The sequence below is a fragment of the Schistocerca piceifrons genome, chromosome 6 (assembly GCF_021461385.2).
Source record: "Schistocerca piceifrons isolate TAMUIC-IGC-003096 chromosome 6, iqSchPice1.1, whole genome shotgun sequence".
NCBI lineage: Eukaryota > Metazoa > Arthropoda > Insecta > Orthoptera > Acrididae > Schistocerca > Schistocerca piceifrons.
Window position 1 is genome coordinate 522,555,631 of NC_060143.1, and position 72,089 is coordinate 522,627,719.

Sequence of the window (72,089 nt, forward strand, 5' to 3'; positions counted from 1 at the left end):
TAGTGGAGGTGGTTTGCCATTGCCTTCATCTGACCGTAATGGGGATGAATGATGATGATGAAGACGACACAATAACACCCACACATCTCGAGGCAGGAAAAATCCCTGACCCCGTCGGGAATCGAACCCGGGACCCCGTGTTCGGGAAGCGAGAACGCTACCGCGAGACCACGAGCTGCGGACACGTATTGCAATAGCCAAATTGAAAAAAAATCTGCTGGTAATGTGGCTGACGTCTCTTGGGTGCGACACCCGGTTTTGACACCACATAAAATGTTAAATTAATAATCAAAATGGCTCTGAGCACTATGGGACTCAACTGCTGAGGTCATTAGTCTCCTATAACTTAGAACTACTTAAACCTAACTAACCTAAGGACAACACACACATCCATGCCCGAGGCAGGATTCGAACCTGCGACCGTATTGGTGGCGCGGTTCCAGACTGTAGCGCCAGAACCGCTCGGCCACCAGTGGCCGGCAATTAATAATCGTTCCGCCTAAGGTGATGGACCTCATTTCAACATGGGTCACAACTGTATCGAAGATGAAGTACTGTGCACTATCCAAATTACAGAGCGTAATGCTACAAGCTTGTCCCCTCCAATGGACGATTAACTTATAAAAATTTGTCTCTTTCGTACTTCTAATGGTGACACGACGTTACAATACGTAAAAGAAAAAGAAGCGGTACTGCACTGTTACAAACGAACACTCCGCATCAAACCTCACCATTACCACTATTAGTAATCACACTGGAATGGCAAACCTACGTTTCTAGCATTTGTAGACTTACAGAAAGCATTTGGCAATGTTGACTGGAATACTCTTTTAAATTCTGAAGGTGGCAGGCGTAAAATACGGGAGCGAAAGGCTATTTACAATTTGCACAGGAAGCAGATGGCAGTTATAAGAGTCGAGGGACATCAAAGGGAAGCAGTGGCTGGGAAGGGAGTGAGATAGGGTTGATGCAGTAAAGGAGCAAGCAGTAATGGAAACAAAAGAAAAATTCGATGTAGGTATTAAAATCTATGGAGAAGAAATAGAGACTTTGAGGTTCGCCGATGACATTGTAATTCTGTCAGAGACAGCAAAGGACTTGGAAGAGCAGTTGAACGGAATGGACAGTGTCTTGAAAGAATGGTATAACATGAACATCAACAAAAGCAAAACGAGGATAATGGAATGTAGTCGAATTAAGTGGGGTGATGCTGAGGGAATTAGATTAGGAAATGAGACACTTAAAGTAGTAAAGGAGTTTTGCTATTTGGGGAGCAAAATAACTGGCGGTGGTCGAAGTACAGAGGATATAAAATGCAGACTGGCAATGGCAAGGAAAGCGTTTCTGAAGAAGAGAAATTTGTTAACATCGAGTACAGATTTAAGTGTCAGAAAGTCGTTGCTGAAAGTATTTGTATGGAGTGTAGCCATGTATGGAAGTGAAACGTAGACGATAAATAGTTTGGACAAGAAGAGAACAGAACCTTTCGGAATGTGGTGCTACAGAAGAATGCTGAAGATTAGATGGGTAGATCACATAACTAATGAGGAGGTATTGAACAGAATTGGGGAGAAGAGGAGTTTGTGGCACAACTTGACTAGAAGAAGGGATCGGTTGGTAGGACATGTTCTGAGGCATCAAGGGATCACCAATTTAGTTTTGGAGGGCAGCGTGGAAAGTAAAAATCGTAGAGGGAGACCAAGAGATGAATACACTAGATTCAGAAGGATGTAGGTTGCAGTAGGTACTGGGAGATGAAGAAACTTGCACAGGATAGAGTAGCATGGAGAACTGCATCAAATCAGTCTCGGGACTGAAGACCACAACAACAAGAAGATGATGAGCCTGTTTTCAACATGGTTCACAACTGTATCGTAGATGAACTTCTGTGCACCATCTAAATTACAGAGCGTAGTGCTACAAGCTTTTCCTCACAAGTGGGCGATTAACTCATATGAATTTGTTTCTTTGGTACTTCTAGCGGTGACACGACGTAACAATGCCTCAAATAAAAAGAAGCGGTACTGCACTGTTAGAAACCTCACCATTACCACTATTAGTAATCACACTGGCCTCTTGACTGCAAATACAAAGACAACAAGTCATCTATGTACACACTGTAGAATTTCTCAAACCTAACGTGATCACAAGAAAGGCACTCTCAGGCGGCCACTGATTTCCTGCTTGGACCTTCTTTCCTGATCCTTACTTTCCGGTATGAGTCAAAACGTCGAAGAGGGTGTTGAGGGGATCACAAAACAAAATACCTAAAGTTAACGTCTTTGCACCGCACTACGTATCCTAGCAGGGATAAAGACAATCTTAAAAATGAGTGAAACAGGACATTATGATGTACAGTACATTCTCATGAGGTGCAACATGAGTTCCTTACTCATAAGAAATGGAGCTGCCCTCAACAGCACATACGGTGAGAAAAAATTTGCAGTGCTTTTTTCCAGAATAACGAACACCACTTGCACGACCCATTGAAATATCACTTGTAGCACGTGTCTCACTTACGGACAGTCGACAGTTAACTCTTTATGGTCCTTTAGGAAACACTGTTAATTCATTTTCGACTGGAATACGAATTATGGATGTGTGGATGGGTTTCATTTTGGGCAGTGAACAGTCACGTCATGAGCACCCGTTCCGAAAATGCTCTTACCAGCAATCACTGTTGATAAAGCCATAAATAAAAGTTACACAACTACAACCTCAGTTAATACAATGTTGCACAGAGATTCACCGGAATCTATGGTCCTGCTGATGTCATTTAGTGATTGTACTGAGATCGGCAGAGCACAAGATTACTACATGGTGATCACGCAGACAATAAGATGAAGCACCCAACAAGGAGCACATTAAAATTTCCGCCCATTCTGGCTGGCAGCAGCTGTGACGTCACACAAAATTTCACTCATCAGAGACTGCCCAAGGACACTCGCTTATCTCTTTCAACAAGAAGATCCAACAGAATGCAACTGCTATATATACACTACTGGCCATTAAAACTGCTACACAAAGAAGAAACGCAGATGATTAACGGGTATTCAGTGGACAAATATATTACACTAGAACTGACATGTGATTACATTTTCACACAATTTAGGTGCATAGATCCTGAGAAATCAGTACCCAGAACAAACACCTCAGGCCGTAATAACGGCCTTGATACGCCTGGGCATTGAGTCAAACAGAGCTTCGATGGCGTGTACAGGTACAGCTGCCCACGCCGCTTCAACACGATGCCACAGTTCATCAAGAGTATTGACTGGCGTATTGTGACGAGCCAGTTGCTCGACCACCATTGACCAGACGTTTTCAGGTGGTGAGAGATCTGGAGAATGTGCTGGCCAGGGCAGCAGTCGAACATTTTCTGTGTCCATAAAAGCCTGTACAGGGCCTGCAACATGCGGTCGTGCATTATCCTGCTGAAATGTAGCGTTTCGCAGGGATCGAATGAAGGGTAGAGCCACGGGTCGTAACACATCTGAAATGTAACGTCCACTGTTCAAAGTGCCGTCAATGCGAACAAGACGTGACCGAGATTGTAACCAGTGGTACCCCATACCATCACGCCCGGCGATACGCCAGTATGGGGAAAACGAATATACGCTTCCAATGTGCGTTCACCGTGATGTCGCCAAACACGGATATGACCATCATGATGCTGTAAACAGAACCTGGATTCATCCGGAAAAATGACGTTTTGCCATTCGTGCACCCAGGTTCGTCGTTGAGTACACCATCGCAGGCGCCCCTGTCTGTGATGCAGCGTCAAGGGTAACCGCAGCCATGGTCTTCGAGCTGATAGTCCATGCTGCTGCAAACGTCGTCGAACTGTTCGTGCAGATGGTTGTCGTCTTGCAAACGTCCTCATCTGTTGACTCAGGGATCGAGACGTGGCTGCACGATACGTTACAGCCATGCGAATAAGATGCCTGTCATCTCGACTGCTAATGATACGAGGCCGTTGGGATCCAGCACGGCGTTCCGTATTGCCCGCCTGAACCTACCGATTCCATATTCTCCTAACAGTCATTGAATCTCGACCAACGCGAGCAGCAATGTCGCGATACGGTTAACCTTTATCAAAGTCGGAAACGTGATGGTACGCATTTCTCCTCTTTACACGAGGCATCACAACAAGGTTTCACCAGGCAACGCCGGTCAACTGCTGTTTGTGTATAAGAAATTGGTTGGAATCTTTCCTCATGTCAGCACGTTGTAGGTGTCGTCACGGGCGCCAACCTTGTGTGAATGCTCTGAAAAGCTAATCATTTGCATATCACAGACTCCTCTTCCTGTCGGTTAAATTTCGCGTGTGTACCACGTCATCCTCGTGGTGTAGCAATTTTAATGGCCAGTAGTGTACCATGGCGTCCCAGAAAGTAATGCACAACATTTCTTTTCTCAGCCAAAAACAATGCTACGAATGGCAAACATGACGTAAGTATTATTTTAAGTCTCCTTTGTGAGCGCGCCAAGTGTCCGTCACTTCTGACAGAGAGCGTAGCTGCAGGACAGTTTCAAAATGGCGTCTGTAGGTGATGTGCGATACAAGCAACGTGCCATCATTGAATCTCTCACTGCAGAGAAAGAAACTGTGGGGAATATTCACAAACGCTTGTACAAAGTCTTTGGAGCATCTGCTGTCGACGGAAGTACAGTTAGTCGCTGGGCACGGAGGGTGAGGTCATCAGAAAGCGGTTCGCGGAGCTACACGATTGCCACTGGCGGGGAGAACATCCACGGCTGTCACACCTGACACGTTGCAGCGAGCTGATGTCATTCGCGAAGACAAACGCATTACGATTCGGTAGTTGGCGCTGCATCTGTCAATCATTTAAGGAAGCATTGACTCCGCCACCAGGACATGCATTGTTTCCGACAGGGCATACACACCCTTGTTTCGCGTTGCAGGAAGGCGATAGAACGCGACAGAGATAACGTGGAAAAATAGGGTGCTTAAATAAAACACCATTCTTTCGTGTGTGTAATTCTCATTATGTTCAATAAACAATCCTTGAAAAAAATAAATGCAGTGCATTACTTTCTGGGCAACCCTCGTATGTGGAGTAACAGTCACATTGCATCATATCTAGATCTACATCTACATGACTAGTCTGCAGTTCACATTAAAGTGGTAAGCAGAGGGCTGATCGAACCACCTTCAGACTATTTCTCGACAGGTCCTGTTTAGAATGGGACAAGGTAAAATGGAACGCTTAAATTTATCTATGTGAGCTCTGATACCTAATATTTTTTTTACTATAACCGTTTCACGCTATGTAGCTTAGGGCGAAAGAAAAAAATTATTTCCGATCCGAAGGCGAAAGTTGATAACCGACATTTCGTGAAAGGAACTCGCCGCAACGAGGAACGGCTTTGTTTTGATGATTATCACCGCAGCTCACGAGTAATATCTTTGACACTGTTTCCCATACTTTGCTATTACGCAGAACGATTTGCCCATTTTTGAACTTTTTCCTATGGACTCCGTCAATCGTTTCAGGTAAGGATCCCATATCGCACTGCAGTACTCCCGATGATGACGTACAAGCGTAATGTTGGCTGCCCCTTTTGTAGATATTTTAACGTTTTCTGACAAGAGGCAAGCCGACGGTGCGATAAGGTCTCCCACGAACACATCCAGTCTCCCCCTGATCAGTTTCCTCCTCGTTTGTAGACTGTGAGTGTGGTAGGTGGAGGCATCACACTGTAAATAATTCCAGAGGTGACAAAAAATTCAATTCTGTAACCGCAGTCAACTCCATAGTGTCATGTTGGTAAACTTTGTTATGACATTACTTTCGGTGGAATGACGATGTTGCCATTTTTACGAAAGTTGGGGTAGTTACGATACATACGTCACTCGCAATTTATAGGACCGCAAGCTTCATTCGTGATGTCTCAGACTCAAATAATTATCAGGCCAACCTGCTTGCCCTTTGTTTTCCTCACTCTTTTAAAGTGAATGATGGGACGCTTCTTTTCGAAACGACATGTCTCGTATATATGCACAACCTTACCCTATCTGACCATGTGACCCGCCTCTAATGAAGTTGTAGACGAAACATTAAACCATAATCGTCTACCTCTTCTTTTACAGATTTCCAGACCACGAACTGCGCTCCCCAGCACGACGATCTCACATAGTATGCCTCGGAGTATGGTCACAGAAGAGAAAGATACACAGATTGTAGGTTTACAAAGTGAATTTTCCAGAATACGGTGGAAATCGGCACAGATGCTTGTTCGTATTGATGCGTTCAGTCGGATCCCGGTAACTGTCTGTTACTGCTCGGGTGGAACGAACGTTGCTCGCGAAAGACTATAAATCCTGGCCAAGCACTTAGTCTTATTAAGGAGTTGCAGAAAGGCGATAACTCTATTGTAAAAGAAATATTCATTTTTGAAACCTTATCTGAGCTAAGCACGTTGCAATTATACTCATGTAAAACATACGCGTAATGCTGGTTGGAATTATACAGCTCGTAAGGAATAAATAACTTGACGACATTAAAAATTACATATAAAACTGCTGCAGCTGGTGAAGGAGTAAGTATACAAAATAAATACACAGATTACGCTTTCCGAGAGAACGAGCGCTGTTAGAGATAGGCATGTGCGTTATACTCTTTCGAAAAACATACAGGGATGTACTGCGCCTCATCAATCGAAAAATACGTCGCAGTTAAAGAAGAGGAATATCAAAATGTTTCCTTTACTAAAAACGTTAAAAACCATATATGACCGTGCGAGGTGTTGCAGTGGTTAGGACACTGGACTCGCATTCGGGAAGACGACGGTTCAATCCCGCGTCTGGCCATCCTGATTTAGGTTTTCCGTGATTTCCCTAAATCGCTCCAGGCAAATGCCTGGATGATTCCTTTGAAAGGGCACGGCCAACTTCCTTCCCCGTTCTTCATTAATCCGATGAGACCGATGACCTCGCAGTTTGGTCTCTTCCCCCAAACAACCCAACCCAACCCCAACTATATATGCACAATTTTCGTCATCCCAGGGATAGTATCAGACTGTTTCTAAGTATAGTGATGAAAGATATTAAAATATATATTGAAGTACATCAAACGTGAAGGGGACACACACACATATATAACTTCACTACTCTACAAGTTAGAAAAATCTGATTCTATCCTTGGGATAGCGAAACTTGTGCATTTCTAAACGGGCAAAATTACTTATTTGATCCTGTTCGAGTTTGCAGCCGACGTACACAACGGAACTGGTTGGCAGTGTACGAGGACGGTGTCTGGGTAACAGCGTAAAGGGACAGACAGGATCGCTTACTACGTACCTGTTAGGAAGAAATAGTGTCCTTCCGGAAAAAATGGACGTCGAGGCTTCTTCACAACTTCCTCAACTGTGTTGTTTAAATTACCTATTAAGTTACAGTTTTTTCTGAGAACTTGGAAAGAATAGCAGAGCGAATGAGAACTATACGAACTCGCTGTGTTCATAGGCAACAGCAGAGATCGCTTCGGGTGACACTGCATGTTGACAGGCAATTCAGATAACAGTATATGCGCAAATAAAAGACTGCATCTTACTCTTGCTACACGATGTTTCAGTGTCTGTACATTACCGCGTTTTCATAATCGTGTCTCCTTCGAATAGAAGTGTAAATTAAGAAACGAAATGTGTACAGGCAAAAATCATTACTCTAAGTTATAACTAACACAGAGCGATATTCGAATCATACAAATTTAATTCTTTAACGTACAGAACTACAGAGTAAATTTCAACATCCGAAGTAGCCCTTTCATGAATACAGAACCAATCTTTGCCAGTATTTTTTTACTCATTTGCTCCGTTAAAAAATTATTTCTTTATGATTTTAATTTCCATAGCCAACGACAGCGAAAGAGCCTAGATTTCTTATACTATGCTTGCATTTCTTTGAACACAAAACCGTATTGTACGACAGGTTAGCAAGACCTTTTTTTTTCTACAGACGTAACCTGCAGTAGAGAAGCACAACAGTCAGTTTGCCAGTGAGCCGAATTGAGGATGTCGCTACAATCGCTAAGTCCCGAAAGCTCTTTTCATTCCGATGCTCGTGGGAGAGGTGTCGTGTGTTTGGGTAATGAACAGAACCAAAATGGCTGTTTCTATATATGTATAATAGACAGTTACTGTACTGAAATTTTTCTCGATGGAAATACGACTCTGTCACTCATAGTGAAAACTGTTAATATGAGTTGGGAAATAGTAAGATTAATGAGAAGGTCGGTGGAAATGTTTGCGTCTAGACGTGAAAAAGTAAGTGACTGTGGCAAAACAAGATAAACTCAGCGGAGAAGACTGCTCTTTCAAAATGACGACGATAGCGGTTCCACGAGTTTTCGATGCGAAAGGTGCTCTCATCAAATTGTTATTTTCTTAATTGACCAAAAAAATGTATCATATGATGAGAGGATCTTGGAGGCCAGTCTTGCGGTGCAACGCCGTCTCTTTCATCGACTCTTCATCAGCAACCTTCTGCTGACCGGGCAAGAAACGAAAAAAAAAATGCAATACCTCTGTAACGAGCAGACAGAGGCCGTGGGTCTAACATATCAAACTACTCTGTAGGTATCCCTGAACAAGCTCTGAAAGTTTGTAGGTGTAGTTATGTTTCACACAGTATAAATACACTGACGGGAAGAAAGTCGCCACCTCAAAAAAGTAATGAAGGGAGACCAACGATGTTTCGGGAATACATTTGTGAAGGTAACACATTTAAGTAATTAACACTGCAACGTTGCAGGACAACGTAAGCGGGAGGTAAGCCATTAAAAATGAGAAATGCTAGTACATTAATAATCGGTGTACACAACAAAATTCTTAATGCAAGCATGCCCAAGTACGTACGTTTTGTTACATAGGTACCAGACGACAGTTTGAGCGATGGAGATCCATGCTTGTTGCATTTGGGTAGTCAGTACAGGAACGATTAATCTGGTTGTGGATGACGCTGTAGTTGTCGTCCGACCACATGTGCTCTACTGGAGACAGATCTGGAGATCGAGCAGGCCAAGACCATGTCTCGACACTCTGTAGAACGTTTTGGGTTACAATAGTGGCATGTGGGCGAGCGATATCGTGTTAGAAAACACCTGCTGGGATGCTGTTGATGAATGGCAGCAGAACAGGTCGAATTACAAGATTGACGAACAAATTTGAAGTCAGGGTGCGTGGGATAACCACGAGAGTACTCTTGGTGTCATGACTATGCAAATGTAGACGGGATGTGGCTCAGATTCAAAGATATAGTAGCAACAGCATTTGAGAGATTCATAACTCATAAATTGGTAAGAGATGGAACTGATCCCCCATGGTACACAAAACAGGTTCGAACGCTTGGTCAGAGGCAACGGAAAAAGCATGCGAAGTTCAGAAGAAAGCGAAATCCCGAAGATTGGCTAAAATTTACAGACGCGCGAAATTTGGCACGGACTTCAATGCGAGATGCCTTTAATAGGTTCCACAACGAAACATTGTCTCGAAATTTGGTACAAAATCCGAAGAAATTCTGGTCGTATGTAAAGTACACAAGCGGCAGGACGCAGTCAATACCTTCGCTGCGCAGTTCCGGTGGTACTGTTACCGACGACTGTGCCGCTAAAGCGGAGTTATTGAACGCAGTTTTCCGAAATTCCTTCACCAGGGAAGACGAATGGAATATTCCAGAATTTGGAACACGAACAGCTGCTAGCGTGAGTTTCTTAGAAGTAGATAACTCAGGGGTTGCGGGCAAGTCTTCAGGTCCAGATTCTATACCGATTAGGTTACTTTCAGATTACGCTGATACAATAGCTCCCTACTTAGCAATCATATACAACCGCTCGCTCACCGGTAGATCTGTACCTACAGATTGGAAAATTGCGCAGGTCGCACCAGTGTTTACGAAGGGTAGTAGGAGTAATCCATCGAACTACAGACCTATATCATTGACGTCGGTTTGCAGTAGGGTTTTGGAGCATATACTGTATTCAAACATCAAGAATCACCTCGAAGGGAACGATCTATTGATACGTAATCAGCATGGTTTCAGAAAATATCGTTCTTGTGCAACGCAGCTAGCTCTTTATTCACACGAAGTAGTGGCCGCTATCGACAGGGGATCTCAAGTTGATTCTGTATTTCTAGATTTCCGGAAAGCTTTCACACCGTTCGTCACAAGCGACTTCTAATCAAGACGCGGGCCTATGGGGTATCGTCTCAGTTGTGCGACTTGATTCGTGATTTCCTGTCAGGAAGGTCGCAGTTCGTAGTAATAAACGGCAAATCATCGAGTAAAATTGAAGTGATATCAGGTATTCCCCAGGGAAGCGTCCTGGGACCTCTGCTGTTCCTGATCTATATAAATGACCTGGGTGACAATCTGAGCAGTTCTCTTAGGTTGTTCGCAGATGATGCTGTAATTTACCGTCTAGTAAGGTCATCCGAAGACCAGTATCAGTTGCAAAGCGATTTAGAAAAGATTGCTGTATGGTGTGACAGGTGGCAGTTGACGCTAAATATCGAAAAGTGTCAGGTGATCCACATGAGTTCCAAAAGAAATCCGTTGGAATTCAATTACTCGATAAATAGTACAATTCTCAAGGCTGTCAATTCGACTAAGTACCTGGGTGTTAAAATTAAGAACAACTTTAGTTGGAAAGACCACATAGATAATATCGTCGGGAAGGCGAGCCAAAGGTTGCGTTTCATTGGCAGGACACTTAGAAGATGAAACAAGTCCACTAAAGAGACAGCTTACACTACACTCGTTCGTCCTCTGTTAGAATATTGCTGCGCGTTGTGGGATCCTTACCAGGTGGGATTGACGGAGGACATCGAAAGGGTGCAAAAAAGGGCAGCTCGTTTTGTATTATCACGTAATAGGGGGAGAGTGTGGCAGATATGATACGCGAGTTGGGATGGAAGTCATTAAAGCAAAGACGATTTTCGCCGCGGCGAGATCTATTTACGAAATTTCAGTCACCAACTTTCTCTCCCGAATGCGAAAATATTTTGTTGAGCCCAACCTACATAGGTAGGAATGATCATCAAAATAAAGTAAGAGCTCGAACAGAAAGGCTTAGGTGTTCGTTCTTCCCGCGCACAGTTCGGGAGTGCAATGGTAGAGAGATAGTATGATTGTGGTGCGATGAACCCTCTGCCAAGCACTTAAATGTGAATTGCAGAGTAATCATGTAGATGTAGACGTAGATGTACATACGAAATCGAACCCCGTGCCATAAGTCCAGGTCCAGGTTGAGTGTGTCTAGCACCCACACAGGTTGGAGCAGGCCCTCAACCTCCTTCCAACCAACACACGACCATTGATGGCACCGTGTCAGAACCAACATTCATTAGAAAATAGAACTGAGTTCCATCCCGCTCTCCAGTGAGCTGTCGCTTGACACCACTGAAGTTGCAAATGGCTGTGGCTTGGGGTCAATGGAATGCACGCTACAGGGCATCAGGCTTGGAGCTGTCCTTAAAATAACCGATTTGTAACAATTCGTTGTGCCACGGTGGTGCCAACTGCTGCTGAAATTGGTGCTGCATATGGAGTACGATGTGCCAGGACCATCCGATGACATTTTCTCTCGGTTGTGCCACATGACCACAGCTGCCAGCAATCATATACAGTGGCTACATTTCTGCGAAGTCTTTGTGCAGTATCGCAGAAGAAACACCCAGCTTCTCGTAGCCCTATTACAAGACCTCTTTCAAACCCAGTGACGTACTGAAACTACCTGGCAGATTAAAACTGCGTGCCGGACCGAGACTCGATCCTTTCGCGGGCAAGTGCTCTACGCAGGAGAGCTTCTGTAAAGTTTGGAAGGTAGGAGACGAGGTACTAGCACAAGTAAAGCTGTGAGGACGGGGCGTGAGTCGTGCTTGGGTAGCTCAGTTGGTAGACCACTTGCCCGAGAAAGGTAAAGATCCCGAGTTCGAGTCTCGGTCCGGCACACAGCTTTAATCTGCCAGGTAGTTTCTTATCAGCGCACACTACATCTACTTCTACATTTATACTCCGGAAGCCACCCAACGGTGTGTGAAGGAGGGCACTTTACGTGCCACTGTCATTACCTCCCTTTCCTGTTCCAGTCGCGTATGGTTCGCGGGAAGAACGACTGTCTGAAAGCTCCGTGCGTGCTCTAATCTCTCTAATTTTACATTCGTGATCTCCTCGGGAGGTATAAGTAGGGGGAAGCAATATATTCGATACCTCATCCAAAAACGCACCCTCTCGAAACCTGGCGAGCAAGCTACACCGCGATGCAGAGCGCCTCTCTTGCAGAGTCTGCCACTTGAGTTTGTTAAACATCTCCGTAACGCTATCACGGTTACCAAATAACCCTGTGACGAAACGCGCCGCTCTTCTTTGGATCTTCTCTATATCCTCCGCCAACCCGATCTGGTACGGATCCCTCACTGATGAGCAATACTCAAGTATAGGTCGAACGAGTGTTTTGTAAGCCATCTCCTTTGTTGATGGACTACATTTTCTAAGGACTCTCCCAATGAATCTCAACCTGGTACCCACCTTACCAACAATTAATTTTATATGATCATTCCACTTCAAATCGTTCCGCACGCATACTCCCAGATATTTTACAGAAGTAACTGCTACCAGTGTTTGTTCCGCTATCAAATAATCATACAATAAAGGATCCTTCATTCTATGTATTCGCAATACATTACATTTGTCTATGTTAAGGGTCAGTTGCTACTCCCTGCACCAAGTGCCTATCCGCTGCAGATCTTCCTGCATTTCGCTACAATTTTCTAATGCTGCAACTTCTCTGTATACTACAGCATCATCCGCGAAAAGCCGCATGGAACTTCCGACACTATCTACTAGGTCATTTATATATATTGTGAAAAGCAATGGTCCCATAACACTCCCCTGTGGCACGCCAGAGGTTACTTTAACGTCTGTAGACGTCTCTCCACTGATAACAACATGCTGTGTTCTGTTTGCTAAAAACTCTTCAATCCAGCCACACAGCTGGTCTGATATTCCGTAGGCTCTTACTTTGTTTATCAGGCGACAGTGCGGAACTGTATCGAACGCCTTCCGAAAGTCAAGAAAAATAGCATCTACCTGGGTGCCTGTATCTAATATTTTCTGGGTCTCATGAACAAATAAAGCATGTTGGGTCTCACACGATCGCTGTTTCCGGAATCCGTGTTGATTCCTACATAGTAGATTCTGAGTTTCCAAAAACGACATCATACTCGAGCAAAAAACATGTTCTAATATTCTACAACAGATCGACGTCAGAGATATAGGTCTATAGTTTTGCGCATCTGCTCGACGACCCTTCTTGAAGACTGGGACTACCTGTGCTCTTTTCCAATCATTTGGAACCTTCCGTTCCTCTAGAGACTTGAGGTACACGGCTGTTAGAAGGGGGGCAAGTTCTTTCGCGTACTCTGTGTAGAATCGAATTGGTATCCCGTCGGGTCCAGTGGACTTTCCTCTGTTGAGTGATTCCAGTTGCTTTTCTATTCCTTGGACACTTATTTCGATGTCAGCCATCACACTCCGCTGCAGAGTAAAAATCTCATTCAGTGATTTGCTGATCATGGCTCTTTGTCACCTTAAAGGAATTCTTGACCAACATGAAATCACAACGTCCAGTCTGAAAGGTGACTAGCGTTCACGCACGTTGCAGCGTATTTTCAACGCAAGCCTGATTCGAACCTTCATAGTAGCGCTACTGTCTCCATTGTTATGCGACTGGCGTAAAATATGAATACATCTCATGTTTCCAGTTAGCGTAGATTAATAACGCAAATAATTAATGTTAATCATCACATCTTTCATGAGACTAAATGTTTGTTTCCCGTACCAAATAATATGATTTTAAAAGCGTAATATTACATGCACGTTCGATAGAGTGGTGTCAGATTAGTCTAGTGCGATATTCGCTCTAGTGATATGTATTAACAGGGACAGCAAATTACAGAGAGTAGCCAGTACCCCACCAGCGACTGAGAAATGTTGCTGCACGGCGGTAGAATTCAGCGCGGTCCAGGACTGTGCTATCATAGCTGGAGCAGTGCTTATTCTTCGTGGTTTGGTGTCCCTCTTAATACATATCGATAAGACGGATATCGCACTAGACTAATTTGAGTCCACTCTATGGCACTGGCACACCAATATTTCCCTTTGAAAATCGGTTTATTCGTTACGGGAAACAAACCGACGCTTACTGTCGGCAGTGTTCGTCGTATCAAAGGCTCGATGAGCATAACTTGTTTGGCGTGATTCCAGCTATACACTGCAAAAACGAAATTGCAGGTATCTGAGGGAACACCGGAGGAAATCCGCCCGAGGACTTTTAGGATGGCCACCTGGTATGTATACTTATATGGTATGTGTACTTATTTCGGACATGTCCGAAAGAACAGCCAACAAATCCATGTAAGTGTATAGTTCTGGCAATACCGGCCATGACCTTCTTCCTCTGTGTGGATGCACACATACTCCCTGAACTCTTACGGGACTTGGTAAGAATGTCTTCCACGAGTAATGAGTGTGTTGGGGTGAGGCACTACGAATGTAGTGTGTGGACATACAAGGTGGTAATGTGGGTCTCGTGGGGGGCGTGAGCGAGATAGACCCTGCAGTCGCGCTATCCTCTGGGCCCTCAGTGGCTCAGATGGATAGAGTGTCTGCCATGTAAGCAGGAGATCTCGGGTTTGAGTCCGGGTCGGGGCACACATTTTCACCTGTCCCCGTTGATATGTATCAACGCCCGTCAGCAGCGGAAGGTTTTAATGTATTTCTAATTTGGTATGCATGGGGTGAACAAGAGGGGCACCGACAAAGTATCGGAAGTGGCAGTATGGAGCAAACCAAGAAAATAATGTCCAGTAAACCCATGCTCTGAAATGCTTACCTTGAAACTAAGTTCACGTGTTGAGTACAAGAGATGTTTCTCACACTAGCGAAGTGTTCATCGCTCTTAAGGCCTGTATTTACGTGACATTTTTTTTCTTGTTTTGGTCAATACTACCACCTTATGGTTGCAGTTGAGTACACGGAGTAATCAATAACTGTTTACAACGTACGGCAGAAGTGAACATTTACTGGAAGCGAACAGTGTGATAGAAGGTGAATTCTTCAGTATTTATCGTCTGGGACTCTTACCAGATTCGATTTATAGAAGAGAGGGACCAGTTAAAATGACGAGCGGCATTTTCGTCATGGAATCATTCAGTAAGCGCGATGGCGTTATGGAGATGCTTAATAAACTCCAGTTGCAATCGCTGTAGGAGAAGCCATGCGTATCACGGAGAGGTTTGCAGCTGAAATTCGGAGAACGTACTTTCCGAGATGTGTGGAGCGACAGTTACGTCCTCCAACAAACACCTCATAAAGTCAAAATGAAAGAAATCAGAGGCTTGTCGACGGTCGTTTATCCCACACACTATCCGCGACTGGAACAGGGAATGGGGGGATTAGATACAAGTACCAGAAGTATTCTCCGCTGCACGCCGTAAGGTGGTCTGCGAGCTGTTGATGCAAATGTAGGTCTTTCTATCCTTTGGTTAATTTGTACAGAAATTTAGAAATCAATGTTGTAAGTTTCTGAAGTTTGTATTATAACTAAATCTTCATTAGTTTCTTGTTTCCAGGCAAAGTAGTGAAAATATTCTGTCGATTTTTTGTGTACTATTACTACATTAGCGAGGTAATATATCACGAGACTTGAGAGGGTTTTTTAACGAGTAACGCGCCAGCTTGAGGTATAAGTAAAGTGACTGAATATTCCTTACTGAGTAAGTGACATTCCGTAAAAATCAGGAAGTTTTTAAGGCATCACTGCATGGACTGAATTCTCCAAAGAACTTGATAAAGTGATTGGAGGGATTACTACTTTAAGTGAAAATTGTGACAGATTCTCTCAGCAGGTTTATCAACAGCAGAAAAGTGCGTGCGTAGAGGATTCCGGCAAGACAATATTGCACGCTTGAGCAACGACTGTGAAGTACAGTATCATTACCGTTTAAGCACCAAATAGTGTGAAACGGACAAAAAGATATAAAAAATATCCTGATAAAGCTCGCAAAGAATGTTGGAAACGAAAAACAGGGGGTTCCGATTTTGAGAGGTCGGTCAGGGAGCCGGCTGCGGTGGCCGAGCGGTTCTAGGCGCTTCAGGCCGGAACCGCGCGACTGCTACGGTCGCAGGTTCGAATCCTGCCTCGGGCATGGATGTGTGTGACGTCCGTAGGTTAGTTAGGTTTACGTAGTTCTAAGTTCTAGGAGACTGATTACCTCAGATGTTAAGTCCCATAGTGCTCAGAGCCATTTGAACCATTTCAGTCAGGGAGGCGTGGATTGCCTTAAGAAAGTCGACCCCCTTACTCGCGAAAATCCTGAAGCAACACAAAACTGCAGATAGAATAGCTTCCCTCTCTAGACCACAGTCCTAAAAGCCACATTCAGGAGTTGTTAAGAAAGAGTTTAGCAACATTAAGCCGAAGGCACACAACAGTTCAAAGTATTTCAAGACATTGTCCTCTCTAAGAGCCATGCAGCACTCAAACAAATGAAAAAAAGGCAAAGCTTCTTGATTGGATCTGATACTCCCAGGGCTGTTCATCAATATTACGCTGTCGGGTAATCTTCCAAAAACCTCCAAAGAATAAAACACATAGTAGTAATGAAGCCCGGTAAACCAGCGAATGAAGATGTTAGGTATCGTCCAGTCACCTTCCTGAGCTGCTGTTACAAGCTTTCAGAAAGTCTCATCCTTAACAGAAATGGTCCCAAGATCCATGAAATTACTTCCACTTTTCAAGCTGCATTTAGGACTAACAAAGCACTACAGATTACGTACTTGGCTTAGCCACGCACATAGAAGCTCGTTTCCAACCGCGATTTAAAACATAACTGACTTTTGTTGATCTTACAGCTATAATACGGTGTGGAAAGAAGGACTCTTTTACAAAACTCGCAAGTGTTGTACACAGACAAACGACAATTAGGCTTATAAACAATATGAAGTCTGACAGATATTTTCCCTCGGCAGTCAATAAATCAGACAGAATATGTTAATAAGGGCCTTCCCCAGAGTTTAGCTATGGCACTAGTTCTGTTCAACTTGTGTACATCTGATCTCCCTGAGATCCAGTGGAACTTAATTTATGCGACGATCTTGGTTTGGCCATTCAACAGAGACGCTTTGAAGCTGTTGAAGTCATACCCTCTGCAGGTATATGTAGACAGCAAGAATACTTAAAACAGAGGAGGGTAACACAAAATCGAATAAAGATAGAATCTAGCTGCTTTCATCTAACAGTAGAATGGCCAATGGTAAACTAACTGTCGTGTTCAGCAGTCATGTCCTCCACCGCCAAGGCTTTCCCGGATATTTAGGTGCAATTCTTGATATAACTACTACCTACAGGAAACACATTGAAAACACTATAGCAAAGGTGAGATCGCGCAATAACATCATACGAAGATGAAAAGAGCGCAAGAGCTGCAACACTACGATCATTTTCCTTAGGACTCGTCTTCTCTGCTAACGTCATATTTGACATGTGAGGAGAATCGGTGTTTACCTAAAAGCAGCAGTGAGGACAATAACAGACTGCATCTGGTCTACTCCTCTTTACAGGTACCATGTATAAAACACTTTGCCACGCGGAATTAGCCGAGCGGTCGTAGGCGCTGCTGTCATTGACTGTGCTGCTGGTCCCGGCGGAGGTTCGAGTCCTCCCTCGGGCATGTCTGTGTGTGTTTGTCTTTAGGATAATTTAGGTTAAGTAGTGTGTAAGCTTCGGGACTGATGACCTTTGCAGTTAAGTCCCATAAGATTTCACACACATTTGAACAATTTTTTTTTATAAAACACTTTGCGCCAACAGGGCTTCAAAGACAGAATGCCTTTCTCTAATTAAAATTAAAATTAATTAAAATTCCATGGCTGTCAGTCACCTCTGAAGTGCCTGCATTTAGCATGAACAGATTAAAATCCAAGAAGTCGCCCATAGTATTGGCAGAATCGCTGCAAACAACGGATTTCAACATGGACAGGAGCGTTGCGCATGAGGAATATCAGACTGTTACAAGACCTGGTAAAACGGTATGTAATCATAGTGACGTGATTGGAAGGCTACAGGATCGTTCATCCAAAACCCTTCTAAAGCCAGGATCGCACAAATATTTCTTTTTTTATAAACAACTGATTGCTGCAGACTTTGCTATCATCTTCAGGTCATAATTTTTTTTTGTTATAAAATACTTTCATTTTGGGTGGGAACTTCACGCGATGTTGTCATGTACTATATAAAATATAGGAAATTATATAAAGGTCTGTCATAACTAAAACTGGAAAAATTAAGAGTTACCTCGTCCGCCTGGCCATGTCGGCATATGGAGCAGCTATAGACGAGTTTTACGTCAAAATAAACAAAGTACACAATAAAATGCACAGTAGCATATCTGCTTATGTTAGCTATACATGTTCTGATTATTGAAGATCCACCTGACTGGGAGTATGAAGTGCGACTCATTCCCTGTACTTTATACTCGTTGTAAGGCTGATCTTTGATGATTAGAAAATGTCCAGCTAACGTAAACAGATGTGCTACTGGGTATTTTATTGTGTACTGTGTTTTCTGTGAGATAACAATCATTTGTAAGCGCTACATATATGGTTCAAATGGCTCTAAGCACTTTGGGACTCAACATCTGAGGTCATCAGTCCCCTAGACTTAGAACTACCTAAACCTAACTAACCTAAGGACATCACACACATCCACGCCCGAGGCAGGATTCGAATCTGCGACCGTGGCAGTCGCGCGGTTCCACGCTGAAGCGCCTAGAACCGCTCGGTCACATGGGACGGCGCTACATAGTTGGACATGGCCAGGTGCACGAGGTGCTTGCTGATTTTAAATGTTTTATTTATGACACATTTATGTAAAGTACTACATTTTATTTATACGACAAATTGGCGTGAGGTCCCAACTCAAAATGAAAACAATTTATAACAAAATTTTTTAAAGCCCTGAAGATGACAGCAAAGTTGTCGAAAGCGGTTGTTTCTAAATAAAGAAATATTTATGCGATGTTGGCCTTAGAATGTTCTTACCAAGTGAAACAGGTCACCCCTTCTGATTTTTAAATACGAGAAAATTCAGTCCGCCCAGGCCATGGCATCCGTGCAGAAGGTCTCTACCAATGGGAAAATACTATTTCCCCTCAATCTGAGTGCGATGACGAACATCAGACCGTGGAACACACCGCAACAGGCGATGTCTGGAATTTCAGAAGGTTTCTTTGTAGTGACAGACGCAGCCCTTAAATGGATCGAAAATTATGATATTAATCTGTAAACTTAGCGTTTCAATTCTATTAATTTAGCAAAATTAAGTACCTTTTGTTCGTTAGTTTCACTTTAATTTGTACAATTTGTACTGCCATATGCTAAATAAATAATCATGACCTGTGTTGGTTTCGACCGAGCTACAGAAAGTTACTGATTTATACGAGTAGTTTTAACGGTTTATTCTCTTTCTTTCACACGTTCTCCTTTCTAATATTCTGAAAGAAGTCTGCGGACATTGCTACGCTGTGAAGAGAGAAGACTCGTGTACAGGCGTACATGCTGAGGCGACGGCTTGGGAAGATGAGGAAACTTGAGGAAGAACGACGTCTGTGGTCGCAGGTCGCCATAATTCTCGAGTTGCATGTTCCGCTGCGGCTACTCGGCACATGAAAACGCGACGGTTGCTCTGTTTTCCCTGCTAAAAGATGTGCATAATAATGCCACCGTAAATTGCGTTAAGTTTGTTGTGTTCCCGAGCGGAGTGACGACCCACCCGAGAGGATAATGCATTATAACAAACTTGGTGTCTCCTTTCTCCTGCTCCCTCTGCCCCGTTCCTGTTTTCGCGTTTCGTTTGCAGCTCAGTGGCTCGCAAATACGAGGCTAGCGGTAGAGGCGCGCCCTGCACGCAGTGCCACTTGCTAGAAATACACCGTCGACTGCAGAGATTCTCGTTGCACGAGACGCGTCACGGTATCATTCGTAGGTATGAAGTTTGAAGATGCAGTAGAGGTAAAAGCTAACACTGTTTGCTTCCCGTTAACGAAAATATCGGTACGCATGCGACGGCACGCGTAACTAATTCGTTCTAAAAAAAGGGGATTTTACGGTGCTCATTCTTTGGGCTCTATTGGTGTTAATAAAGCAGAGTGAAGGGTTTTGGATTACCTTTTGGCTACGTACCATTTATATACATAATCACTATCTTACCGTACAGGGTCAAAGTATGAATATTACACACTTCCTCCTGCCTTACATAGATGGAACAAATCGGTCGGTTCTTTTTTACATTTGATATGTTCTACGGTGTGCGTGGTGGAACTTATAGAGGTACCATTAGGTCGTGGGTAGTTCGTCGTAAAACCCCACAAAAGGGTACTTTTACCATATTTTCGCCGTCATCATCGGACGAGACGGTTGTGCACAGCAAATAGCTGAAATTTTTACAATGTTTCCCTAAGATCCCCAACTCGAACCTTTAACGTTTACTTGATATCTTTACTGATTTTGGACTCTATTTCCTCCTACCAGGGGAAGTCTAAACAGACAGATGGAAGACTCGATTCCGGCTGTTTCGACATCTGGCTGGTACAAACTACAATAATTCAGTTCTTCATATTTTTAGGGTAGGAAAGAATATCAGAATTAGTAGACTTCTGAACATATGTGGCCATGTAATTTTTTTCTTCCTGTGACGATTGTACTGTAACAGCTGTGTCAGAATTTAATTCCTCTGTGGTAGATAGCAATTGTGTGAATGAAATATCTGGCGAAATGTGGCTTCTCAGTTACAACACAGCAGGATACTGTTCCCATGAATGTAACAAATGGTTAACGTGTAGTTATTCTACAGAATTTGTGACTGCACAGAGTGACACAAAAGAAAAACTGTCGCATTATAATTTAACTGCTCCATCAGATAGCGATGGTCTCTGTTATTCAAATGGTGATGAGGTGCTTTGTGCATCTTTTGTATATATTGTGATGAACATGTTACTCAACCATTTGAAGGTGCAGCTTTTGCAAAGAGAGAAGTATCTTTTTTCTGTCTGGAAGGTGTTCGCCAAATATTTTATGTGGACATTCTCTTCCTACTCATTCGACAAGTGTGACCCAGCAACGAATTATTCAGGTTGTAAGTAATAGTGTGCTAAACAATTTCATTAAAAAGCGAGATGATCAAGTAAGGTCAAAAACCATGCTTGCAGGTAAACGAAAGAGACAACCAAATATTGAGCAAGAGGTGAAATGAACTTCACATTCCACAAAACAATGTTTATTTAAGAGAAAGTAGCGAAAACATGCATTTCTTCTTGCATAAGTGTTACATAATGGGCTAAAACGTCCTCAGAAGAATTCATTTGTCGAAGATGTTTCTGCATATGTCTTTTCGCTACCTATTTTCTAAAGAAAAAAATTAGTTTCTCTTACACTTAAAAATGCGTTCATTTGTCTCTTGAACTCATTCCTTGTAAATCAACTAAGTGGAAATATATTTTCAAATGAAAAAAAATCATGATTAGCGATCTCGAATTGTGCTGTTTACACTAGTTTTTGCATGTTGATATTATTACGAGAAATATTTAGTTTATTATTCTTTGTATCTGGCAATAAAAGCGAAATGTGTTGTACTAAAAAAATAAAGAACGGGAGGTGTTTTCACAATTTTATGATACTTAAGCATCAAAGTCAGTTTTTAATCGTATGTTTAGCACCTGTACGGAGGCAGACGAACTAAACTCCATGACGTCACGGTTAAGCGGTGTCCGGCCTGTTTTGTTGATGGTGTTGACTCACCCGAACATCTGTCATGAAGAAACCGTGACTCAGCACTTGCATGAGGCTAACTTCTTACTGTTTTTATATGGGCAAGGCATGGTTCTATGCCACAGTGGCTCGGAAGGATCCATTTGCTACAAGTTGTTTCACACTGATGGGACGAATCATTGGGTTTCTCCTGGGAATTAATTTGTTCACGGGACACTTTCATAATCGGGAAGTAGAGAAAAATCCAAGTACAAGCATTTTTAATGTTACGGGTCAATTTAATATACGTGAAAGTGTGACGTAGGTGGTCGGTCAACTTCAGTCGCAGACACTAAAATAGAGACATCGTGCACTGGAAATTGGAAACTTGTGGTAAGGACCATGGGACCAAACTGCTTAGGCCATTGGTCCCTAGGCTTACGCACTACTTAACCCAAGTTAAACTAACTTATCCTAAGGACAACACACAGACCCATGCCCGAAGGAGGACTGGAACCTCCGACGGGGGGAGCCGCGCGAACCGTGACAAGACGCCTGAGACCGCACGGCTATCCCGCGCGGCTACATCGTGCATTACGGTGCGGCTTACTATTAAAATTCCGACGGTGTACGTTCCTAGGAAAGTCAGTCTACAATTACTACCTCCTGTATACGTCTCGATAAAATAGCATGAGGATAAAATTAAGATATATACTAGCTCATACGGAGACTTACTAACGAACTTCCTTCCCTCGCAGCTTCCGTGACGAACAAGAACGAGCAGGAGGTAAGTGGTTTCCTTCCCGACATACTTACAGATGTCCTGCGGGCTATAGATCTGGATATTAGCAAGTAGTAATAAGGGCCTTCTTTAACCTATTTGGAGGCCCTGAGTACATTAGGATGATGGTGCCCTATGACCTTGACAGAGCACTTCATTGTTGGAGTAGCCAAAGAAAGTAGAGAAGCGAGGTTCTAGATATATTTTTATTTCTTTACAGTCACGTTAAATGAATAGATAATATTACATAATCCCCAAAAGTAACTCTTTTAGCATCCACAGCTTAGTGCTTAAAAATCTATGTTGACTGAAGTACCGTTCTAGATTTGAGATGGGGAAAAGCGTTAATCATTTCGTCAGAATCTACGTTTTTGAGCATATCACAGTCTATGGACATCAGCGGTAAACTGGTTATTCTCTCTTGAAACATTGTACTTCTTAATTCATTTTCCATTCTCTTCCATTTGGAGAAGCGGCGTTCCGCACTGCAGTTGGTTACCACGATGCTTAAAAACATTCTCAATGCAATTTCTACATTTGGAAATGTGTCTTCAATTTTGTTTTCTTTCAAAAGGTGATATATGTCCAATATACTATTAGCTGCCTCATTTTTACTATGAACAATTTTCGAGTATTCTGTTAATATCCCGCTTCCAGACATCCCGCTTCCAGCTCTTGCTCGTTACCTTCATAATAAATTTCCGCAAATTCTGTGCAAGTTTGTCTCAGTGCTTCGGAATTCAGAGTTTTCAAGCGAAAAAGTAAACCGAAACGTTGACTTATGTTCTCATACGAACTTAATCTCTGTTTGAGATGAATGTTCAGGGTATCAATTATGGCAAGAAACGTTTCTACTTAGAATTTCTCTTTTCCATTCATTTAGACTGTCGGTGCAGAGCCATCACAAAGACTCTGGCGTGAGCTTCTGCGTTTTGTTCTTTGAGACTGGTCCTTGTAATCAGATTCCGGGTTTCTTTATTTGACGGACGGTTCGAAGTCATCAAATTTATTCCTGAGGTTAATGATAAAATCATCAAGTGAAACGAAGAAATTAGTTGCAAGGTGCCGCGTTATTGTTTCTTTGTGAAGAAAATTACATGTTTAGCCTATTATTTCCAATATAGGGCCCCAAATTTACATTAGTATAACAAATTCTAGTTTTCCCATTTTTCCTGACACGCTAAGGGTTTCGTCTCTAGTTTCTTTTGCTTGTTCCGTATCTTCTGCGATGGACATCAAAGTTACTATAATTTTCTTATGACCTTCATGCAAGGCACTTACTGAATCAGCTCTGTCAGACCATCTGGTTTGAAAGACATTTTACAATTTTTTTAATCTCAATCTTCTGTCAATATATACCATCAGTGGGTAGAGCTCGACAAAAAGTTGTACAATTTCTGAACCATTTCCAAACACTTTGTTGTCTCTGATACACAGCCAGCAGCTTGGACACCTACCTTACGAATCAAAATTTCGCGATTTCTTTCTGTACAATTTATCATGAAAATAATCAGAGGGCTCGTGTGATATTTTTTCGGGGTTGGAAAACTGTTGTTCAACTGATACAGTTGTCGGTGTTGGTTGAAGTCACCGAAGTTATTACATTTTACTCATAGGGACGGTCGCTTTTGGATTCAGTCTCTTTTCCTAAACTGGTAGAAATCTGAAATTGGCTTAGAACATGAACTTTCCGAAATTGCCTCAATTGGTGATCGAAATGACTTATCATGTGGAACATTTATTACTTGATTGCTACCTACAGGAGTAGTAATTACAGAAGTCGCTCCACTGCTAGCAGTAAAATATCCTGTTAGTTTCGGTACCTTTTCGATTAATTTCTTCTGATGTACAACTTCTTTTTATTTTTACAGATTGTTTCGACATTTTATAATTCAGTACTTATTTTTACACCGAAAATAGCCGCTAACACAAAAAACATGTAAACGACGATTTAAACAAAGAACACCTCAGAGCACTATCAGTAACAACTACAAACGAAGCAAAGATCACAACACAGAAGGCAAATACAGAGGAGTCTCCAGAATGAGATTTTCACTCTGCAGCGGAGTGTGCGCTGATATGAAACTTCCTTGTAGATTAAAACCGTGTGCCCGACCGAGACTCGAACTCGGGACCTCTGCCTTTCGCGGGCAAGTGCTCTACCAACTGAGCTACCGAAGCACGACTCACGCCCGGTACTCACAGCTGTACTTCTGCCAGTACCTCGTCTCCCACCTTCCAAACTTTACAGAAGCTCTCCTGCGAGAGGAGTCTGTTTATTGAAATCGGTCGGTCACGTTTACGTTTACGTCGCTATTCGCTCCATGCAGAACTGTGCACTGCGCAAAGCTAATAAGCAAGTAGGTATTGTAGTCAATCATTATCGTTTGATTTTGTTCGAAATAAATTTGTTTTTCGGTAACAAATATCGGTTATCGTTTGGTGATCTGACAGGAACTAGGGGCTCCTACCGATCACGGGGCCCTGGGAACGTACCCAGAGTGCCTTGTGGGAAAGCGGGACCTGGTAGTAATGAGAAGTTGACTCAACGAAGGTCTGTCCTGAAAGACAACCGTATGAAGAGGTTGTTCTATAAAATCTCTTGAGAACTTACGGATCCGTGTAACTTGATGGTACAATATTTCGGTGCAGAGTCTTCTGTCGATATTCAGGTGAATACTGATGGGCAGTACACTACACTTTCCTATTTAAGATCACGCCGGACCATGCCTATGTCCTAGTTGGGATTGCACATGCATTGCTTGAGGGCCTGTGCTTCTGCTGTGCAAGACTGTGCACTGCTTTGCTCGATCTCCATGTTGAAAGCTCGCCTCTTCTATATCAAAACGGTAAGATCAGAGGACGACGCCGATTACGCAGAGCACAAAGTTTTTCTGGAATCACTGAACCGTGCACGGCTCTCGTTTATGCCATTTATTGTTTGTCATTATCAATTACGGTACAAACGCATCGTTTTATTATTCCATTTACTGGCGTCACTAACTTCCTGCCTTACTTGCCCGTGAGCGGCAGCAGCAGTGCGTATCGATAAGCGCACTGTCGTACCCTCTCTGGAGCGACCGATAGTATTTTTGAGTCGTCGTGTGTCTGGCAGTCAGTTCGGGGCAGACCAGCAGTGAAGTCGGGGACCGAGCGCTGGTGAGACGCCGACAGCCAGTGCTCGCCGACCGCTGGCGACACGCATGAACTGTCCGATGGAGGGAGATTGGAGCTGGACGACTGTTGGTTCGTCGTTCCGTTGGTTGTCTCATCGGCCGACGAATATTTGGTCGTTTCACCGTTTCCGGGCCTGGGAGTTGGTCGGTTGGCGTGGAGCAGCGAGGAAATCTCCTCGGCCTGTAATTTGCCTGGGCCAGCTGGGGGGCCTCTATGCGGTGTCAGAGTGTGTGGTGTTGTTCCCATTTCTACGAGGTTCGCGGCTGACCAATCTTGGACACGAAAGTTGAGTTTTGACTTGATCTACCAGCAAGTCACGACTGTTCACATTGTGTCGTCTGGAGTTCGTTGTCGGCTGTTGGGATAATCCCACGAGCAACAACGTGTGTTTTCAAGTTGGCAAATTTTAGCCACCCTCCGGTGGAGTTAAACTGTACTTCATTATTTGAACTGAAGTGCACCAGCGGAATCTTCTGCCTTGTGGCTGTTAATGTTCCGGTTACCTGCCCTGGCCGTTGACGTAAATTGAGGCAGTGTATCTTCCTCATTGTGTTTCACTGTCCAGCTTGGTGTGTAGTTTGACAGCTTAATGTATAACTGATTGTGGGCGCCAATACCTTCTACGTTGTTCCATTGAACTCCCTGTTGTGTGCTGGGCGGGTGAAGCGGAGGTTATCTTGTCGGTGGGTCCGCTCACTGTCGGTTGGGTTGTCGTCGGATCGAGAATGGTTGGGCCGACTGCCTGTCTCAGCTGAGCGAGCGTTAGTGTCTGAATTTCAGGCCTACCCTCGGAAACTTCTGAGCGCCGTTGGGTGTACTGCCTTTTCTTATTTGTTCTTGTTGTTTGTATTTGTATGGCTTCCAGTCGATTTTTAGATTAAGGTTGTTTTGCTCTTAAAGTGTCAGATTCTTTGGGCTTTCAGCCTAATTAAGGAACTGTTTTGAGGTAAGACTTTCCTTTTTAATTTCTGATTTTGGTTGAGCTATAAGTTGTTGGATTCCAGGCGTTTTTAAATTAATGTGATCTTAAGTTCCAAAACTAAAGCTGTGTATTCTTTTTTTAAATTTTTTTCTTCGCTGTTGTAATGTTTGATCAAATAAAAGGTTGTATGTTCGAGTGTAACTGACAGCCGCTTGTTTTGGCCCCTTTCCACAAATTCAGCTACCTGTCCTGTCCTGCGGATTTAGCAGGGTGTCTCAATCACGTGCAATGCAGAATTTAACTGGAAACCGCCGTCTCGATTCATAAGGGATTCAGACAGTCGCATTTCCACTGACTCATTGACAGCTGAGCTCCAAAAGTTTGCCCATAATTTTTGTTTCATTATGTTTCAGTGAATGACCAGTCCAAATATAGTTTTCCGTGATAGCCGATTTATTTCCTAGGAGAAGGCAAGTACGCCGCAGATGTTCTAGAACATTTGGAAATTTGTGGTAAGGTCTTATGGGACCAAACTGCTCAGCTCATCGGGCCCTAGACATACATAGTACTTAATGTAACTTAAGCTTACACTAAGGTCAACACACACACATGCCCGAGGGAGGACCCGAACCTCCGCCGAGGGGAGCCGCGCGAACCGTGGAAAGGCGCCTAGACCACGTGGCTACCCCGCGCGGGTCCGCTCATACTGATCTTAATTTACAATCTACTAGCTGCCACAATCCTGCACAAACGAAGGACGTTCTAAAGACCTTGATCCACCGACGCCGTATCATCTCAGATGTCAATAGTCTGCAAAGGCAACTGGAACACCTACAGATTGTGTTCCTGAACAACGGATATTCATCTCACCGAATACATTGAGCGCTACAGACGTACAAACGATAGTACAAGGAAAAGTATGAGACCTTGAAAACGATTACTTATCTACAATGTACTGGAAATGTTTCAGCTAAAACAAACAGACCGTTAAGAAGACATAAAGTAATTTTTCGGTCTCCTTCCAAAATATCAGCGCTTTTGGGATCTGTGCAGGACGACATAGAGTTGCGCAAAGAAGGTGTTTAGAGAACTATTTGTGAAATCTGCTAATCTTATACAGGACAAACGACATACACTCTGCAGGATTGGATTACAGACCATCACCGGTACACCTGCCTTCGGCAAAAACATAAGTTCACTATCTCTCAACAATGTATTTCTACGTGTAATTTGATGTAATGTAATAAAACAAAGATTTTCGTCCATACGTCAAACATTTCGAGCTCAATCATCAGTCAATCAGTGGAAGTACAACTGTCTGAATCCTTCATGAATCGAGATGATGGTTTCCAATTAAATTCTGCTTGTGGCCCGATTACAGAAAACTTCGTTCTGTGTGTAATCAGCGTCGTCCGGCAATCTTACCAGGCGAAGACATCGTTTTGTTATCGAAGACGCGAGTTTTCACAACAGAGGGCATGCAAAGCAGCGCACAGACTTACAGCAGAAGCGCATGTGCCCAAGCAATGCATGTGAAATGCCAACTAGGACACTACGTATGGGGCGGAGCTCAGTGAACGGCTCGTCAATATTCACCCGGAAAGTTGTACCAGTAATTGACAGATATCTGGCAGTTCTCCCGCAGTTTTATAGAACAATCTGTACTCCGAGAAAGTTTTCAATTTCTCATATGAAGAGACGTTACAAAAATTAAAAAAACGTGGAACAGACTCCCTCTGACGTAAAATTGACAGGGAGAAAAGTCTGATGGGTAACTGCACCGTGACGCGAATTCCAGTCCTAAAATAAATGCACATCACGATGTTCTCTCACATTTTCTGAAGCTTTCCCGAAAATCTCGTTGTTATCATTTCAGTATTTAAATCAATATACTTCTTCTACCAGAGACCCAGAGACTCTCATTTAAGATGTGAGTGACTGCAACCACCAAGGAGATGGTCCGATCTGGTGTGAGGTGTGGGTGGGTGGGTGGGGGGGGAGGTTGTCTATGATGGTTTCTTGCTCCCCCCCCTCGAAAGTTCTCAACTCCTAGAGTGGCGCTTCCTCCTTGCCAGTTTCAGCAGACGCCCGTGGAGTAAGTGGTCTGATGATGACCAGAATAGTGGTCGAAACCGATCACCACTAAATTACACAAACATATTTATGCGGTCGGGACTGTTTTGTAATATAAAAAAAAATCAAGTTTCTCGTTTTACCACTCTGTCTGTTGTAGTTTATTGACTACTACATCTCCCCCACTGCCTCACCCCCTCCTGCGCTACCCACCTTCAATACTCAATCAAATATTCAGTCATGTTTCTTTTGTTGCTTCCCCTCCTGCAAACCCGCTCCTATTGTTGTTCAAAAATGGTTCAAATGGCTCTGAGCACTATGGGACTTAACTTCTGTGGTCATCAGTCCCCTAGAACTTAGAACTACTTAAACCTAACTAACCTAAGGACATCACACACATCCATGCCCGAGGCACGATTCGAACCAGCGACCGGAGCGGTCACGCGGTTCCAGACTGAAGCGCCAAGACCGCACGGCTACACCGGCTGGCACCTATTGTTGTATTGAGTAGTTTCTTATGTTATTACTGACACTTACTCATTGCGTCTGTATTTTATTTCGTCTGTTCCTTGCAGACTACGGCTTCTTCATGCAAAATAATGAATGTTCATTTCATATCATTAAAGATGTTTACATGTAACTACTAAGATGATGATTCACAATGCCACTTCCAGAGACAATCACATACATTATGTGAGACATAACACAAGTAAACTTATATCTGAGATACTTCTACATTTTATTGTGTGAGATCTACTAGAATCTACATCTTTGACATCACTTTCATGATTACATCTTACAGGGATGTGGTAGTCTTGTGTTTACTTGCATTGGGTTGACTTCCCCAGATATAATGTACTTCTACGATAATATACTGCATTCCTATGAGACATTAATTTTGCACCATTCGTATCATGTTAATCAAATATGTTGAACTGTATATTTCTCATCTTGGACTGTACACAGCAAAATGACGCCAATGGTGAAAGATGTAAGTGCATCTCTGGTAATTGTATATTGGCATACATCTAAAATTTTTATCTTATGCCCTAGTATTTGCTTCTTTTCCTTTTAGCATTGCATTCGATAATAGCGTGAAATCTGATATCTAGATCGTACACAGGAAACGTGCAGTCAAATGGCGGTATATTCTTGCAAAGAAAACAAAATCCTATCAGTGCCAAATGACAGCAATGGCGCGACTCCACCGACGGCTGCCGGCCGGAGTGGCCGAGCGGTTCTGGGCGCTACAGTCTGGAACCACGCGACCGCTTCGGTCGTCGGTTCGAATCCTGCCTCGGGCATGGACGTGTGTGATGTCCTTATGTTAGTTAGGTTTAAGTAGTTCTAAGTTCTAGGGGACTGATGACCTCAGATGTTAAGTCCCATAGTGCTCAGAGCCATTTGAACCACCGACGGCTGGTGGTAGCGGTGGTGGTGGTGCAGGTGCTGGAACTCCAGTATTATCATCTACAAAGCAAGGACATCTCAGGAGTAACACAACAACAAAAAAATTGTTTTAGAATAATGAATGAATTACTACTAATACTCATGTATCTGCATTCCGTAGGTGTACTCATCTACAGCCATGTAGCTGAGATACGACAGCAGTGCAATAGCATTATATATATATAGGGTGTTCCATTGATTGTTACCGGGCCAAATATATCTCACGAAATAAGCCTCAAACGAAAAAACTCGTCTAGCTTGAAGGGGGAAACCAAATGGCGATACGGTTGGCCCGCTAGATGGCGATGCCGTAGGTCAAACGGATATCAACTGCGTTTATTTAAATAGGAACCCCCATTTTTTATTACATATTCCTGTAATACGTAAAAAAATATGAATGATTTAGTTGGACCACTTTTTCGCTTTGTGATAGATGGCGCTGTAATAGTCACAAACGTATAAGTACGTGGTATCACGTAACATCCCGCCAGTGCGGACGGTATTTGCTTCGTAATACAATACCCGAGTTATAATGGAACGTTTACCAATTGCGGAAAAGGTCGATATCGTGTTGATGTGTGGCTATTGTGGTCAAAATTTCCGACGGGCGTGTGCTATGTATGCTGCCCTTTATCCTGGGCGACATCATCCAAGTGTCCGGACCGTTCGCCGGATAGTTACGTTATTTAAGGAAACAGGAAGTGTTCAGCCACATGTGAAACGTAAACCGCGATCTGCAACAAATGTGATGCCTAAGTAGGTGTTTTAGCTGCAGTCGAGGCTAATCCGCACATCAGTAGCAGACAAATTGCGCGAGAATCGGGAATCTCAATATCGTCGGTGTTGAGAATGCTACATCAACATCGATTGCACTCGTACCATATTTCTATGCACCACGAATTGCATGGCGACGATTTTGAACGTTGTGTACAGTTCTGCCACTGGGCACAAGAGAAATTACGGGACGATGACAGATTTTTTGCACGCGTTGTATTTAGTGACGAAGCGTCATTCACCAACAGCGGTTACGTAAACCGGCATAATATGCACTATTGGGCAACGGAAAATCCACGATGGCTGCGACAAGTGGAACATCAGTGACCTTGGCGGGTTAATGTATGGTGCGACATTATGGGAGGAAGGATAATTGGCCGCCATTTTATCGATGGCAATATAAATGGTGCAATGTATGCTGATTTCCTGCGTAATGTTCTACCGATGTTACTACAAGATGTTTCATTGCATGACAGAAAGGCGATGTACTTCCAACATGATGGATGTCCGGCACATAGCTCGCGTGCGGTTGAAGCGGTATTGAATAACATATTTCATGACTGGTGGATTGGTGGTCGAAGCACCATACCATGGCCCGCACGTTCACCGGATCTGACGTCTCCGGATATCTTTCTGTGGGGAAAGTTGAAGGATACTTGCTATCGTGACCCAGCGACAACGCCTGACAACATGCGTCAGCGCATTGTTAATGCATGTGCGAACATTTCAGAAGGCGAACTACTCGCTGTTGAGAGGAATGTCGTTACACTTATTGCCAAATGCGTTGAGGTTGACGGGCATCATTTTGAGCATTTATTGCATTGATGTGGTATTTACAGGTAATCACACTGTAACAGCATGCGTTCTCAGAAACGGTATCACATTGGAACAACCGAAATAAAATGTTCAAACGTACCTACGTTTTTTTTTTAATTTAAAAAACCTACCTCTTACCAACTGTTCGTCTAAAATTGTGAGCCATATGTTTGTGACTATTACAGCGCCATCTACCACAAAGCGAAAAAAGTGGTCCAACTAAAACATTCATATTTCTTTACGTATTACACCAATATGTAATAAAAATGGGGGTCCCTATTTAAAAAGACGCAGTTGATATCCGTTTGACCTATGGTAGCGCCATCTAGCGGGCCAACCATAGCGTCATCTGGTTTCCCCCTTCAAGTTAGACAAGTTTCGTTCTTCGTAGTTTTTTCGTTTGATGCTTATTTCGTGAAGTATTTGGCCCAGTCACGATCAATCGACCACCCGAGTGAGTGAGTGAGAGAGAGAGAGAGAGAGAGAGAGAGAGAGATAGAGAGAGAGAGGGAGACACAGAGAGCGTAAAATGCTGACTTTATGTTTGTAATCGTTCCAGATGTATGGCGTTACACCATTATTGACAAACAATATCAACCGTGTGGTGTCATCATCATTACTGACTGGCATACATGACCACATATTGCACAAATCAACATCACAATTACCACCTGAATGTATCATTTTTCGGTGTCAGTGTTAGGCAGTGATCAGAGAGAGAATGAGGCAGAGGCAGTGCCCTGCAGAGTTACTTAGGAGCTCAAACATGCAGCAGGTACTGATAAGGGTTTCAAGTCGCAGTCCGCTATGCCTCTCTCGCTACCCATAACGCTTTGAAATAGGTCCCAGCGTATAGGTACACGCTCAGTACTGGTACAGTGGCCTACCGGGACCATCCAACCGCCGTGGCATCCTCAGAGGAGGATGCGGTTAGGAGGGGCGTAGGGTCAGCACACAGCTCCCCCGGTCGTAAGATAGTATTCATGACCGAAGCTGCTACTATTCGCTCGAGTAACTCCTCACGAGGCTGAGTGCACCCCGAAAAAATGGCAACAGTGCATGGCGGCCTGGATGGTCACCCATCCAAGTGCCGGCCACGCCCGACAGCGCTTAACTTCGGTGTTCTCACGTGAACCGGTGTATCCACTGCGGCAAGGCCGTTGCCGGAGATTAAGCTATAGAGGGTTAATTTCTCTAAAGAAGTACTTAGAACGTTAAACGACTGGGATTAGACAGTATAAAGAGATGCACAAGATGGAATACGTGAGCTGCAAGCTGCCACTGATCGCCAACGATTTGAGCAATGTATTGCAGAAGCTTCTATAATAATTTCACCAATTGTCGACGACAGGTATAGAAACTGTTTGTAAAAAACTTATCTGGCAAACATATCCGTAGATAAAATAAGCATAAATGTGGTCGGGAATATCTATATAAATACAAGAGTTTCTTTAGGAAAATAGTGTTATTTATTGATCGTCTATTTTAATAGTATTTGCACGTTATCTGAAGCAAATATAAAACTGTGTTTTTTCCCTTCTTCTCCACCCTCATGTATTTGCTCGAGGTGTTGACTTCAGGGACAGCTGAATGATTCCAAACTACAAATAGTAGCATTCCTGAAAATGTCCAGACCACCTTCTTACGGCCTTTGATGTACACGTTGTTGTCTCTGTGATGAGAGATGTAGAGTGATGACTGCATATCCTCGTAGCACATTCTATTTTAAGCCCAGCTCTTGTCATGATGGAATCGAGCCAACCACGCTATTGTTTGCCGAGTATTGACACATTTCATTCTTCTGAATGGTTGGGACAAAGCGACAATTATATGGAAATACACCCTAAGTCTTTAAATGCGAGAAAACCACATCTTTGAACACAAAGTGGCCGCAGTCATCGCTAAAGCCCTGCGCATCAGGCACAATGCTTGCGAACTGAGGATTCACGTTGAAATGGCATGCATGTGAAACACATATGTGTCTTTATACGGGTCACTTCACAACTCTAGTCGAAAGTGAGTAACTGAACACTGTGGAATACTGCCTAATGGGAAATATTCCAATGTTTCAAATTCAGTTTGAATATCAATGGGACCTAATTTAATAGTTCCTTTTTAGTTAGAGCAGTCTATTATGACGAATGGTGTGAAGTTCCATCTAAGTTTTTTTTTTTTTTTTTTGCAGTCGTATTGACCAATTAGGATCTCGTTGACAACTTCAGTTCCTCTTCCTCCGTTGTTGGTGTTTCCAATTTTTCGATTGTTCGTTCATTTTCTCCCAATGAAATCTTTTCCTTTCTTCTGTCCATGTTCTTTTATCTACATGTGCTTCTATGAATTTTGGCGCATTTTTTATGTTTGTCATGAATTTTGTTTTTTCATCTGAAATTTTGAGACCAGTTCTGTTTGCTATTTTTTTCAGGAGGTTTATCTGAATAACTGCTTCTGTCCGGTTTTCTGAAAGTATTGCAAAATCATCTGCAAAAGCCAAGCACTTTACCTTTATTCCACTTGTTTCCTTCCCAGAGTTGTCAGTGCAATTTTGTGACATTTTAGCTCCGAATTCCACATCCTAACATTTTTCCTAGAACACAATTAAACAGTAAAAGTGATAAACCATCACCTTGTCTAACACCAGTTTTTATTTCAAATGGCTGATACTTCTCCCATAAATTTAACTTTAGATATTGTGCCTGTTAGTGTTTCACGAATTATATTTGCTAATTTTTATTTAACACCAAATTCTCTAATGACCTTATCTATCGTTTCTCTGCCTAACCAATCAAATACTTTCTTGAAATCAATAAATGACACTATTATTGGTTTGCTGGTTAACATTCTACTGCGAATTATTGACTTTAAGTTAAAAATTTGTTCTGCAAGGATCTTCCCTTTCGAAAACCAGCCGGATATTCTCCCCATTGTTTGTCTAAAGTCTCTACGTCTCTGTTCAGGAGAATTTTTGATAATATTTTGTATGCTTCTGGTAGAAGTGACACTTCTCTGTAATTATTGACACATTGTCTCCCTTTTTAAGTAGCGAGTATTAATGGTGTTTTCCATTCAACTGGAGTTTTTTCAGTTTTCCATACGTTCTCAAAACGCCGCTGTAGATCCTTTATGATTTTTGTTTCCGACCACTTCAATAATTCTGCTGTAATGGAATCTTCATCACTTGCTTTATTGTTTTTGAGTGTTTTGATGGCTTCATGAATTTCTAACTCTGTTGGTAGGAAATCTTCCTCTAGATTTTGAGGTGTCACTGGAAATTCTAATTTATCTGTTGGTATTGGGTAGTTTAACAGCTTTTCCAAAGATTTTGCCAAAATTTCACAATTTTCTTTGTTATTTAATTCAATTTTGCCATTTTCATCTTTGGAACAAATACTTGGTGCCTTATATCCTTGAAGTGTGTTTTTAACAGTTTAGTAAAAATTTCTAGTATTATTTTTGGTGAAATTTGTTCAGTTTCAATAAGCTGAGAATTTTCAAAGTTTCTTTTGATTTTCCGGTTTATTTTTGATGTTTCTTTTCTTTGTTGTCTCAATTGTTCAAGGTCTTCCTCCTTTTTCGAACATCTCCATTTTCTCCATTTTTGAGCTCTTTCTATTACTGCTTCTTCACGCTCCTCATTCCACCATGTCTTCCTTTTATTGTTGGCCGATCCTAAAGTTTTCTCTGCGCTTGAGTTATTTGGAGCTCACGCCAATCAGCTTCTTTACTTGTCTCAATTTCTTCTCTAAATTTCTCTATATTTTCTTTTGTAATATTTGCTGTAGTGGTGTTGGATCTGATCACTTTCTTGGTCGCCTTTATTGTTTTGGATGGGAGAAGATTTATTTTAATCAAAGAGATAATGATCTGAGTCGAATTCCCCATTTCTAACTATTTTAATAGTCATAATTTCGGTGATATACCTTTTAGATATGGATTCATGATCCAGTTGAAACTCTCCTTGATTAGGATTTGGATGTCTCCAAGTTTGGGCTTTTCTTGGTAGTTTGCGGAAATGTGTGGACATGAGTTTTAGCTAGACTATTTTACCCACATTGATAAGCCTTTCACCATTTCTGTTTGTTCTTGAGTGTGCTGGATATTGACCTACAGTAGTCCTAAATTTCTTTTCCCTCCCAATAAGCTTATTGAAGTCACCAAGAAGTATTTTAACGTTCTTTTTAGGTATGATAGAAATTTCAGATTCTACAAGATCCCAGAAATGATTTACTTTCTCCAGATTTCTTCTGTTGTCTGCATTTATAGGTGCATGACAGTTTATGAGGGGGTAACTTTTATTCTTGCACTTTATTGTTAACATGAATTTTCATTCTGAATTCGATCTGAATTCTGTTACACTGTCTACGATTTCTTTGTTTAAATAAAATGCTGTTCCAAACATCGGACTGTTTTCCATCATTCTCACTGCTGGTTTCCGTTTATAAATTCTATGATGTTCTGTATCAACTACATTCTCATCTAAGAATCTATAATCTGTATATCTTTCTTCTGCAGAAATAATTATAAATCCTTTTGTTTCCAAATTTTCAGAAGAGAATTTACGTTTAATGTTCCAAAGCAGTACTTCTTCATGAACTGAAATGTGGACGGCTTTTAAATATATTACATCTCTTCTTCATCGCAAATGTTGGGTCTCCACAGAATCCTAGGTCCCATTGTATTACACGATGTAATGGTGGTTTCTTCATCAGAGTTACCCCTGGACGTAGTAGACTAAACAGGCCTCACCCTAGTGAAGCTCCAAATTAATATGGCATGTAAAATGTTCAGCATTCTTAAACACCTTTACACTGATCAGTTTACAGTTGTCGAACACATCTCCAATCTTTTTTACGTGTCTTCTCCCATCTGTTTGCAGCACCATAATTACTTAGCAAGTCGACAGCCAATTTAATGGCGCAAGCTTATTTGCAAGAGGTCCGTAGAAAAGGGTATTCATACAGCTCCCATGACCAGAAACTTAATGGAACTTTATTATTGCCATCCTCATCCACTGTTTTCAGATCAAGATGGTCTAATGTCAGAGCAACTAGTCGAAGGTATATAGGACTAACCGGCATTTAAGTGATTTTATATCCTTCAACCACTTTAGGAAAAAAGCGTGTGAATCAGTATACCGCTGAGATACGAATTCGTTGCTACCTTGCACTAGTCACGAATTGTGGTGTCTGGCAATATACCCACAGCCAGTTCCGGTACGTAAATTTTATTGGGTTTCTTCTCCAAAACACGACTAAAATCTAACACACTGAAGAACCACAGAAACTGGTATAGGCATGTATATTCAAATACAGAGGTATGTAAATAGGCAGAAAACGGCGCTGCGGCCGGCAACGCCTACATAAGACAACAGGTGTTAGATCGGTTACTGCTGCTACAATGGCAAGTTATCAAGATTTAAGTAAGTCTGAACGTAGTGTTATAGTAGGCGCACGAGCGATGGGACACAGCACCTCCGAGGTACCGATGAAGTGGGGATTTTCCCGTACGACCATTTCACGAGTGTACCATGAATGTCAAGAATTCGGCAAAACATCAAATCTCCGACATCGTTGCGGCCAGAAAAAGATCCTGCAAGAACGGAACCAACGACGACTGAAGACAATAGTTCAACACGAGAGAAGTTCAACCCTTCCACAAATTGCTGCAGATTTCAATGCTGGGCTATCAACAAGTGTCATCGTGCGAACCATTCTACGAAGCGTTATCGATATGGGCTTTCCGAGCCGAAGACCCACTCGTGTACCCTTGATGACTGCACGACACAAAGTTTACGCCTCGCCTGGGCCCGTCAACACCGACATTGGTCTCTTGAACGTTACCTGGTCGGACGATTCTCGTTTCAAATTATATCGAGCGGATGGACGTGTACGGCTATGGAGACAACATCATGAATCCATGGACCCTGCATGACAAAAGGAGACTGTTCAATCTGTTGGAGGCTCTCTAATGGAATGTGGCGCGTGCAGTTGGAGTGATATGGGATCCCTGATACGTGTGGGTACGACTCTGACAAGTGACACGTATGTAAGCATCCAGTCTGATCACCTGCATCCATTCATTTCCATTGTGCATTCCGACGGACTTGGACAATTCCAGCAGGACAATGCGACACCCCACACGTCAAGAACTGCTGAAGAGTGGCTCCAGGAACACTCTTCCGAGCTTAAACATTTCCGCTGGCCACCAAACTCCCCACACATGAACATTATTGAGTATATCTGGGACGCCTTGCAACGTGCTGTTCAGAAGAGCTCTCAACCCCCTCGTACTCTTACGGATTTAAGGACAGCCCTGAGAGATTCATGATGTCAGTTCCCTCCAGCGCTACTTCAAATGTTAGTCAAGACCATGCCACGTCGTGTTGCGGTATTTCTGCGTGCTCGCGGGGGTTCTTCACAATATTAGGCTGGTGTACCAGTTTATTTGGTTCTTTGTGTAGAGTCCCAACTGAAAATTGCTAGCTAAACTCTGTTGTCTCTTTAGTTAGGGACTCCAAGCATTTTTAATAGAGCTTTGTTCCTTCAGTGTCTTATGACATTATGAGATACACATCCGGCTCAGAACTTCTCTGTTATTCCTGTGTGTAGAAACTTCTGCCTGTTTCACAACCATTGTCGTCTTTAAGATGACAGTTCTTGGATTTGTACACTGCGCTTTATAAACTGTAAGTATCTCCATTGACCAGGTTGGTAGGTATGAGGTTTCGAATGCTGTCTTCTGTTTTGTAATACGCATCAGGTCATCGAAATTACATTTTTGGTTGCATGCATCCATCATTTTAACACAATAATGTACTGTACTTGGAAGTTCATTGTCACAGAAATCAATAGGGTGCATTTTTATTGTTCTGTGATGAGTACAGTTACACTGATTGATTATTTTCTGGAGAATATCTCACCATACATATGATCCGTGAAGAATGAATTGCTTTCACATATGTGATGTCACCATTCTGTTCAAACATCCCTCAATACTTGCTTTCAAGTATGAAAACGTTGGGTAGTATCGTATTTCGTTACCGATCCATTACCAAATTCACCACCGTGATTAGTTTGCACGTTATGTGGAGATTCGTTCATACCTGTCTGCATCAGCTGGTCCAATACCTGTGCAACGTCGCATCCAGTCTTTGCTTTAACGGGTAGAGTCTACACTGAGCCGTGGCTGGCTCATGTTACGTGTTGGATTAAACCTTGGTTGCTATTCTGTGTTTAGTCTCCCGCGGTTTTCGTGATTATGCTGTTATCCTCTCTCTCCGCGAGTGGCAGCAACGGTGTCTATCAATATTCGCACCTTGTACTATCTTTGTCCTGTCACTTATAGTTCCGGCTGTGCGGTTTTCATAGGGGTCATCGTAGTGTATATACTCCAGAGGTATATTGGTAACTCTCTTCTGTTGGCTGTCAATGCCTTCACCTGTGCAATGTTCTCACACTGACGCTGGTTTCATCATATTCTTGTATTTCATACTGAATGTAATCTTCGCTTCTCTGTTGACTTTCTCATGAAAACCTGTTTAATGTGACATATCACTGTACTTTTGTAATTATCTCTGTAAATAATTCTCAGGTTTTGTTGCTCTTGGGAATATTAGATTCTGTAAACTTGGTGTACTTTCAAATTCTCGACCGCCAGTTTGTATCATGTGCTCAGTTAAACTTCTAGTCTGGATGCCCAAAACATATGATTTCATCCTGCTGAAGCCAAATACTTTGTCTATCTTATTACCACTCTACCGATTAATAAAATCAGCAGTTGCGTTTTTCACTTCTTCTTCTTTGTCTTTTCCAGTCTTTGAGAGCCACTCGATGGAATGAGTAACTAGTTTAAAAGTCCACGATTGAGTTTTATTTTGCCATAGCTGTCCTACTTCTAGTAGTAATTTCCTTCAAACAGCTTTCTATGCCTCGATCATTTTGTGTTTTGTCAACAGTTTGCAGCGTACTAAGCTGACCTCGATGTTGCTTGCATCTTATATAATTTCTCTTCATATGCCTGCATCTGTTTTTGCAATCTAGTTTGTTACAGGCATTAGCTGCAGAAGCCTTCTAGTGCTTTCTTCATGATAATTTTTCTCCTTAATATGTACTAGAGGATTTTGTTTTATATCGTCCAACGTCTCTCTTATTTCATGGACCTTTGCTGTTACTGCTTTCACTGGACTACCCAGCGTCTGCATTTCAGTTGTATCGTGAGTGAGCGTTACGTTATGGCTTCCAGCGTTTCTTCTATTTCATTGATGTTTGCAGTTATAGTTTACATGACGTTGCCCAACGCCTGCATTTCTGTAGTATGACTACTAAAAGTTTCGTTCATAACTTCAATTTTTGGGTCCACCTACTGACGAATGTTCTAACAGCCTCAATGCCCAACAAAAATCCGAACACATCCATGCATATCGTATACTGCCACTATTTTTTAATATCAACGACCTTTTGGAAAGTTCATCTAGGCGTGCTGTCATTCAATTTTCTATTTCTGTCAATCACCAGAAACACACAATGCGCATAATTACAGGAACCTGTGAAGATGTTTAAAAATTGTCACTACCTACATGTAAGTACCTGGTAAATATACTTTAAATTCATATTGTCCTCTTTGAGAGCGATGATGAGTTTATAATTATGATGAACTATTTACTCTGAAGTCCGGGAATACATGTGACTCAAATATAAAACGTCTATTTTCACACTTTCACGGAAGTAGAAATATCTGCGTATCTGATTCTAATTCTCCATGGTGACATCATCGCATATAAAATCTGTGTTGTGTTTCTGGTAATTGGATATCAATGCTTTCGCTGAATGTCTGGTACGTAACTCGTCAATTCCACGTGAAATCCCCTGTAATAGCTCGTATTTTAGTTGAAACAGTATTTTTGAAAATGCATATATGCTCCAGTCGAACCCACTGGGGGTGTGCTAAGAGTGACAGAATTAAATTAGTTGTTCCACACCCTGAAGCATTAAGAATTGAAGCCCAGATGTCGTCAGGAAGTAACGAGTTATTATTCTTCCTCAGATTTCCATCGTAGCTGCAGGACCAGTCGGTTACTACAAGCTCCTTACGACGACGGTGCGTCATTCACTCAGCCATTGCAATGACTATGTATTTATGATTAGTGTACGATGGTTCTTATGCATATACCTGTGAATTGCATGCTGGGTATATAAATGAACTTAAATATGAACGTAGCTGCATGGCAGTATCTGGCACATTGCATCATATATAGTTACATCTACTGATAAGCAGCAGGTGTCTCAAAGCTGAGCAACTGCTTCCTCCAATGGTGAATACAGTGTTTGCCGTACTGGCTGCAGTAAACTGACCCATAATATCTCGTAGATATTGCTGACATTTGGTTACCAGATGAGTCTGTGGTCTAGTGCCTGCTGAATCGCGTAACTAGCATACATTACGTTACTAAAGGTAGATCCCTGAATGTACATACACTCACAGTCATTTTAGATTTTTATTGTTCATAAGGATCACGTTGTGACATTATGGCCACTGGAGAGTGGATAGTCCCACTGAAGGATGACGCAGTCTGCATTGAATGATCACACAGACAGTTCCACTCGTCTCTGAAAAGTGTTACTTTGGCCTCATTTTATTCGGGATTTTCGAATATCACTACTGGAAAGAAATCAGTCTGAAGACATTACAGTATCAACGCGCTTACATGGTTTTAGCTTGTACGTATTGTTGGACAGCGGTATTTGCACATCAGGTACCGATTTCACCACATCTGCAGGAGAAAAGAAATATAAAGCTATATGTTCTGCCGACTACGGTCATATTCATCAGCACTACTGCTTACATGTCTGCTTTCTTGCTGCTAAACTGAACGACTGCATGACATACTGATGCTTGACTAAGTAACTGAAGTGTTGGTCGCTGTTTATTTATAGATTTCACTTGCAGTGTTGCAACATTTGAAGCATATAAATATAAGTGCACAATCAACAGAGTGCTCATTTTATCTAAACAGTATCTATGCGTAACGTCATCATGTTTCTTGACACTAGTACCAGAACATTCACTCTCACAGCTTACTTATATGAAGGCTGTGAGGGTATTAATAGCGTTGGAAGGCTGTAAAGATATTATCGGCGTTGTGAGGGCAGACACAACACCCAGTGGACTGAAATCGCTGCTACTGTCATAGGAGGCAGAATGCAGGACCTTGCCATATTCACGGAACCATCTTAGCAGTGACATCTTAACAGTGACGTGTTACCTACTCTACAATAATCTATTACTCTGGAACTGTACATCCCGATTCCACTTGAAGTTTGTTGATTCATTGCTCAAGAGAAGTGCTTCAGAGTGTTTTATATCTACTTTTGGTAAAAACGAAGAACGTGTGTAAGTTGCTAAGTGATTTATATGCGAAACTTGTAAAACGACAGCAGTGCCTGAATGTTGTGGATCATTACTTATTTCCAACGCACCTTATACTACGACTGTCTGATGTCCTCGCTTGGTTTTCATTTGCTACCCCAAGTGTTCCAAAATGACTCTGTTCTTTCGAATTATGAGCCCAGCTATAAGTATTATGATTCAAGCGGTCGATGTCAAATCTATGGGCCACCTACAGAATTGCTTAACAGCAAAATAGTAAATCCCAAAAAAAGGAAATGCTCTGGACTGTGAGAACTATAGAACTATCTCCTTGCTATCCCACAATTCCAAAATAATGTTAAACATAATACAAAATCAAATAAAGAAAATTGAGGCAAAGCTGTGAGAAGACCAATTTGGTTTCAGATCCGGAAAAGGAACTAGAGAGGCAATACTAGCTCTGAGGATGGAATTAGAAAGACGATTTGGAGTTAATAGGAAAATCTACTTGACCTTTATAGATTTAAAAAAAGCATTTTACATGGTTAATTGGAAATTGTTAGGCCAAACAATGAAAACAAATCGATTGGAGGGACACAAGATTAATCTCGAACCTGCACAAAAGGCAGGAAGCAGAGATAGAAGTGAATGGTGTGAAGAACAAAACTAAGGGGGGAATGAGGCGAGGACGCCCTTTATCACCATATTTGTTCAACTTATTTATTGAAAAAAACATTGAAAAATTGAAAAGAATAACCAAAGGAATTAAAATTAACGGGTAACGAATACACTATATCCGTTTTGCAAACGATATAGCAGTACTTGCTGACTCAGTAAATGAAAAGGAATATATGTTGCTAAAATTTGCCAAAATCATTAGAGAATTTAAACTAAAAAATAAGAAGAAAACAAAATCTAAGGTACTAAGGAAGACAAAAGAAAATGGTAAAGTGAATATTAAACTAGGTAATGATGTTCTAGAGCCGGTTGAGAACTTCTGTTATTTGGGGAGCACAATCACTGACTACAGTAAATGTATCACAGATATAAAGAGAAGAATAGCCTTGGCAAAGAAAGCTTTCCAAAATAAAAGGAATTTAATAACATACAATCATATAAGCCTAGAAAGTAGGAAAGAGTTTGCCAAAACTTTAGTCTGGAGTGTCTTAACCTACAGATGTGAATCGTGGATTCTGGGAAAGACAGAGAAAAAGAGACTGGAAGTAACGGAAATATGGGTATGGAGAAGAATGGCGAAAACAAGCTGGGTAGATAGAAAAAGTAATGAACAGGTCTTAAGAGAAGTGAATGAGAACAGAACGCTGCTAAATTATATAGGAAGAAGAAAATCATAAATTATAGGGCACATAATGAGACGCAACCAGTTCCTAAAGAATGTATTTGAAGGAAAAGTTTTAGGGAAGAAACCAAGAGGCAGGCCAAGAGCAACGTATTTTAATAACATCAAAGAAGATATGGGAATAAAATCGTATGGAGAATTGAAGAGGATGACAATGGAGAGAGGGACGTGGCTAAATCGACAAGGCACAGCCTTTAGTTTATGATGATGATGACTCGTGTTTTTATTATTCATTAAAATGCACATGATCATCATAGTTCAATCAGCCGGTCACGTTAATGGCGCCACTGCTGCATTTGAGTCTAGTATTACACATATTTTTATATAGATCCTTCCTGGCGTCTAAAAGAAGGGGTGTCGGCAAAGTGGGCAGCGGTCGCAACCCGAGGCCTGGCCACAATGTCCCGTTCCCTCCTCCAGGAACCAAAGAAAGTGTAGGTAACGTAGAGATACAAAGCACATGAATGACACAATGTTTATTTATTTATATATTTTTATTTATTGATCTTTTTTGTTTTATTAACACCGAGCCTAGCAGGAAACCGATGTCACTAAGAATAAAATTCCAATGACCAGAGAGTAACCAGTTCCAAAATTGGAAAATGTGGTGGTCAGCTCCTCAATGAAGTAGCACCCCAGCTCCGGGATGGGTTAAGAAAGACCTACGAAGAATATTTGTGCTGCGGCAGCTCCATAATCTGTTTCAGTAATAAAGTGCCGAAAATCAAAGAAATTTTTTTCGCCGTCAGCAAACAAGTAGTGAACTGCGTTTCCACAAATCCACTTCACGGAGTTCGCCTTCGCTTGTGGGAAGTTTCGCGAGTCCGGAAAGAGGAGCAGGTTAAGAGGTATCTGATGACAGGTCGTACGGTTAGTTAAGGCCAGCACCTGCCGCACCAAGATCCATGGACCTATCGCCCATCTGTTCACCAGGCGATGCTAGTCTGTGTCACAGGCGACATACAGCGGAGCGTCTGCGAGGTCAGTCCCATGAACGCTAGACCGGCATTCTTGCTTCCCATTGACTGTAAGGTACCGAGCAGACTGGACGCCAGCGGCAAGATAAGGAGCGCACACCGCTAGCCAACGGTACTCCAGGCGACGTGGGGATACTTGCCTTCAACCACTCTAATTGACCTGTTTTGCCTTCTTGGACACCAAGAGCGTTGGCAGTGTCGCACTAAGGACGTAGCTCAGTTCAAGGAAAAAATGGCGGAAGTAAAAGAAGGGAGGCGGAACCTCGGAAAGCTGGATAGGGGTTGAGACAGAGCGTGGTGTAAGGGCCTCCAGTGCAGGTAGGGGAGGCTCATGGGACAACAGGGCTACAGCACGATCTGAGATCTGAGGAAAGGACTACCCCTCTGTCAGGAAAATGATACAGGCTTAAACTGCCACTGCACCGAGGGAAGGTGAGTGTCTCGTACCGAATCTTGACCAGCAAGCAACAGCAAACTATGAACCCAATGCCGTTAGAGGCGAGCCATGGATGGCGGAATGGCGAGTGTCTGTACCACGTAGAGGTCACGTGACTCCAAATATCATTTACATATCGTGTCCGATGCAAAAGATCGAGTGCTGATAAACAGCGATCTAAGAGCCCAGCTCGTAGTTGGGACAGTAGGCGTCGGCAGATGACGACAATTGTCTGTCGCAAATCATTTGCAAAATCGAGTCCTAAGCGTCGTATAGTAGCAGCTACACGCGACATAGTAGCGCAGTCTTCAGGGAGCCCCACAGCTACAGCCAATGTGCTCGGTTTGCGGACGTTAAGGCAGCTGCCAGAAGATTCGCCAAAGGTGTCAACCGATGCCAACGACTCTCTGCCGTCAGCACCGCTCCGAAAAACAAGGGTCATATAGTCCGCATAAGCAGTGCAGCAAAAGACATGGCCGCCGAGAAACATACCACACAGGCGTTAACGGAGGTCACAGAGCAGAGGTACCATGGCGAATGCATATGACAGTGCAGAGTGCACCGACTGAGCTATACTTTAGTGCATACATACAGGTGTAACAGCAACACAATTGGTTTCTTCGAAGGAGCAGCAGCAGTTTCAGGCGCCGACTGTCTGGGCCCATCATTATCAAGGGAGACCAGAAAATGCTGTCAAGGAACGCTGTAGCTGCTCCCAAGCCAGGCGTAAACACTCTGTCCTCAGATCTGAACATTCAATTTAGACCTGACAATTATTAGCATTGAACACCCCGCAAGAGGATATCTCCATAACTCGTTGGTAACATTGGAAGTGTTTGTCCATACCAGCTATTATCACAACCTTCGATAATGAGGCTGAAGGAAAAATATTAGACAGGTCGACTATTAGCCCAACTATCAGAAATTTTTACTCACGTATGATGAGTTTAATTTCTAGCGTTTGTTCGTATTCTGGAATCGTATTATCTCTCTCTCTCTCTCAAACAAGAATAAATGTTTCTATGCACCTGTGGCATGAACCTTGACTGCACTCAGAGTTTTCTTTTAAAAAACAATAAAAATGTGGTTCTTCCCAAGAGCTTCTTTAATTTTTTTTCACACTTACGACACACACCGTTTCACCAACATTATTATTACACACGGCTTTTTTCTCTCCCAGTCTTGAGACTTATGTGTGGCACTCTCAACTGCTACAGCACAGTCATGTGTCTATCTCTCCCTCTCTCTCTCTCTCAGACATCTTTTACATTTACTAATTTGCAGATAATATGCTCGTCACAGTTTCCAGAACACTCTAGCAGCAACAAGTTGCTTCACTCACAGCCTCCTCAGCAGTGCTCCTAGAAATCTCGCTTACAGACGTATGACACAAGTGACCCAGTCACTTGACAACGTTCGAAGTCTATGAGTTCCTCGGAGCGGCCCATTCTGCTGTCTCAAGATGTCTAATGAATACTGAGGTCGCTAATCTGGACTACCTTGCCGTGGGGGGCAGCACAAAGCACTTAATATGAAAAACTTATGTTTTTGGGAGTGTTCGGATACTTTTGATCACATAGTGTATAATCACGAAAATTTATATAATGAAATCACATATGTCCTAAGCCCGACCATGTGGAATACAAGACCACAAATAGTCGAAAATAGAAAACAAAGGGACTCCCTAAAAACTGTAGCACCCGTAATAATGTTAAATACGTGCGGGAGTAACATGTACCATGACCTATATTCACGAATGAGGAAATGAAGGATCAATATTAATCCTTGCGCACGGGACAAGAACTTCCTCTCAGATTTAACCCGGCTACAAAGAAAGCATGTCTATAAAGCTAAAAGCGATGCGAGTAGAATATAACGGCAAATCGTTCTCACGATACATTCCTTATGTTGTAGTTTAGAAATGACCATCGAAGTAAACCACTGGACAAAAGCGTCGAATTTGCGCAAGCAGAACAATGAAAAATGCTCCAGTGTTCTCGACACAACAAATGTTCGTCATCACTCCATCAGCAAGGGCCAACTTAGTTAAATCTAAACTGTCCTGTTTCCAAATAGGCCTTAGGCTGAGCTACAGTGTCACGTAGCGATATGCTTTCGCAATGCAGCCAAAGATTTAGACTCCTTATCAGACGAAATAGAGCTTAGATTCGTTTGCACATCGCCAGCACCTTACAACCTGTATAATGATAAATGAAAGGCGTTTTCTAACACATGGCTTTCAAACAACAGGAGAATAAAGAAACAGTAGTTAAGAGTCACTATTTAATCCAAATATGGGGAGGGATCCTTATGCGTTGGACTTTAAAGCTGATTTTGGCATTCAGAAAGTAATAGGCGCTTTGGGTTACTGGGATGTCAGTGCCAGTGATTATTTTTTCATTGACCTGTAACGTACCTGCACTCCGCGAATGGTAGGTATACACATTATTGTCAGATATATCAACATCCCTGACGCCAACCAGGCATCGTTTAATACCCACCAGTCGCTTGATGCCAGAAATACCCCTCACTCCTTCAGCGCTTATTGAGTTAGGAACCCGAGAGTTGTTGGTCTCCTCTTTCCGTGCCGGATCATGTTAGCGGCGAGATGGCTGCGTGACCTGTGGGCGTTTAGCGCTATCTGGGCGGGACACGCAGCAATATCTCGCGGCTTAAGTGTCTGCGCCGCTAAGAGATTTGTTGTACCGCTAAATAATTCCGTTCAAGTTTCAGATCTATTTCAGGATTTGAGGGCGTATATCTCCCGCGTTAGAGCTAAATCGGCTTTGATCGGACTGCTGGGCTGTCAGAGAGAGCCTCCTAAATTTGCGTCTTGCCTCTCCTTTAAAGCGTAACTGCACGGCACCTCATTCCTATCTGGTTATAAACCTCGCGCTTGCAATGTCTTAGCGATGTTGCTAACATCTTTTACGAACGCATAGAACAAGGTTTTTGTAGCCATTTCTCCATATGGTATGCATGATTTACAAAGTATCTGATATTATTCAGTACTGATAGTGCAAGATATCTACGGAAGTGTAAATGTGTTTCGAACTGTCTTTCTTTCTCTTGTTATTCGTCTCTTAACGTCTTACACTGTTCACTGCCTGTTCTCCATTCCATCACTGGTATGTTTTTCTTGATTTTTCTTTGTAAATCATTCTGCTTCCATTCCTTGCAAATGTTCATTATACTCTTTCTTACTTGTTTCTATGTTGTATGTAGCGCCCTACGTGATTACACGATTCCGGGTGCCAACACTTCTGTTTCTACCTCTTTCACTTCCTTTTATACACTGCGCAACAAAAGTAAAGGATCACTTTTTCGAAACGCCATAATTGACCTCCATTCCAACGCATAAGTTTAAAATTTGTCTAGTCTTCTTCTGTAGTGCCGCAAAAGCGTGTGACGGCCTGCGACATCACCCTCGTTCCTGCCGATCCTTCAAACAGCAAGGTGTCGACATATGCGGAAAGAAAAGCCCACAGTTCAGAAGTTCATGTGTGCTGTATGATGGGTTCATTAGGTAACCTTTGCACCAAAGTTCAACACAATTCTGCCCAATGCCACCGCGGATGTGTCAGACGATGGGAAGGTCGTCACATCCACTCTTCTCAAGATTCAAATGGGACTTAACATCTGAGGTCACCAGTCCCCTAGAACTTAGAACTACTTAAACCTAACTAACCTAAGGACATCACACACATCTATGCCCGAGGCAGGATTCGAACATGCGACCGTAGCGGTCGCGCGGTACCAGACTGAAACGCCTAGAACCACTCGGCCACACCTTCCGGCTTCCCAAGTTTCACACCTCGTTTAGACGCTTCTGGAATGGAGGTCGAATATGCGACACCCCGCTTTGAAGTCACGAGATTTTATTGTGGATGGCCTACGAAAACATTTCATACACGCCACCGTTCAGAATCGACACGAAAAGGCATCAACGTGTAGCATAAACGAAAACTTTGAAACCAGCGCTTGCCTTGGGAAGTTGATTCCCAGACATTACTTGGTCGAAAGTGACCTACTGCTAGCACATTGTGGGTCTGTATCCCCGCTGAATGTGTTCTACCCCCTTCGGAGTGAGGTGCGACCACAATTTTTGCTCCGGTACACAGAGTGGAACCAGAAGGCACCATTCAGATCCATTCGAGAAAATCTGAACATGACTTGAAACAGTAAGGGGTGTTAATGCTTTTTCAGCCACCTGTTTCGACCCCTCATGTGGTGCGATCACAAAGGGCTACAACATTAACAAGTGTGTGAATAAAATGGGAAAGAATCTTTCTAAGACCCTCACTGTTCAGCAACACCCTCGATGCCACCAACGAGTCTTCGTTAAGACCGTTACAAATCAGCTACCAGAAACTTCGAGACACATTCAGCCTCGGTGCTTCTCTAGCGCCTGAAGCCAGGCAAACCCCACATATTGGGTGTTGAAGGGGTTGCCTAACCCACAACCGCAAGAGAAGGCGTCACGCTGAACTTGTTTCGACGTTTCTGGCAGGTACATTTGTAACGTGCTCAACAAAGATGTGTGGGTCGCGTCGAGGGTATCACCAAACTGCAGTGTTGTAGAGTGACTCTTTCCCGTTTTATTCACACACATGTTAATGTTGCCGCTCCCCGAGATCACGCCACATGAAGTCTCGAAAGAGGGGGTACGAGAGAGCATAAACTCTCTTTGCTGCTTCAGATCTCAGTCATATTTCGTCGAGTGGTTTTGAACGGTCCCTACTCATTCCACTCTGTGTACCAAGGCAAAAACTGCGATAGCCCTACAGTCCAAAAGGGTTAGATCGCATTCAGCTTGGTTCCAGATCCACGATGTCCTTGTAATAGGAATGAAACGCCCAGGGAGTGGCAGCACTGTCGAACGTTGGCGAGCACATAAGACTGTTGCTTCTTAGACCGCGAACTGCCACTTTCCTCCGCGTAATATGCGGGTAACTGCGCCCCAAGGGAAGCATCGGTTTCAGTGACGCACTAAGCCGCATGCTCAGGCCTTTTCGTGTCGACTTTGAGCGGCGGCCTGTCTGAAATGTTTTCGTCAGCCATCCAAAAGAAACTGAAGAACGGAAAAGAACTACTTCCGAACAGGCACCGGAAAGCCGCGTCATTCTCAGCCAAGAGGCGTCACTGGATGCGGAAATAGAGGGGCATGTGATCAGCTCATCAGTGTCTCTTCCGAATTCGGTTTCCGTGACTGGAGCCACTACTCCAGAATCAAGTAGCTCCTTGCGAACGTTCTTCACAAACCCAGACGGTCACTCGCCCAAGTGCTAGGCAAGCCCGAGGGCGCTTGACCTACAGGGTGACAATTACTGAACTGCAGGAAAAAACGTAAATTAGCTACAAACTAAGGCATGCACATGCTTTATGCGTGCACACAGTTTACTGAACATGTAAACGTTGAGCCATGCTGTGGCTCGCGTTGATGCTGCTTGTAGGTTGCTGTCCTCTGTTGGAGGCCAGACGGTATCGTTTAGTTGACATGGTTGCGGTTGTTTCTCTTCTCGTGTTGACTGGCGCCTCTTGGTTTCGCAAGCGTTGCCTGTCCGCTAGTGGCAGCAGCAGCGGTTATCGATATGTAGTAAATGTGGCCCTATCTTTGGTTCTTCTGGGTCGTGTCAGTGTGCATTTCGGTTGGGGACTCAGGATGAGCCAGGTCCGCGCGTGGCGAAAACACGCCGGGACCGCTGGAGGCACTCATGGTCTGCCGGACCGAAGGCCTGTGGTCACGAGGGTGCACGACCTTGTCGTAAACCGGATCCTGCAAGTTTTGAGTGCATTTGAATTCAAGTAAAGAAACCACCATTGTGAGATCTCGCAATTCTCCAGTGACTTGCGTTCGTGTTGCTGCTTGTAGTATTGCTGAGGCGAAGAGCAGCGAGTGGAGTGCTTGGGGAAGGCCGATTATTTATTGCGTTCAGTTTGTTACTGTTTGTTAAGTTTCCTGCTTTGTCGCTGCTAACGCTCCAGTTACCTGCCCTGGGGTTAGTGTATGTAATGGCAGTGTACGTTTCCTCGCCTTGCCACTGCTGTCTGGTGAGGCGTGTAGTTTTGGCAGTTTTCTTGATTGTAGGTTGGGTGGCGATTTTTTTACTCTGGTGGTGGTGATTCCTTTCTCGCTCCGGGCGCTCTAAGCACAGTATTCTGTGGGGTGAATCCAGACCGCCGGTTCTGGCTTTGGCGTATTTTGACGTCTTTGCAATTGGTTTATTGGACGTAAGGTAGCCTCAGCAAGATTATCATTAGTCATTCGTTAGACTACCACTAGTATGAGTTACCTTCTTGTGAAGTGAATGCAACTCTTGTCTGCCTATCTCATCACTCGCGAATGTGTTTTTTGACGGACCTACTCCGAGGTCGATTCCTGGTGCACCGTCTGTGACTGGCCCTTTTATTATTGTATTTGCTAAATTTTTTTCTACATTTTTTATATAATTGCCATTCTTTGCTTTACAGCAGATTTAAATGATTGTGTTACGAAGTTTACCATCATTTTGTCTCACCTGTTTGGTGATCAGTTGCTTGTCCTTTTACATTAAACTTTGCTGTTGTATTTGTTAATTTTTTTTTATAATTGCCGTTCTTGGCATTAAAGGCCTTCAGCCGTGACTGTGGTTACTTGCCTTAAAATTCTAATTGGGATCACATTGGCTTGTTTTTAAAGCATTATTTGCTGTGTCTGTATTTTATGCCCATTTGGTAAATTGTAACACACTGAAAGCACTATTAATAACACACTTTACCGAGCGAGGTGGCGCAGTGGTTAGGCACTGGACTCGCATTCGGGAGGACGACGGTTCAATCCCGCGTCCGGCCATCCTGATTTAGGTTTTCCGTGATTTCCCTAAATCACTCCAGGTAAATACCGGGATGGTTCCTCTGAAAGGGCACGGCCGACTTCCTTCCCCATCCTTACCTAATCCGACGAGACCGATGACCTCGCTGTCTGGTCTGCTTCCCCAAAGCAACCAACCAATAACACACTTGTTTGTTCCTTCATTAACAACATGTGATATATTTATTTATTGTTGAATCTTGAATTACCGTTTTAAAATAAATGTGTGTAATCGCAAAAGGGAACCAACAGTACCTGATTGCGGCCCCGTCCACAATCGTAACCCAATCCCGCCTTCCTTGAGTACCAGGATTCAAACGTCACTACAGATATGTGGATTTTGGTCATGACATGTTAGATATGCCTGGCATCATTGACGATGATACGGCGTAGACGAATAGTGAAATTCTGCATCACCCCGCTGAAGTGTCGGAACATCGATGCTATCGATGACCCCCTGAATGGCTGTTTTCAGCTCAGCAATGGTTTTGGGGTTATTGCTGTACACCTTGTCTTTAACATAGCCCCACAACAAGGAGTCACATGTGTTCAGATTCAAAGAATATGGCAGCCAATCGAGGCCCATGCCAGTGTCCTCTGAGTGCCTCAGAGCCAGAATGTAGTCTGCAGAGTGCTCCTGCAGGACGTCAAACACTCTCCTGCATCGATTGGGTCGAACAGCATCTTGTCGAAATCAGGGCACTTTGGACAATGGCGATGAAATCATCTTCCAGAACCTTCAATTACCGTTCGGTAGTCACGGTTCCGTCAAGGAATATCGCACCTATTATTCCGTGACTGGACGTTGAGATGCACCCGTCACCCGTTGAGGGTGAAGGGACTTCTCGATCGCCAAATGCGGGTTGTCAGTCCCTTAAGGAGGGCAGGACGTCAAAAGGGCTGACTTGCAGCAGGAGAGGCACCACAGGACGTTTTAATTTCCACTTTCTATACTTTTACAAATAAAATCATAGTACTTTGTCAGGATGACCAGGAAGGATTCAGGTTTCACACTTATAGCAGGGGAAGTTCAGAAACAAAATAAAATCAATTTTTTTACATGTGAAATTTCATCATTTTTTCGCTTACTATTGGCTGCATTTGTTGCTATAGTTACACTTTTCTTCATAAGTAAGAGAAATTCTTCGATGTATTTTGCACAGCATACAATCCATACTTACAGGTCTATGAAACTCCAGAATTTTCCGACTCTATTAAAAACTGTGGTAAAATTGAGATAATTAACTATAAAATTTGAGTTTTTTCTAAACATGAAGTTTAAATTGTAACAGCTCATTAATTTTTTCATAAATTAAATAAATTCAAGAATTTTATACACCTGTAAGTATGGTTTGTATGTTGTGCGATAATCATCGAAGAATCTCACTTACGTATGAGGAAAAGTCTACCTCTAGCACCAAATGCAACCTGTAAATATGAAATTTCACATGTAAAACACAATTATTTTCTCGTATTCTTGAACTTCCACTCCTAGTGTGAATCCTGAATCCTTCCTGGTCATGCTGTCAAAGTTTTATGAATTTATTTGTAAAGGTATAGACAGTCGAAATTAAAATATCCTGTGGTGCCTCTCCTGCTCCAAGTCGGCCCGTTTGACGTCCTACCCCTCTTAAATGCGCCACGTTTGGTTATTGTCGAACTCATCCAAATGAAAGTGTATTCCGTCACTAAACCAAATCATACAGTGCATACTAACTGCCATCATGCCCCCTGGTCAACCATGCAGTTTGAACGTCTTAACGCAAACTGGTGTTACCACTCGGGGAAGGCCATTGGCAAAGAATGGGGCCAACAGCACCTGGTGTTCCCATGTGTTCGTCCTTCCAAGCACTAACGCGGTCCCCATATTGTTTACTTTCGGTGAGCGGACGAGAACTTGTGCGTTCTGAACGGTATGGCCGTTGGCAGCCACACAAAATCCGCGTGGTTTCATCTCTGTGACAGCGTTTTTGACCGCCATCGCAAAGGCGTGAAACAAAAAATGATGAAATAGGGGGTAAGAGGGGATGTGACGACCTTTCCATCGTGTGACACGTCCTCTGTAGTGTTGAGCAGAATTGCGGTGACCTTTGGTGCCAATATGACTTCATTAGCCTACCTTACAACTCTGAGATGTGACTTTTCTTTTTAATGTGCCGCCACTTTGCTGTTTGAATCGTCCCGAACACAAGGATGACGCCGCAGGGCGCCAGACCCTTCCACCATCACGGAATAGTTTGTAGGCATCCAAACCTCAAACTTATACGACGGCATTGGTGACAATGACGGGATTTCGGAAGACTGATCCTTTAATTTTATTGCTCAGTGTCTTTTGTAATAAGCTCATCAAATAACATCTCTCGGCACTAATTTACTCGAGTGAGAAGCTGTCGAAAACTCTGTCTCACATGAGTGTACAACACTGAGAGATACGACTAAAACAATAGATTTCACAATTTACATAGTTTACATAATAAACTAAATTATCGTAGCCTGAATTGAGAAATAGCAGCTGCACCGTCTCTAGTCTACATCAACTCTTCATCGCAGGATGACTTAGTGCATAATGGACAGTGGTTCAGGTGATTTGTTATCTGTTCTCCCCCGCATACATATTGTGTCGGTCCTTTGGAATGTCACCATTTAACAAGGTTGTCCCTAGATTTGCCAGCACCTGACCTTAAATGTTAAATGATCTCCTGTAGACAACAGATTTCATCTACACTACTGGCTATTAAAATTGCTACACCAAGAAAAAATGCAGATGATAAACGGGTATTCATTAGACATATGTATTACACTAGAACTGACATGTGATTACACTTTCAAGAAATTTGTGTGCATAGATCCTGAGAAATCAGTACCCAAAACAACCACCTCTGGCCGTAATAACGGCCTTGATACGCCTGGACATTGACTCAAACAGAGATTGGATGGCGTGTACAGGTACAGCTGTCCATGCAGCTTCAACACGATACCACAGTTCATCAAGAGTAGTGACTGGCGTATTGAGACGAGCCAGTTGCTCGGCCACCATTGACCAGACGTTTTCAATTGGTGAGAGATCTGGAGAATGTGCTGGCCAGGGCAGCAGTTGAACATTTTCTGTATCCAGAAAGGCCCCACAGGACCTGCAACATGCGGTCGTGCATTACCCTGCTGAAATGTAGGGTTCTGCAGGAATCGAATAAAGGGTAGAGCCACGGGTCGTAACACATCTGAAATGTAACGTCCACTGTTCAAAGTGCCGTCAATGCGAACAAGAGGTGACTGAGACGTGTAACCAACGCCAGCCCATACCATCACGCCGGGTGATACGCCAGTATGGCGACGACGATTACACGCTTTCAATGTTCGTTCACCGCGATGTCGCCAAACACGGATGCGACGATCATGATGTTGTAAACAGAACCTGGATTCATCCCAAAAAATGACGTTTTGCCATTCGTGCACCCAGGTTCGTCGTCGAGTACACCATCGCACCTGTCTATGATGCAGCTTCAAGGTTAACCGAAGCCACGGTCTCCGAGCTTGTAGTACATGCTGCTGCAAACGTCGTCGAACTGTTCGTGCAGACGGTTGTTGTCTTGCAAACGTTCCCATCTGTTGACTCAGGGATCGAGACGTGGCTGCACGATCCGTTACAGCCCTGCGGATAAGATGCCTGTCATCTCGACTGCTAGTGATACGAAGCCGTTGGGATCCTGCACGGCGTTCCGTATTACTCCCCTGAACCCACCGATCCTGTATTCTGCTAACAGTCATTGGATCTCGACCAACGCGAGCAGCAATGTCACGATGCGATAAACCGCAATCGCGATAGGCTACAATCCGACTTTTATCAAAGTCGTAAACGTGATGGTAGGCATTTCTCCTCCTTACACGAGGCATCACAACAACGTTTCACCAGGCAACGCCGGTCAACTGCTCATGTCAGCACGTAGGTGCCACCACCGGCGCCAACCTTGTGTGAATGCTCTGAAAAGCTAATCAATTGCATATCACAGCATCTTCTTCCTGTCGGTTAAATTTCGCGTCTGTGGCACGTCATCTTCGTGGTGTAGCAATTTTAATGGCCAGTAGCGCACCTTTGAAGTTGGTCACTTCTAGCTGCCCAAAGTTGATCTCTGGAGGAGATTGCCGATGAAGAACCGAGGTGATTCACGGCCGCGGGGAAGTTGAAAGTTACCTTTACAATGGCTGTAGCTACTTTTACGACGTATATCAGGTGGTGCAATACCTTCCAAACAATAAACCTTTCCTGAAGGAGTCGGTTTCTTTCATCCAGTTGTCAGTTGTGCGGTTTCATTCAGTGTGACGTCCACATGCTTTGCACCGTCAGAACTGTACCATAGAGAGAATGCATCCCTTATCAAGGAACAGAGTGCCATGGCGGAGATTCTGACGACTTGTGGTTGAGCTCTCCTATCACTGCTAGTGAGATTCCGAATCACGTTATTTATGGCTGTCACTTTCAGCACAGAAGTGGGAAAGTGTTTGGAGCATTTTAAGGACGTGTTTGAACTGAATGCAAGGTAATTAGGTGTAAAGCAAGTTCCAACTCTGTGGGCTCCCAATTAACATTCAGTTTCTACCTTCCTGTTTTGGAAGTGGAACGCATAGACCTTCGTTTTTTGAGGTTTGGGATTCAGATGGTCCGTACTGTAACAGTGAAAGTTCTCAGTACTGTTCTAAGAATTTCTGCTGCCTCCTGAAACTTTTTTCTGGGAATTGCTGAAGCAAGATCTTCTGCATATATGCAGCTTTTACGTGTGGTAGGGCTTGGTTGGAATTGGTGTGTATATTAAAGAGTGCAGGGGACAAGACTCTTCCTTGGAGCAAGAGTTTCTTTTGGTGTCTTCAACGACTTAGTCTTCCTGGAAACTCAACAATAAAGCGCGAATTATTTTCACGAAGCCAACATCGTGTGTCATTTTGCAAATCTTCTGGAGCATTGTACAGCCACAACTTTTAATACGTGCAGTATGTTCCCGTCAGAGCGTGCAAAAATGTAACAGTACATAGAGAATGCTCCACTGAACAATTTGAGGTAGGGAACCTGGGGTCAGAGGAGCCACGGGAGATATGGAAGTAAACTTGTCTACCAGTTTTTCCAGCATTACTGTTTTCCAGTTTATTGACAACTGACATGCTTACCAGTTTACAGGTACTGTGCTGTTTATTTAAATGTACATTCCTTATTCCCTGCAAGAAAAGAAGGACGAGGCTGATTATCAGGAAGACATAATGCAAGTTTTATTTGCTTTACCTGTCCATAAGGTGGCTCTGTCGTATCGTATTTACGTTGTTCCATAAAGAAAGTGCTATGAATCATCGAGAGACGCATTCGTTACTCAGTGCTGTTAAAAGACGCACAGTACAGTAAGATGGAGCAGTAACGGTGCAGTATTTCCAGGTCGTTGGACTGGAAGGGGAGGTCCTATTCCGTGGCCTGCGAGGTCACCTGACCTGAATGCCCTTCCTATGGGAGTATCTAAGGTCACTTGTGTGTGAGACGCAAGCAGATGCGGAGATAAGTTAATTTCCAGAATTGTAGCTGCCTTTGATGTGACTCGAAGCACACAAGGGATGTTCGTAGGGTGCGTCAGAATCTTCGCCGATGTCGTGCGTGCAATGGCGCTGACGGCTGTCAGTGTCAGCACATTTTGTAAGAGAGACTGCAAGTGATACGTTAATTGTATCAGTGATGATATTTGCAGTTAACTAATGTAAATAAAAAAAGCACAGATTAATGTGATTTTATTCCTATTATCAGCCGGCCGGAGTGGCCGTGCAGTTCTAGGCGCTACAATGTGGAGCCGCGAGACCGCTACGGTCGCAGGTTCGAATCCTGCCTCGGGCATGGATGTGTGTGATGTCCTTAGGTTATTTAGGTTTAAGTAGTTCTGAGTTCTAGGGGACTGATGACCTCAGAAGTTGAGTCCCATAGTGCTCAGAGCCATTTGAACTATATGAACTAATTCCTATTATCACCTTAAGCTGGCTTGTCCGACCCCAGGTTCACTGCCTCAAACTGTTCACTGGAACATCCTATTAAATTTTTGCACACTGTCACGGAAGCACCCTGTACATCCCACTGCGAGAGAAGACTGTTGATGCCTTCAACCAAAGGATGTTTACGGCTGCATTCGGAACCATAATGGTACCCAAGCGTGTGCCTCTTCGTCCGAAGCAAGTAGACGGCCACGAATACCTTTCTGCAGCGCTTGACCCCTGTGACTGACAGTCTAATAATACCTGGACAAGCAGGCTTCATACCTCAAAGGAATAGCGCAGCACAGCACTTTCGAGATTGTGCGCTTGTGACAATTTACCTAAGTCCTCCGTCCGACGTAGTTCCTTGTAGATCCAGCACTTTGTTGGTGAGTCTGTAACACAATGGATTGAAATAGAGCAAATTCCTGGAAACTCGCCACATTAACGCCCTGCAACAGTAAAGAGGCGCCATCATAATATGGGTGAGTTACATTTTCTCCCTTCTAATGAATCTCATCGAAGCACCGGTTTTACGTACATTTTGGCCTATCTGTCATTCGAGTGTTGTTCATTTATAGATACTTTACTGTTGTTACAGTTTCCAGAGTTTTTTTTAAATAGTGTAATCGAATAGTATTGGACTTTTGTGGAGAATTGTGTGCAGTATGTCATATTTCTAGGGGTAGCGTCTTCGATTCATAATCAAAACGTCTTCGGGCCCGGGTTCGATCCCCGCCACTGCCTAAATTTTGATAAATAATCGGCACTGGCGGCCGAAGACTTCCGGCATAAGAAGCAAGCCTCATTCTGCCAACGGCATTGTCAAAGAGGGCGGAGGAGCGGATAGAGGTTCAGGGCATTCTCTTGTCCTAGGGGTGGGAAATTGCCCCCAAAGGCGGAAGAATCAGCAATGATCAACGACATGAGGATGCAGAAGGCAATGGAAACCACTGCATTAAAGACACGTAACGTGTATCCACAGGACATGTGGCCTGTAATTGAAGAAGTGTCATGATGATCTCTCCATTGCAAAAAGATTCCGGAATAGTCCCCCATTCGGATCTCCGGGAGGGGACTGCCAAGGAGGAGGTTACCATGAGAAAAAGATTGAATAATCAACGAAAGGATAACGTTCTACGAGTCGGGGCGTGGAATGTCAGAAGCTTGAACGTGATAGGGAAATTAGAAAATCTGAAAAGGGAAATGCAAAGGCTCAATCCAGATATAGTAGGGGTCAGTGAAGTGAAGTGGAAGGAAGACAAGGATTTCTGGTCAGATGAATATCGGGTAATATCAACAGCAGCAGAAAATGGTATAACAGGTGTAGGATTCGTTATGAATAGGAAGGTAGGGCAGAGGGTGTGTTGCTGTGAACAATTCAGTGACCGGGTTGTTCTAATCAGAATCGACAGCAGACCAACACCGACAACGATAGTTCAGGTATACATGCCGACGTCGCAAGCTGAAGATGAACAGATAGAGAAAGTGTATGAGGATATTGAAAGGGTAATGCAGTATGTAAAGGGGGACGAAAATCTAATAGTCATGGGCGACTGGAATACAGTTGTAGGGGAAGGAGTAGAAGAAAAGGTTACAGGAGAATATGGGCTTGGGACAAGGAATGAAAGAGGAGAAAGACTAATTTAGTTCCGTAAGAAGTTTCAGCTAGTAATAGCGAATACCCTGTTCAAGAATCACAAGAGGAGGAGGTATACTTGGAAAAGGCCGGGAGATACGGGAAAATTTCAATTAGATTACATCATGGTCAGACAGAGATTCCGAAATCAGATACTGGACTGTAAGGATTACCCAGGAGCAGACATAGACTCAGATCACAATATAGTAGTGATGAAGAGTAGGCTGAAGTTCAAGACATTAGTCAGGAAGAATCAATACGCAAAGAAGTGGGATACGGAAGTACTAAGGAATGAAGAGATACGTTTGAAGTTCTCTAACGCTATAGATACAGCAATAAGGAATAGCGCAGTAGGCAGTACAGTTGAAGAGGAGATGACATCTCTAAAAAGGGCCACCTCAGAAGTTGGGAAGGAAAACATAGGTACAAAGAAGGTAGCTGCGAAGAAACCATGGGTAACAGAAGAAATACTTCAGTTGATTGATGAAAGGAGGAAGTACAAACATGTTCCGGGAAAATCAGGAATACAGAAATACAAGTCACTGAGGAATGAAATAAATAGGAAGTGCAGGGAAGCTAAGACGAAATGGCTACAGGAAAAATGTGAAGACATCGAAAAAGATATGATTGTCGGAAGGACATACTCAGCATACAGGAAAGTCAAAACTACCTTTGGTGACATTAAAAGCAACGGTGGTAACATGAAGAGTGCAACGGAAATTCCACTGTTAAATGCAGAGGAGAGAGCAGATAGGTGTAAAGAATACACTGAAAGCCTCTATGAGGGTGAAGATTTGTCTGACGTGATAGAAGAAGAAACAGGAGTCTATTTAGGAGAGATAGGGGATTCAGTACTAGAATCGGAATTTAAAAGAGCTTTGGAGGACTTACGGTCAAATAAGGCAGAAGAGATAGATAACATTCTATCAGAATTTCTAAAATCATTGGGGGAAGTGGCAACAAAACGACTATTCACGTTGGTGTGTAGAATATATGAGTCTGTCGACATACCATCTGACTTTCGGAAAAGCATCATCCACACAATTCCGAAGACGGCAAGAGCTGACAAGTGCGAGAATTATCGCACAATCAGCTTAACAGCTCATGCATCGAAGCTGCTTGCAAGAATAATATATAGAAGAATGGAAAAGAAAATTGAGAATGCGCTAGGTGACGATCAGTTTGGCTTTAGGAGAAGTAAAGGGACCAGAGAGGCAATTTTGACGTTACGGCTAATAATGGAAGCAAGGCTAAAGAAAAATCAAGACACTTTCATAGGATTTGTCGACCTGGAAAAAGCGTTCGACAATATAAAATGGTGCAAGCTGTTCGAGATTCTGAAAAAAGTAGGGGTAAGCTATAGGGAGAGACGGGTCATATACAATACGTACAGCAACCAAGAGGGAATAATAAGAGTGGACGATCAAGAACGACGTGCTCGTATTAAGAAGGGTGTAAGACAAGGCTGTAGCCTTTCGCCCCTACTCTTCAATCTGTACATCGAGGAAGCAATGATGGAAATAAAAGAAAAGTTCAGGAGTGGAATTAAAATACAAGGTGAAAGGCTATCAATCATACGATTCGCTGATGACATTGCTATCCTGAGAGAAAGTGAAGAAGACTTAAATGATCTGCTGAACGGAATGAACAGTCTAATGAGTACACAGTATGGTTTGAGAGTAAATCGGAGAAAGACGAAGGTAATGAGAAGTAGTAGAAATGAGAACAGTGAGAAATTTTACATCAGGATTGATGGTCACGAAGTCAATGAAGTTAAGGAATTCTGCTACCTAGGCAGTAAAATAACCAATGACGGACGGAGCAAGGAGGACATCAAAAGCAGACTCGCTATGGCAAAAAAGGCTTTTCTGGCCAAGAGAAGTCTACTAATATCAAATACCGGCCTTAATTTGAGGAAGAAATTTCTGAGGATGTACGTCTGGAGTACAGCATTGTATGGTAGTGAAACATGGACTGTGGGAAAACCGGAACAAAAGAAAATCGAAGCATTTGAGATGTGGTGCTATAGACGAATGTTGAAAATTAGGTGGACTGATAAGGTAAGGAATGAGGAGGTTCTACACAGAATCGGAGAGGAAAGAAATATGTGGAAAACACTGATAAGGAGAAGGGACAGGGTGATAGGACATCTGCTAAGACATGAGGGAATGACTTCCATGGTACTAGAGGGAGCAGTAGAGGGCAAAAACTGTAGAGGAAGACAGAGATTGGAATACGTCAAGCAAATAATTGAGGACCTAGGTTGCAAGTGCTACTCTGAAATGAAGAGATTAGCACAGGAAAGGAATTCGTGGCGGGCCGCATCAAACCAGTCAGTAGACTGATGACCAAAAAACAAAAAATGTCATTTTTATTTACAATCGAATGACTTGCCAGTTACACCACTAGTGGTCGATACTCTGCAGGCTATCCTTCATTGTGTTTCATTCTCATCTCGTTGTAACCATGATACACACATCAATATCGTCTTGGTAAAGCTTCATGAAATTTTCGATGTATTGCTTTATGACGTTTCTATACAATATACTCTAAAATGGGAACAGTATCGATGCTATAACACTCCCCTAGATTACCGCGAAAATAAAAATAAAATCCGTTGATTTCATTAGTTCGTTGACGTGATGCTCCACAGCCTCGACTTAATTTCTGAAGGCGAAAACCGATTTAAATTCCCAACGTAGGCTATCAGATTCTTTATATAGACGAACTTTACTGCGTCGAGTATTACACTGTATTGCTGTCCAGATTCGGCCTCTGCCCATTTTCGAATGTAGCTGCACTGCAATTTTGAAATGCAGTAACGTCGGTGAAATGTATGACACACAATTCACCGGCGCAGCTAGATTTGAAAACGGCCACAGCCCGAAGCTGACTAGTAATGTAACACATGATGCAATAAAATCGTTCTACGTAACGGATTTGACGGACCACGGTAGACGTTTAAAATGGTTGTAGCATTCAGAAATTATGTCGATTTCGTCCCGTTAGTTAGACTGCTGCCCGCTTGCTCTGCGGTAAGATACTGGCGCGTTCTGCAGTATGAATGAGCGTAACGCGGTAACGCGTGGCACTAAATCTACTCGCGAATCAGCGCTTTCGTATCAGTTGCTTGCAGTATTGGATGTGCAGTGACATGCGACTGTGCTTTCTTCACCGCGCACCGACTATACTTAGTTGGATATAAATGGGACACATACTAACGCACACGAATGGCTGCAAGTATTATTGATGCTGACCATTTTGCGCCATATCTTATGCATTTTACGCCGGGGTGCTAACACGGCTTGTTGAGAGCGTCGCGGGACACGGGTGACAGAGCCTCGGTACGCACGCGCGAGCGCAGCGCAGAACACGTGGGGCCGGAACATTTTTCAGGCGGCTTTCCGGCTTGGAAACTCGCCCTGACGCCGCCATCGTGATATTTCTAGCCGCCTGTCGTAAATTATGGCGGACGGACAAAAAACGCGCCCGACACCGAAGGTGTGTCGCGTGACAGATGAGCCGGAGTGAACATCGTTCCTTCCTTCCTTCCTGTTGTCTTGCAGCTGCAAATAACTGGCGAATTTAGTGTACTACTCCCGACATTAAAAGCGTGGCTGACATACGGCCGCGGCGCAAGTTGTGGATGCAATTATGATTTCGTATTACTACAGAGCAACTGAGCAGTGTTTCATTTTTAAACCTAGCACTTTTATTTGACCGGATAACGGCTCATCCGATACTGAAAACTATGAATTGTCGAGCACATTTTAACGTAAACAGACCCACTTTGAGCTTAGTGGTAATTTATTGTTTCATTTCTCGCTTTCTCGACAACTGGGGTGGCACGTCAGACCGCCCACAGTGAAGTGAACAAATTAACGCCGATATGCGGACTGGACTAAACACTCGTTTAATAGACAGTTGCTACCATACGTATGTGTATTCAGTGTCATTAATTCATTTATTCATCACAGAATCACGTTTGTAAATCCCACCATACAGGAAAGCTTTCGGATATCTCAAAATGAAATTTCCTTGAGCCGGGACAGCTTCTGTCACCAATCAGAAGGGATTTAGAAAGCACCGTTCGTGCGAAACTCAGCTTTCCCTTTTTCTCGCACGACATACTACGTACCATGGCTGAAGGGCAACAGGCAGATTATATACACTACTGGCCATTAAAATTGCTACACCACTAAGATGACGTGCTACAGATGCGAAATTTAACCGGCAGGGAGAATATGCTGTGATATACAAATGATTACCTTTTCAGAGCGTTCACACAAGGTTGGCGCCCGTGGCGACACCTACAACGTGCTGACATGAGAACAGTGTCCAACCGATTTCTCATACACAAACAGCACTTGACCTCCGTTACCTAGTGGAACTTTGTTGTGATCCCTCGTGTAAGGATGAGAAATGCGTACCATCACGTTTCCGACTTTGATAAAGGTCGGATTGTAGACTATCGCTATTGCGGTTTCTCATATCGCAACATTGCTGCTCGCGTTGGTCGAGATCCAATGCCTGTTAGCAGAATATGGAATCGGTGGGTTCAGGAGAGTAATACGGAACGCCGTGCTAACGGTCTCGTGATGACAGGCATCTTATCCGCATGGCTGTAACGGATCGTGCAGCCACGTCTCGATCCCTGAGTCAACAGATGGGGACGTTTGCAAGACAACAACCATGTGCACGAACGTTTGCAGCAGCATGGACTATCAGCTCGGAGACCATGGCTGCGGTTACCCTTGACGCTGCATCACAGACAGGAGCGCCTGCGATGGTGTACTACACGACGAAACTGGGTTCTCGAATGCAAAACGTCATTTTTTCAGATGAATCCAGGTTCTGTTTACAGAATCATGATGGTCGCATGAACCGACGTGATGGTGTGGGGTGCCATTGGTTACACATCTCTTATTCGCACTGACGGCACTTTCAACAGCGGACGTTACATTTAAGATGTGTTACGAGCCGTGGCTATACCCTTAGTTCGATCCCTGCGAACCATACATTTCAGCAGGATAATGCACGACCGCATGTTGCAGGTCCTGTACGGGCCTTTCTGGATACAGAAAATGTTTGACTGCTGCCATGGCCAGCACATTCTCCAGATCTCTACCAACTGAAAACGTCTGGTCAATGGTGGCCGAGCAACTGGCTCGTCACAATACGCCAGTCACTACTCTTGATGAACTGTGGTATCATGTTGAAGCTGCATGGGCAGCTGTACCTGTACACGCCATCCAAGCTCTGTCTGACTCAATGCCCAGGCGTATGAAGGCCGTTATTACGGTCAGAGGTGGTTGTTCTGGGGTACTGATTTCTCAGTATCTATGCACCCAAATTGCGTGAAAATGTAATCACATGTCAGTTCTAGTATAATATATTTGTCCAATGAATACCCGTTTATCATCTGCATTTCTTCTTGGTGTAGAAATTTTAATGGCCGGTAGTGTATTCCCAAGTTTACGGATGGCTTTGACACGTTGCCTCACTGCACACTATCACCAGAGGTACAAGCTTACAGATTATATTCCCAGATATGTGAGTGGCTCCAAGACTTCTTAATTAATAGAACACGGCCGGTTTTTCCCCGACTGCGAGTGTTCATCAGAAGCAACAGAATCGTCAGGAATGCCCGCGGGAAGTGTCACAGTGCCGCTCGTACTCTCTGAACACATAGATGGTCTGACGGACGGGTGAGCAGCAGTATGCGGTTGTTCACTGATGATGCTGTGATGTACGACAAGGTGTCGACGGAATTTATAGTTGTTGTGATGAATGGTAGTTAGCTGTAAACGTACAGAAATATAAGTTTGGAATGTGATAATTAGGGCCTGTTAATTCAGCCAAGTAGAAAAAGTGTCACTATGATATCTCCATTGGTAAAAGATAGCGCAATAGTCCCCCATCCTAATCTTCAGGAGGCGCTGCCAACGGATAGGTGACCATGAAAAAAGCATGAATAACGAACGAATGGGTAGCGTTCTGGGAGTTGGGACGTGGAATGTCAGCAACTTGAACGTGGTAGGGAAGCTAGAAAATCTGAAACGGGAAATGCTAAGACTCAGTCTAGTTGTAGTAGGAGTTAGTGAAATGAAATGAAAAGAAGACAAGGATTTCTGGTCAGACGAGTGTAGATTAATATCAACAGTAGTGGAAAACGGTATAACGGGAGTAGAATTCGTTATGAACAGGGAGGTAGGGCAGGGCAGGCTTACTATGAACAGTTCAGTGATAGTGTTCTTCTTATCAGAATCGACAACAAACCAACACAGACAACGGTAGTTCAGGTATACATGCCGATGTCGCAAGCTGGAGATGAAGAGATAGAGAAAGCACATCAGGATATTGGAAGGGTAATACAGTACGTAAAGGGAGATGCATTGGCAGGACACTTAGAAGATGCAACAAGTGCACTAAAGAGACAGCTTACACTACACTCGTTCGTCCTCTGTTAGAATATTGCTGTACGGTGTGGGACCCTTACCAGGTGGGATTGACGGAGGACATCGAAAGGGTGCAAAAAAGGGCAGCTCGTTTTGTATTATCACGTAATAGGGGAGAGAGAGTGGCAGATATGATACGCGAGTTGGGATGGAAGTCATTAAAGCAAAGACGTTTTTCGTCGCGGCGAGATCTATTTACGAAATTTCAATCACCAACTTTCTCTTCCGAATGCGAAAATATTTTGTTGAGCCCAACCTACACAGGTAGGAATGATCATCAAAGTAAAGTAAGAGAAATCTGAGCTCGAACAGAAAGGTTTAGAGGGTCGTTTTTCCAGCGCTCTGTTCGGGAGTGGAATGGTAGAGAGATAGTATGATTGTGGTTCCATGAACCCTCTGCCAACCACTTAAATCTGAATTGCAGAGTAATCATGCAGATGTAGATGTAGATGTAGATGAAAATTTAATAGCCATAGGGGAATGGAATGGAGTTGTAGGGGTAGGAGTAGAAGAAAAGGTTACAGGAGAATATGGGATTGGGACAAGGATTGAGGGAGGAGAAATACTAACTGAGATCTGTAATAAATTTTAACTATTAATAGCGAATACTCAGTTCAGCAATCACAAGAGGAGGAGGTGCTTGAAATAGGCCGAGTGATACGGGAAGATTTCAGTTAGATTACATCAGGATCAGGCAGAGATTTCTAAATCAGATACTGGAATGTAAGGCGTACCCGGGAGAGATACAGACTCAGTTCACAATGTAGTAGTGACGAAGAGTAGCTCAAGTTTAAGAGATTAGTCAGGAAGTGTCAATAGACAAAGAAGTAGGATACGGAAATATTAAGGAATGACCAGATACGCTTGAAGTTCTCTGAGGCTGTAGATACAGCAATAATGAGGAGCCCACCAGGTAGTACAGTTGAAGAGAAGGGACATCACTAAAAAGGGCAATCACAAAAGTTGGAAAAGAAAACATACGTACAAAGAGGGTAACTGCGAAGAAACCGTTGGTAGCAGAAGAAATATTTCAGTTGATGTATGAAGGAAGAAAGTACAAAAATGTTCAGGGAAACTCAGTAATAAAGAAATACAAGTTGCTGAGCAATGACTGACTCAGCATATAGGAAGGTCAGAACAACCGTCGGTGAAATTAAAAGCAAGAGTTGTAAAATTAAGATTGCCAAGGGAATTCCACTGTTAAATGCAGAAGAGTGAGCGTATAAGTCGAAAGAGTACTTTGAAGGCCTCTGTGACGGGGAAGATTTGATGTGACAGAAGAAAAAACTGGAGTCGATATAGAAGATGTAGGGGATCTAGTATTAAAATCAGAAGTTAAGAGAGCTTTGAGGGACTTAAGGTCAAGTAAGTTAGAATTTCTAAAATTTCTAAAATTTCTAAAATCATTGGAAAAAGTGGCAACAAAACGACTATTCACGTATGTGTGTAGAATGCATGAGTCTGGCGACATACCTTCTGACTTTCAGAAAAATATCATCCACACAATTCCGAAGACTGCACGAGCTGACACGTGCGAGAATCATCACACAATCCCTTAACAGCTCATGCATCTAAGTTACTTACAAGTGTAATATATAGAAGAATGGAAAAGAAAACTGAGGATGCGTTAGATAATAATCAGTTTGGCTTTAGGAAAGGTAAAGGAATCAGAGAGGCATTACTGGCGTTGCGATTGATAAGGGAAGCAAGATTAAAGAAAAATCAAGACACGTTCATAGGATTTGTCGATCTGGAAAAAGTATTCAACAATGTAAAATGGTGCAAGGTGTTCGAAATTCTGAGAAAAATAGGGGTAACCCATAGGGAGAGGCGGTTAATATACAATATGTTCAAGAGCTATGAGGGAATAATTAGAGTGCTCGAATTAAAAAGGGTGTAAGACAGGGACTTTCACCCCTACTGTTCAATCTATACATCGAAGAAGGAGTTACGGAAATAACAGAAAGGTTCAGGAGTGGAATTAAAATTCAAGGTCAAAGAATGTCAATGATACAATTTTGCTGATGACATTGCTATCCTGAGTGAAAGTGAAGAAGAATTACATGATCTGCAGAATGAAATGAACAGTCTAATGACTACAGAGAATGAATTGAGAGTAAATCGAAGACAGGCAAAGGTAGTGAGAAGTAGTAGAAATGAGAAGAGTGAGAAACTCAACATCAGGATTGATGGTCACGAAGTAGATGAAGTTAAGGAATTCTACAACCTAAGTGGTAACATAATCAGTGATGGGCGGAGCAAGGGGGACTCAAAAGCAGACTAGCACTGGCAAAAAAGGCATTCCTGGCCAAGGGAAGTCTACTAGTTTCAAACATAGGCCTTAATTTGAGGAAAAAAATTCTGAAGATGTATTTTGGAGCACAGTATTGTATGGCAGTGAAACATGGACTTTGGGAAACCGGAACAGAAGAGAATCGAAGCATTTGAGATTAGGTGCTATAGACGAATGTTGAAAATTAGGTGGACTGATAAGGTGAGGAATGAGGATGTTCTGCTCAGAATCGGAGAGGAAAGGAATATGTGGAGAACACCGACAAGGAGAAGGGACACGTTGAAAGGACATCTGTTAAGACGTCAGGGAAGCTGTAGAAGGCAAAATCTGTAGAGGCAGAGAGAGATCGGAATACATCTAGCATAAATAATTAAGGACGTAGTGCTACTCTGGTTTGAAGAGTTTGGCACAGGAGAGGAATTAGTGGCGAGCAGCATTTTACACACAGCATTCACCGGTATAACACAAACTTATTTTACGCAGTTTCAATCACATAGCAGGCAATTAAGCTATTTTTAATTAATTAAAAGCCCAAGCAATGAGACTCATTTAAAATTCAGTGTCAGTTACAATATATTACATGAAAATATAAAGTTAACTTTAACCCAAGGTGACAATATTCTTGAAGGCGAGACACGCCCTATATAAGACAGGGTATGAAACAAGGGTACAGTCGTAATAAAGGCAGACCTAAATCTGGACAACAGGAGCAGAACAGATCCGAAGAGCGTTAATTACCAAATGGTGAGAATAAACTATGATTTAAACTTAATTAATAAAGACACTAAAAACGTACTTAAAACATTGAAAACCAGTTCAACACGAATATCTAGGCAAGATAATTTTGAGCACAGAACATGCATCAATTGAAGATCTCATACATTTTCCAGTAACACAAGAATAATACAGTTACAACAGATTAAGGTATTTGTTGGTATCCCAACGCACATCAAAATTTACTTGACGTGATGCCCACAAGTTAACGGATAAAAATTCAGAATTATTCCAAGTATAAACGTAACTGCAGGCCGGCGTGGCCGAGCGGTTCTAGGCGCTACAGTCTGGAACTGCGCGACCGCTACGGTCGCAGGTTCGAATCCTGCCTCGGGCATGGATGTGTGTGATGTCCTTAGGTTAGTTAGGTTTAAGTAGTTCTAAGTTCTAGGAGACTGATGACCTCAGAAGTTAAGTCCAATAGTGCTCAGAGCCATAAACGTACTAGAACAGGAATACCGAGTAGTGCGGCTGCGGTTGGAGGAAACAGCGTGAAACAGAGACACCGGCGAGAGCTGCCGGGTGTACCCACTCCAAATGACGTAAACACCCCGTTGAGTAAGCCATTGGGCCGTGAATCAGTGGGACCCGATTCTGGGTAACACCTACCAGCAATGGAGTAAAAGACAGTTCCCTGCAGCACAAATAATGTTAATTAGAATTGCAACCCACAGTCGTGCATCAAATAAATAACTCTTAGGATAAAATTAATTAATCTGAGCTCTTACCAAAAACCATAACAACTAAAAGATTTAAGAAACCAGCTACAAACATTTAAAAAAAATAATGTCAGCAATAAAATAGTGATATCAGAAATCTTTTTCTTCTCTTAAGCAAACCATTAAAGCAGCCACATGGGCATCGCATGACATTCAAAGCTCATCCGTACACACACTGCTCCACAGCGGTTCGGAGAGAAAAAAATGCTTTCTGGAACTGACGAAGATTTATCTGAGCCACTTGAACAGAACAGACACACTACATGATTTCTTAGACAGCATACTCCTTTAGCATTAGCTTCACGGAAGTAAGAACAAGAACAGCAAATGGTAAACAGGCCAGTAAAACAGCAAAACAGACACATATTCACGTGAACAATTAAACATCCTTGGTAACTGGCAGTACTAAAGATTTCTCTGTGCCTCCAATTGAAAGCTACGTGACCCATCATTTACTTCAAAAATCAGAAGAATTAATGGGAGGCGGAGAAGGACACGTCACGCATACACTAATACACATCATCAAACTCCCACATAAGTTTCCTTATGGTACACGGCGTTTTACACCCCCTATAAGTTCACAAGCACCACGGATAAATAAGGTTAACACATAAAACAAAATATAATAAGTGCTCCAGCGTAACATAAAGCCCCGGCATGTCGGGAAAGAACGGAAGAGCAGAGAAGGCTATGAGACAACGTCAGCCGATAGTACGCTGACGGACTCCTTTCTAGGACGACACCGAGACAGGATCGGCCTCTCCACGAAGAGAATATAAGCGCCGGCCTAGCCTCAGCTGTAGTTGAAGACGAACCATCCTCCGAACGCTACAGCAGTGACTTATGAACTGTAATAAAACATTACAGTTCATAAGTCACTGCTGTATTGCAATTGTAGATACCGAAGGATACTGATATTTGCATATCGCCATTTGCTTGCGACACACCTTTGTGAATAAGCAGAACTAAGTTTTGTCATTTATCTTACTGTAATAAACTCCATTAATATGATGTGCTTGTGTGTTACGTAGCGATCTGAGAAGCAGCTTTCCTAGGCAGCCTATATTAGACGAGTGAGCAGAACACGACAATAAGATATCAGCGAATGAATCAGTCTAAAATGTCTACTAGATCTTGGAATCTCATTGCCTTCGAATACCATGGAGACATGGACGTCCGTGCCCAACAGACAGAAGGAAGACAGACTAAAATGACAGTGAACACTTGTAACGCCGCTTCCTTTGGACTCAAAATTGAAAGTATAAAATAGTACCCGAAACCCAATAAAAGTCCCAGAATCCAAGGTCCAAATTTCAAGTCCCACTGGAATAGCATCACTTGAATATATATAGAAAATAAATACAGTAAAAAGTGACTTAATGTTTTAAAAAGGGACAGAAAAGAAATATAATCCATTAGTTTCAAATTAAAATAATAGTAGATCGCAAAGTAGTGAAGCTATAGATCACGGAATAGAACGAGTGAACTCAAATAATACTCTTTATGAGTACATTAATACATTAAAAAACTAAAAACCCGCCTCGATTGCGAAAAAAGCACCTAGTGTTAGCCCAGGTTTCGGCGTAGATAATTACACTTTCTTCACAATAATAAAACCCACAAGTGCCTAAGAAGGCGTTTGTCAATGATTAGAAGAACACCATAGCTATACATTTATAAAATGGTATTCTTTTAATCACTGACAAAGCTCTTCTTAGGCTCATGTGAGTTTTATTATTCTGAAGAAGGTGTAGTTATCTACGCCGAAACCTGGGTTAACACCAGGTGCTTTTTTCGCAATCGAGGGTTTTTTTTAGTTTTTTAATATATTAACCAACGATTGTTGACACGCTGCGATGTTGAAGGTTCTTTGTGAGTACTCTTTGAGGACACTGCGTAATACAGAAGAAAAATGTCATACATTGTTAATGTGCTGCTAGCGCTTACTAGATCAGGTCGTATCTCAACATGTGCTCTTGTACGTGGGCGCGACGAGATGGTTTTTGGTGCATTTTTGAAAATTTTGCGATCTGTTAGGAACGACTAAACTTGAAATAGGTAGATCAGCAACCCTGAATATATCATTACGTAAAGCCAAGGGAGGAAAAGATCCGAACATGTCTGAAATTAATTATCATAGAGAGAAGACTGAACTTTACCCCAAAGTAATAGACCATTGGCATTTTACCGACATAGGAAGTGAACATTCGTACTGAATTGTGAGAAAGTACCGAAGTTTCGTTAAAGTAGCAAATGAAATCTGGATCTTGTTACAAACTCTTTGACGGGCACGTAACTAATTCCACCCAGCTTAGGGAAAAGTTACGTCCTTAATACAATAATAGAACGTGAATAGTATGGAATAAACCAGCATAAAGTGGATTTACTGGGTGACATTTCTTTCAACCC

At 42.9% G+C, this 72,089-nt stretch overlaps 1 pseudogene; it reads right to left on the reverse strand.

Moving 5' to 3' along the window:
- Positions 1–32,865: 32,865 nt before the first annotated feature.
- LOC124803751 lies at positions 32,866–32,983 on the reverse strand (annotated as a pseudogene).
- Between the last annotated feature and the right edge of the window lie 39,106 nt (positions 32,984–72,089).